The sequence below is a fragment of the Pseudochaenichthys georgianus genome, chromosome 5 (genome assembly GCF_902827115.2).
Source record: "Pseudochaenichthys georgianus chromosome 5, fPseGeo1.2, whole genome shotgun sequence".
NCBI classification, from domain to species: Eukaryota; Metazoa; Chordata; class Actinopteri; order Perciformes; family Channichthyidae; genus Pseudochaenichthys; species Pseudochaenichthys georgianus.
Genome location: NC_047507.1, coordinates 20133521 through 20205016, shown reverse-complemented (window position 1 = coordinate 20205016; position 71496 = coordinate 20133521). Strand labels below are relative to the sequence as shown.

Sequence of the window (71496 nt, the reverse complement as noted above, 5' to 3'; positions counted from 1 at the left end):
TGATTCAAATGAACATGTGTATTAAAGGATGTCAGTGGATTATCCCTAAATTAGTAGATTTAGGGAACGTTTACAGATAACAGATTAAGCTAGCATACCGAAGCAAATTAGCAACACACGTTGAACAGCCTTTTAATTGTAAATTCCGGTCTCTTAATGTCATTTCGTCCGACATGTTGAATTAGAGAAGAGGGGCTTCTAAACGGGATTGTATGCGGGGGTGGAGGGAGTTAAATATTAGATAAATATAACTTTGGTGCGTGTAAGAGTGAGTGTGTGTCCTTGTGATTCTGTTGATTATTACCCGTCTGTATAATGTTGCAGCTCAGCTGATTCTGGATTGATGGCAAAGGGAGAGGGACTTAAGTGAGAGTGAAAACACAAGGTACGTTTAATACTACTGTTTAATATAAGTAAACACCTTATCTCCCCAAGGCATTTCCCATCCAATAGGTGTGCTGTGTGTGTATAACCCTTTCTCCTGTCTGTTACTCCCTCTTTCAGCACAAGAACCAGAGGGGGATTCAATGGAGCCTGAATACCTGCACTGAGACCCTCACCCTGCACCCTGAGTCTCAACTCTCAGTGTTTTTCAAGCCTTTCCCTATTTGTTTCTATTAAACAAAACATTAAGCTTTCCCAATGGTGTGGTTTTCGTTTTATGAAAAAGTGCAAATGCAGTGTTTGTATATAATTACATCACATATTGTGTTGCTGTTGGTCGTGAAATAGCTCCTGCTGACTTGAGCCAGCCATTATTTCCTCCGTTCTGTGTCAGTGGGGAAGCCGTACATTCGTACTCCTTTCTCTGAGTGATTTGAGCATCCCCAGGCAGCACATCAAACCATGGTGGCTACTAGGAGGCAGCACAGCAAACCAGGACAACACGGAAGAAAAGGCACCGACAAACTGCATGATATGCTATTCAATGTTTATTGAATTCCATATATTTGCAATGGATGTTCCTAAAACAACACATTTAACATCATCATTATCATCATATGCTGCTGCTGCTAGTCCTTTGATAGTCACCTGTCGGTCTCCTGTCCTTTCTGAAAGCCATAAAGATGACATTAGTCATTTAGATAACTTGTGTCCTCAGTTACCAGGGGATTACTGAAACTACCATGAATTTAAGAAAATGGTAGAAATGAATCCAATCTGAATTTTAAAGCATTACTTTAGATCCCCTCCCTCTAAATGTATCAATAAACATTAGAAAGTGATGCTCCTGACTACCATACAAGTTTAAGAAGATAATATTGGTTTGAAAGAATTCAAAGCTATACATAAACAGCAACAGGCTCTTTAACCAAGTTAGCAGTTAGTAACATGTAAACTAGTTGTTCACACTAATCCTAATATTATCACTTAATATTAGCAAATTCGATTTTATTTTTTAAAACATATTGATGTAAATACATACACATATCGATTTGTTGTATAAATATTGCAAATCAAAACCTTTATTCACTAATAATTAACAAAAATCGTAGTTCTATCTCCTGTTATCAATGCATTCACATTGCCCGCCATGAACTTCCGGGGAACGATCCTCGTCTACATGAACCACGTGACGATAACCGTTTTTGGACTTCCGGTGTCGTAACTCTTCTATCTATAGAGAGGCGAAGTCCCTCCCTTTCCGGGAGCCTCCATGGGACCCCGGAAGCGTAAAATTATACATTGAAGTCAATGGAGAGAGAAAGGTTATCTTTTGATCCCGTTTGAATTGTGCCACGAATGACACATATGATGTTTGTCAATTTAAAAGAATATTTTGCAATTCAAAAAAATTAAAATGTGTCGTAAAACTGTGAAGTTACACATTTTTTTGTGTGAAACCGCTGAGTGAACTACAGGTCTCTAGAGAGGCTTCTCAATACTCAAATTTCCCCTCCTCGACTCCCCTCCTCGACTCCCCTCCTCGATACTTAGACCCGCCCACAGGAGATGCGAGCGGAGGACCGAGGAAAGAGGAGGGGAAGCAGCAGACGTTTAAAGAAATGAGAACTCCTCTCCTCTGAGCGGTCATATTAAAGCGACGTCCGTTCATTATTACGTGGCAACAGCTGCATCAGCTGTGAGTGTTTTGTCATATATTATAATCTCTGCTGGATCAGCTGAACATCGTTCCCCCACATATTTACTTTGAATTCATTGAGAGTGCGGTATAATGAGGCAATACCAGGCTACAGATGCGGACACACACACACACACACACACACACACAAATATATTTATATAAATATATGCAATTTAAAGTATGAGAGCACTCTCATAATAACGTAACACAATCAGAGACTGGATATATCCCCCCCCCCCCCTCTCTCTGGTCGCTGAAATGGGGAATTGAAATTACAGGCCAAAAGTTGTATTTGCAAGTATTAAAAGTAAGCAGAGGACACCAAACCAACGGAGACCTGTCTGTCCGCCGCATCTGCGCACTGTACAACACACACCGACACACTGTACAACACGCACCTACACACTGTAACCTACCACACACACACCTACACACTGTACCACACACACCTACAGCTCCTAAAGCATAATCAGGCTACAGCCGTTGTGTATTTTATTATGTGAAGCACTAAATGGTTTTAGAAAAATATCGACTCTTTGTTTGTAGATATCTACTAAACTAAAGCAAATAAAGAGAGTAGGCCTGTTATACTGAGTGATATATATTTTACACACTGCTCTGCTTTCTGCAGGACCTCACAGCTGTTCTCACTGTAAACATCGCGTTGCGATGAGAGCAGTTTCTAAAATAATATCCAGGGGATGCATGCAGAGCTGTCATTGGCTGAGATAAGTCCGGCCGTGCGTCACGCCTCCACCGTTCCCGGAAATGCATCCGCGGAGGAGCCGTGGAGGAACCATCAGTGTATCCTCGGTTATAGCTCCTCCAGAGAGCCTCCTCGACGCTCGATCCTCGGTCCTCGGTGTGCATTTAGAGAAATGAGACGTCCTTCAAAATGGCGCGCTGAAATTCATTTCCGGGTCACTACCGGAGGACCGAGGAGTCGAGGAGTCGAGGAGGGGAAATTTGAGTATTGAGAAGCCTCTTTGGTCTCGCACAATACGCGTCACCATCACAAAGATGGCCGTCACGTCATCTGTTTCTTTCAGAATGAGAATAAAAGTATAAAACGAGGTGACTACAAGTCTGGACACGTTGAGAGCTGTACATACACGAAAGGGGAGTTATTCGGTTCTGTAAGAGCAGCGGGACCGGCTTTACAAGATGTTGGTGAGTAATATGAGTGCAATGTGTAACGTTAATGTCAGCTAGCTAACATTAGCTAACAAGGTACACTAACGTGTTTTGTTTCAGTAACTAGTGTTCTCCTTTAGAACTTCGTGGTCTCTGTGTATGCTGTGGATAACATTAGTGTTCACAAGAACAAGGTATACTCCCGTGTTTTGTTTTAGTTGCTCTTCAGATTGAAACGGCCAGTTTTATATCGACTATACTGTATGTGTGATCTCCTTTTACATCTCGTTGTGTCATTTGAGTTTATTTGCTGTGTGTAGATTCAAGGGTTTTGGTTATCTTGTCAATTTGTTTGGTTATCCAGGCACAGCTGTGTGTGACTCCCTCAGGTACACTGGTATGTGTTTTCCTAATGTAGAGAGCATTGATTAATTAATAAACTACACACTGAGTCTAGATCCTGACCAAGTCCTTTTTTATTGTTGATCAAATGTTTTTCAAAAATGTATTCATACACATTTAGAAAAATACAATGTACAATCACAACCAGTACAACACACATTACAAAAAATACAGAAAAAACAAACAATAACAACAATCAGACAGAACTATGGAAAAATAACCCCTCCCACCCCAGATCCGGACCATCCTTGTATTATTGCTCATTCAATCTATTATAGCATGCTAACAAACATGGTACTTTCTTTATTTGTACAGATCTGCATGGGAGGCGATGGCGCGATGCAGAGCGCTGTCTGTGATTGTGCACGGGGGATGTACAAATGCAGCCACGCTGCAGCATTGGCAATATGTGCCATGTGGCAGATCAGCTCCACAGATGTTGAGTGCCAGTGGAGGAAGCCTGGCACTTCCAAAGTAGTCCAGCCGGTGTCAGCCGGTGTCTCAACTCTACCAACAGTGAGAGGAGACATACAACCCACTGGCCAGAGACATCGCCACTCAGGATGTAGACTGGTTCAGGTCTGCACTGAGGGGCGCACAGTGTGGCATGGCATGGCTTCACCTGAGCCAGAGCCGCGGCCTCAACATCAGGCCATTGTCACCGTGCCGGAGCTGGTGAAGGGGGTCGGGGGCTTGAGGCAATTCTTGCCTCAATGCGACTGAGCAGAGACCAGCAAGCTGCCATCCAGACAGCCACCGGAGGACAGCGGACAAAGTGGCAGTTACACAGGCGGGGCAGGTTGACAGCCAGCAAGTTTGGTTCTGTGCTGCGGTCGGGACTTTCATCCACTCCATGCGCGTCCCTCATGAAGAGGGTGCTCGGGGGGTACAACTTGGACGGAGTCATGGCTGTCAACTGGGGGGTTGTAAACGAGGCCGAAGCGGTGAAGGCTTTTGTGCAGGCCTATCAGGAGACAGTGTTCGAGTCTGGTCTCTTTGTGAGTGAGTCGGTGTTTTGGGAGCATCCCCCGATGGACTTGTGCAGCCACCTGCCCTGCTGGAGGTGAAGTGTCCACCATCATTATATAGGATATATATATATATATATATATCTGTATACATATCTGTAAATTGTATAATTTTATTTGATTTAAAAGTATTTTTGATCTCTGTCTATAAACACAAACTGAGTAAGATTGACAATAAAGTTGACTTTGAAAAATATATATATTCTTTATGAAAATAGTTGACTGTTGGAGAAATGAATCCAAATGAAACGTTGGACTGAACTACAACTACGCCTTTAAATCTCTACGGACTGTTTTTCAGTGGGATGGCAAGTTCCTATCTTTAAACATTTATTAGTTTTTTCTCAGAACAGATTTGATTTTCTGAAGTTAATTTAACTTAACCATGTAAGGTCATTATTAAAAAGGTACAATCAATTTGTTTAGGGTTGAATAAAATAATGATAAACATTTAATTTGGATAATTTACTGACAGAATAAGAAACTCAACAATGCTCTACTCACCTGTTCCTTTTTATAAAGTGAAACAGTTGAAACGATAGATTTTAGTAAACTTAAAAACAACCTTCTTCAAAAGCTATCAAGGAATATACCTAATACTTGTTTTAGAACTTTATTACATATTTTTATATAAATAGTTTGAGTGATCCATAATTGACAGAAGCTTGTGTTTACACTGACCTGTCACTCATATATTAATGTCTTTGTAACTTCAGTAAACCACGACCTCACTCATTTCTTTCATCACGGTTCAGTAAACTAAGTGACACATGAACCAGTTTAATAATTATAATAACGTAGGATTGCAACTCTTTGAAACTGTAGGTGGCTCTTAAAAGAGCCGTTGTGTTTGGGTGTGCTGGTCTCAGGTCAGTCTAAGCCCTCTCTCGCGGATGCAGCTGGATGTCCTTAGGCATGATGTTGACCCTCTTTGCTTGGTTCATCTTACTGAGGGGCAGCTACATGGATGTCGGTGCAGTCCACAATCATTGTGCAGTTGAAGGCAGAATTAATGTATTATCGACTCAGAATGAAGCACAACTTCATGTCATACAACACATTGACTTTATTTGTAATTGTGTAAAAAAATAAAGCATTGATTAGCAAGCAGGACCTGCAGGAACAGAGCACGGTGATGGATGGAGCTGGGAAGAGAGAAGAATAAAGAAAACAGATCAACTTCATTATCGGATATTAAAAATTCAATTTCAAAACAAGTTGCCGCTCCTACAGTTTTCTAGTATGTAAAGATGATTTCACTTGACCTATGCACAATATCACACTCAATACATGTGTGTCTCTGGGGGGTGCATTGTGCCTTTGATGTATATAAATAATATACCATAACCAAATACTATTACGTACAGTGGAAATCAGGTTGCCAGAGCAGTGGGCATGTTCCTCAGGGTCTCAGCGGTTACAGGTGAGGGAAAGGAAATAAAAGAGAAAAAGGTCAGTAACAACACTTTAAAGTAACAACACTTTGAATAATTATCTCTTTTAATAATGTTCTATCAGTAATCACTCAACTACTGTCTTTCCAACAAACAGATTGACTCACTATCATCACAATGAAACACGTCCAGAAGAATGGACCACAGATGGAAATGAGCTATTAGCTATAATCTGGCATATTGCATCTCTTCTCTTTGCTGAGATTAATGTTTTTGTATGCATGGTCCTTCTATAAATAAATACATGTCATGCAAAGCTGCCTGCCTGCCTTCCTTCCTTCGACTCTCCCTGAACTGCCTGATCTTTTAATGTTCAATGTTAACCATTTGAGCAGATAGCATTAAGTAGAAAAGATCGCAGATGCTAATCTGCCGTTAGCCTACCTCCCGCCCCCTTAGCACCTGGCGATAGGTTCCTCTTCAAATGTTTCAGAAAATACTTAACATCATGACTACTCTTACTGTTTAACATTTGAGTTCACTTCATGTTAAGGCTAATACAAATGACAAGGCTAAGTAATGTGATGCTAACTAACGTGCTCGCTACTAGCTATGTAGCTAGCTTGACTGTGTTCCATGCACAACATGTGTATTACCTGAGATCTCTGATTTCGCCTCTCTATAGAGAGGCGAAGTCACGCCCATCTACTTCCGGCCCATGGGACCCCGGAAGCGAAAAATTAACATTGAATTCAATGGGGAGAGAAAACGTATCTTTTGATCCCGTTTGAATTGTGCCACGAACTACACATATGATGTTTGTCAATCTTAAACAATAAGTTCCATGTCAAAAAAGTCACATTTTGTCGTAAAACTGTTGAAATATAAGACTATGAAAAATACGCGACTACAAAGACTACAAATCCCAAATCCCATTCTGGCTCGCGTAAGTGATGTCACAGGCGATAATGCTCCAAGTGGTTGCGACTCGTAATTAAAGCGAAGAAGAAGAAGATCTCATAACTGATTTATTCCCTCCAATAAATAAGAGATTGCTAAAAATAAATTCACTTTTACAAGATGTCTGTGTGCTTTGTACCAGGTTGTAATCACATAAGTGATCATACTTATAGATCATAGCTCGTTCTATCGCTTCCCGTCTGATGAAAGGACCAGGAGTCGTTGGACAAAACATATCAGGTAATACACATGTTGTGCATGGAACACAGTCAAGCTAGCTACATAGCTAGTAGCGAGCACGTTAGTTAGCATCACATTACTTAGCCTTGTCATTTGTATTAGCCTTAACATGAAGTAGGCTTGACCGAAAGAACGAGATCGCGGATACAAGCCGCCGAGATGGGTTTCCTCCGCCGGGTGGCTGGTGTCTCCCTTAGAGATAAGGTGAGAAGTTCGGTCATCAGGGAGGGACTCGGAGTTGAGCCGCTCCTCCTTCGCGTCGAAAGAAGCCAGTTGAGGTGGTTCGGGCACCTAGTTAGGATGCCACCTGGGCGCCTCCCTAGGGAGGTGTTCCAGGCACGTCCAGCTGGGAAGAGACCAAGGGGTAGACCTAGGACCAGGTGGAGGGATTATATCTCTTCGCTGGCCTGGGAGCGCCTTGGGATCCCCCAGTCAGAGCTGGTTGATGTCGCCAGGGAAAAGAAAGTTTGGGGCTCTCTGCTGGAACTGCTGCCCCCGCGACCCGACCACGGATAAGCGGGAGAAGATGGATGGATGGATGGATGAAGTAGGCTAACGGCAGATTAGCATCTGCGATCTTTTCTACTTAATGCTATCTGCTCAAATGGTTAACATTGAACATTAAAAGATCAGGCAGTTCAGGGAGAGTCGAAGGAAGGAAGGCAGGCAGTTTTGCATGACATGTATTTATTTATAGAAGGACCATGCATACAAAAACATTAATCTCAGCAAAGAGAAGAGATGCAATATGCCAGATTATAGCTAATAGCTAATTTCCATCTGTGGTCCATTCTTCTGGACGTGTTTCATTGTGATGATAGTGAGTCAATCTGTTTGTTGGAAAGACAGTAGTTGAGTGATTACTGATAGAACATTATTAAAAGAGATAATTATTCAAAGTGTTGTTACTTTAAAGTGTTGTTACTGACCTTTTTCTCTTTTATTTTCTTTACCTCACCTGTAACTGCTGAGACCCTGAGGAACATGCACACTGGACTGACCTGCTCTGGCAACCTGATTTCCACTGTACGTAATAGTATTTGGTTATGGTATATTATTTATATACATCAAAGGCACAATGCACCCCCCAGAGACACACATGTATTGAGTGTGATATTGTGCATAGGTCAAGTGAAATCATCTTTACACACTAGAAAACTGTAGGAGCGGCAACTTGTTCTGAAATTGAATTTTTAATATCCGATAATGAAGTTGATCTGTTTTCTTTATTCTTCTCTCTTCCCAGCTCCATCCATCACCGTGCTCTGTTCCTGCATGTCCTGCTTGCTAATCAATGCTTTATTTTTTTACACAATTACAAATAAAGTCAATGTATTGTATGACATGAAGTTGTGCTTCATTCGGAGTCAATAATAAATTCATTCTGCCTTCAACTGCACAATGATTGTGGACTGCACCGACATCCATGTAGCTGCCCCCCAGTAAGATGAACCAAGCAAAGAGGGTCAACATCATGCCCAAGGACATCCAGCCGCATCCGCGAGAGAGGGCTTAGACTGACCTGAGACCAGCACACCCAAACACAACGGCTCTTTTAAGAGCCACCTACAGTTTCAAAGAGTTGCAATCCTACGTTATTATAATTATTAAACTGGTTCATGTGTCACTTAGTTTACTGAACCGTGATGAATGAAAGAAATTAGTGAGGTAGTGGTTTAAATAAGTTACAAAGACATTAGTATATGAGTAACAGGTCAGTGTAAACACAAGCTTCTGTCAATTATGGATCACTCAAACTATTTATATAAAAATATGTAATAAAGTTCTAAAACAAGTATTAGGTATATTCCTTGATAGCTTTTGGAGAAGGTTGTTTTTAAGTTTACTAAAATCTATCGTTTCAACTGTTTCACTTTATAAAAAGGAACAGGTGAGTAGAGCATTATTGAGTTTCTTATTCTGTCAGTAAATTATCCAAATGAAATGTTTATCATTATTTTATTCAACCCTAAACAAATTGATTGTACCTTTTTAATAATGACCTTACATGGTTAAGTTAAATTAACTTCAGAAAATCAAATCTGTTCTGAGAAAAAACTAATACATGTTTAAAGATAGGAACTTGCCATCCCACTGAAAAACAGTCCGTAGAGATTTAAAGGCGTAGTTGTAGTTCAGTCCAACGTTTCATTTGGATTCATTTCTCCAACAGTCAACTATTTTCATAAAGAATATATATATTTTTCAAAGTCAACTTTATTGTCAATCTTACTCAGTTTGTGTTTATAGACAGAGATCAAAAATACTTTTAAATCAAATAAAATTATACAATTTACAGATATGTATACAAATATATATATATATATATATATATATATCCTATATAATGATGGTGGACACTTCACCTCCAGCAGGGCAGATGGCTGCACAAGTCCATCGGGGGATGCTCCCAAAACACCGACTCACTCACAAAGAGACCAGACTCGAACACTGTCTCCTGATAGGCCTGCACAAAAGCCTTCACCCCTTCGGCCTCGTTTACAACCCCCCAGTTGACAGCCATGACTCCGTCCAAGTTGTACCCCCCGAGCACCCTCTTCATGAGGGACGCGCATGGAGTGGATGAAAGTCCCGACCGCAGCACAGCACCAAACTTGCTGGCTGTCAACCTGCCCCGCCTGTGTAACTGCCACTTTGTCCGCTGTCCTCCGGTGGCTGTCTGGATGGCAGCTTGCTGGTCTCTGCTCAGTCGCATTGAGGCAAGAATTGCCTCAAGCCCCCGACCCCCTTCACCAGCTCCGGCACGGTGACAATGGCCTGATGTTGAGGCCGCGGCTCTGGCTCAGGTGACAAAAGCCATGCCATGCCACACTGTGCGCCCCTCAGTGCAGACCTGAACCAGTCTACATCCTGAGTGGCGATGTCTCTGGCCAGTGGGTTGTATGTCTCCTCTCACTGTTGGTAAAGTTGAGACACCGGCTGGACTACTTTGGAAGTGCCAGGCTTCCTCCACTGGCACTCAACATCTGTGGAGCTGATCTGCCACATGGCACATATTGCCAATGCTGCAGCGTGGCTGCATTTGTACATCCCCCGTGCACAATCACAGACAGCGCTCTGCATCGCGCCATCGTCTCCCATGCAGATCTGTACAAATAAAGAAAGTACCATGTTTGTTAGCATGCTATAATAGATTGAATGAGCAATAATACAAGGATGGTCCGGATCTGGGGGTGGGAGGGGTTATTTTTCCATAGTTTTGTCTGATTGTTGTTATTGTTTGTTTTTTCTGTATTTTTTGTAATGTGTGTTGTACTGGTTGTGATTGTACATTGTATTTTTCTAAATGTGTATGAATACATTTTTGAAAAACATTTGATCAACAATAAAAAAGGATTTGGTCAGGATCTAGACTCAGTGTGTAGTTTATTAATTAATCAATGCTCTCTACATTAGGAAAACACATACCAGTGTACCCGAGGGAGTCACGCACAGCTGTGCCTGGATAACCAAACAAATTGACAAGATAACCAAAACCCTTGAATCTACACACAGCAAATAAACTCAAATGACACAACGAGATATAAAAGGAGATCACACATACAGTATAGTCGATATAAAACTGTCCGCTTCAATCTGAAGAGCAACTAAAACAAAACACGGGAGTTTACCTTGTTCTTGTGAACACTAATGTTATCCACAGCACACACAGACCACGAAGTTCTAAAGGAGAACACTAGTTACTGAAACAAAACACGTTAGTGTACCTTGTTAGCTAATGTTAGCTAGCTGACATTAACGTTACACATTGCACTCATATTACTCACCAACATCTTGTAAAGCCGGTCCCGCTGCTCTTACAGAACCGAATAACTCCCCTTTCGTGTATGTACAGCTCTCAACGTGTCCAGACTTGTAGTCACCTCGTTTTATACTTTTATTCTCATTCTGAAAGAAACAGGTGAAATTTGCTAACGTGGCGGCCATCTTTGTGATGGTGACGCGTATTGTGCGAGACCAAGAGACCTGTAGTTCACTCAGCGGTTTCACACAAAAAAATGTGTAACTTCACAGTTTTACGACACATTTTAATTTTTTTGAGTTGCAAAATATTCTTTTAAATTGACAAACATCATATGTGTCATTCGTGGCACAATTCAAACGGGATCAAAAGATAACCTTTCTCTCTCCATTGACTTCAATGTATAATTTTACGCTTCCGGCGTCCCATGGAGGCTCCCGGAAAGGGAGGGACTTCGCCTCTCTATATGGCGCTGCCACATGCTAACCGGAGATTAAGGATTTTCAGAATAAAAGCTTAACAACTGGTTGTGTACAAGAACTTCTGGTTTTTCAGTATAAAACAGCATTTAAACTGACGGTATGTTTAAGGTACTTTATACCATCAAAACATTGATTTTAATTTCTAACAAGTCCCATTCAAATCCCCCGTGTTCCGCCACCTGCTGCACCTTTTAATTCTCCATTGTCCATTGTGATACTGCACTTTATGTACTTAGGTTTCAAAGGCTTGTAAGCTACAGTTTGCACTGTTTCAATAAATGAAACAAATTTTCTCACCACGTCTTTTGATTCATTTTGAACAGCATTTGCAAGCTGTAGACTCTCTGTCAGAGCCATATATTGTATAATTGATGCTTTCAGTTTTCAGTTGAATTAATTCAATCCAAGTCAATGGAACACTCACAAGATGTCACCAAAATCACACTGTCCCTTTAAAATCTTTCAGAAAATGATATAAGTATATCGAATCGTATCGTTGGCTGAATATCGTGATATATATCGTATTGTGAGCTGTGTATCGTATCGTAACGTGAGATTAGTGAATCGCTACAGCCCTACAATCCAGGGTGCCTCCTCCCTGGACTGTGATGGTATGGAGAGGCTCGGCCTGCTCCGCATGCCGCCCATGGAACCGCTGGTGGCAGCCCACCTCCAACCGAGGCTGGCTTCGACACCAAGCAGGAACCCCATGCTACCGACAAAGGCAGACCGGTTCCAGTCAGCGATGACCGAACGGGCCTATAAAGCCGCAGCTTTGTCCGCCAGGGCTCTCAACGTCTCCTCGCTGCTGACCGCCTACCAGGCGGAGCTTTGCGAGGACATGTCGAGCAGACCTGAGCCTGCCGTGTGGGACGAGATCGCAGCGATCACGGACATTTGCCTCCGTGTGCAGTCCAAGCCACGGGAAAAGCACTGGGAATGATGGTGGTACAGGAGAGAGCCAGGTGGCTCAACCTGACCAACCTTCCAGACCGGGAAAAAGAGGATGTTCTGGACATGCCTATTGTTCCCGAGGGCATATTTGGCTCCGCTCTAGCTTCAATGCAGCTGAGGTGCGAGTCAAAAAGGAAGGGAGACGAGCCTCTCCAGCTCTGTCTTCCCCGAAGGGTCCAGCCGCCACCTCCAATGGTCCCGCGGCAGGCCTTCACCCAAGCTATCTCACGTCCTGCTCGGTTCAAAATACCGAAGCAGCAGAGATACTTCGGTCTGTCTCTCAGCCCGCGAGTGTTTGTACGGTGTACGGAAGCCGCGATAGCCCCGTTGAGACAACAGGGTATTCGCCTGGCAACTTATCTGGACGATTGGCTCCTTCTCGCACAGTCGGAGCAAGAGGCTATTACGCAGACGAATGTCCTCGTAAAACACCTGCTCGACCTGGGTTTTGTAATAAACACAGAAAAGAGCATGTTGTCTCCAGCCCAGACTGTACTCTTCCTGGGCCTACGCCTGAATTCGGTGCCCTTTACAGCCCGCTTGTCAGCAGAGAGAGTGAAAGCCTTCAGGGCTTGCCTCGCTCATTTCCAGCCACGCAAATATGTTCTCTTCAGATCATGTCTGCGGTTGCTGGGGCTCATGGCGTCAGCCATTCTGGTGGTACGACTGGGACGCTTACACATGAGGGAGTTTCAGCGCTGGGTAGTTGCCCTCAGATTGGACCCCGCGCATCATGGCGCGCGGAGAGTGATGGTCACTATGAAATGCGTAATGGCTCTGCGCCACTGGCTACACCCGACTTTTCTAGTACGGGGCGTACCTATGGGTGCTGTCCTATCGCGGAAGGTGGTCACCACAGACTAGTGTTGCACGGTGTACCGATACTTGAAAGGTACCGCGATACCCTGCCGTTAAAAACGGTACGATTCCTCAATTTCATTAGTATCGGTACTTTAAAAATGACGGGGAAAAGTACTCCGGTGAGAAAGCGCCGTTTTAATAAGAGCCGTGTGTGTTCAGCACTCTGCTTCCATTCCCTGCACTGCAGCCATGCCTGCATTCCTCCCCTCTCAAGCACGCTCTAAGTCCCTCCCCTCTCTCGTGCAAGCGCTAGCTGCCAGAGCGTGAGAAGCATGGCTGCAAGTGGGAGTGCAACTGCCGCTGCGCCTCGGCTTGTTGAGAAAAAACACGCCAGAAGCGAAATTTGGAAATATTTTAGTTATATCTCTGACAGTGAGGGCAAGCCTACGGACACCACAAGGCCTGTCTGTAAGAGATGTTTCAGATCCCTGCAAACCAAGGGAGCCAACACATCGAACTTGGCTAAGCACCTCGCTGACCGGCATCCAGAGCTGTTTAAAGAATTTAAAGAAAGACAAGTTAGCGAATGTGATAGCAATTAATGGCAATGCTAACTGGCTATCTTTTTAGCTAACTTACCAATGTGGCTAACATCTGCAATGTACATTTTAAAAAACATAAATTACATTAACTTTGAGTCTGGTACTTCAGAACGATGAAGCTCAAACCCAGGATTAGCCTGCCCTGAACACTACTGATGATGGTATCTCACAAACTAATTAACCATCATTTTCCTAACCCATATATTTCAACTACAGAAGTCTGCTGGCTCACAGAGAGTGACTACGCCCACTCAGAATCAACCTACCCAGAATCAACCTACCCTCCAAGCTCTTTTTGAGCACCATATTAAGTACCCAAAGGAGTCCAAAGATGCTACAAGGCTCAACAGGGCAGTGGCAGAGTTCATCTGTATAGACCAAATGCCAATATATGTAGTTGAAAAGGCTGGGTTCAGAAACCTTGTACAGCATCTGGACAAAAGGTATAACCTCCCCTCTAGGAATTTCTTTATGTATAATGAAATTCCCAAGATCTATAATGAGACGAGGTCTATAATCAGTGCACAGCTGACACCAAAGCCATTCTTCTCCTGCACTACGGACCTCTGGACCAGCAGAACTGTAGACACATACATGGCTGTAACAGTCCAGTTCATAACAAAGTCCTGGGAAATGCAGTCCTGGTGCTTAGGATGCTCTGCATTGCACTCTGACCACACAGCTGACACTCTGAAGGAAGCCCTGGAGGAAATTGTCACAGATTCCTGGGGGCTAGATATGGCCAAAATGTCTGGTATCACAACAGATAATGCTTCTAACAACTGCAAGGCTTTTGCTGACTACACCTGGATACCCTGTTTTGGTCACAACTTACATGTGTCAGTCAACAAAGCCATAGACATTGATCGTGTGGCAAGCTGTCTGTCCCGGATCCGCAAGACTGTCTCTGGCTTCTCAAGATCTAATAAGATGTCAAGACTGCTGAAACACAAACAGAAATCTTTACAGCTGCCACCACACAAACTAATTCACGATGAGCCCACCCGATGGGGATCCACCTATGATATGGTGGAACGATTTTGTGAGCAGCAGCAAGCTGTCTCTGCTGTTCTGGCTGAGGACAGAAAGAAGTGGAACCTGATGCCCAGAGACACAGACATGACAACTTTGGAAATTGTGAGGGATGTCCTGGCTCCACTTAGTGATTTCACAGATGCCCTAAGTGGAGAGAAAGAAAGAACAATCTCATCAGTCCTGCCACTCATGTGGAAGATAAGAGCCTGCACAGAAGATGAGGAAGGTGACCGTCCACTGGCGCTGGAAATGAAGCACAGAATTAGAGAAGACTTAGAAAAGAGATACAATGAGCACGATCTGAAGATGATGCTAAACATCTCCACTTTCCTAGATCCAAGATTTAAGAGTACGTTTGTTACTATGGAAGAGGAAGTCAAGAGGGAACTGCTCCTCAAAGCTGAGACCGTTATGCTTCCTACGGAGGAGCAACCAGAAGACTCAGAGGACAATAGAGAAGGAGCGGCTGCAGGGAAGAGAAAAAGAAGTGACCTAAAACATTTGCTCTGCAGTATCACCTCAGAAAAGAAGGGGGCAGATAGTTCTGGAACAAGACAAGATTCTTCCACACCCACAATACCCACAGAGGCCGCTACTCTGTGGTATCTGTGGCAAGTACTTCCGGCATATGCCACAGATGCCACAACTTGCCGAGGCATCTGCCGCTGCTCAACGGGAGTTGCCACAAGATGCCAGAGTAAGAGAAGGTTTACTGTAGCTGCAACTCGACTTCCGTGGCAAATGCTGCTATTTAAACCCGTATTTATCGTGTAAAATGTCGCTGTTTAGGCATGACTTTATCGAACTGATCTGTACACAGGACTGATGATCTGTACACAGGGTTGGGTGTAACGGAATACATGTAACGGCGTTACGTAATCGGAATACAAAAATCAAGTAGTTAACTGTATTCAGCTCGCGTTACATTTGAAAAACAACTAATCTGATTACAGTTACTTTCGTAAACCTGAAGTGAATACATTTTGGAATACTTATTGGAATTATTGATAGAAAAGTTTCCTCACAAAATGTATCCTAATATTCATTACTGGCAGAACTGTGTGCACAGCGCAGCAGCATGTCTGTGAGGCCCCGCCCCCGCACGCAGATGAGAGAGAGATCTCTTTTTAAATATTGAAAGTTAGAAACGGAGATGGTTCGATAAAACGTGGAAGATAACGTTTATGTAGCATTTCTTTATTGTCGAAATGATGACATTTCATAACGGGATAAAATCAAAGTGAATGGCCTGCTGCTGCTGAAGGCATGGGGCAAATATAACTGTCCTTTGCCTAATTTATAAAGTAAACCTTAGCATCTCACTAGCAGTAGCAACTGCAATCAGTTACAGCTGCCCTAAGTCTGTAGCCAATTCTAATAACACCAGTGTACACGTTGCTGTGTCAATACAGATATTTATTTGTTAATTATTTGTCTTTACTAGTCATACACCTGGTTTATCGTAGCAAGCAGTGGAAACTCCCCTCAAGAAGCGACAATTGCCAAGGGCGTTGCAACCCTCACTCGCCAATATTTCATCATAAATATAGCACGTTTGTTTATTTTAGCAAACCATGCTCCAAGTAAAATTGAATAGAAATGATAATGTATAATATTTTTGAAAAATAGAGATCGCACATCAGTCCTGTGTACAGATCAGTTCGATAAAGTCATGCCTAAACAGCGACATTTTACATGATAAATACGGGTTTAAATAGCAGCATTTGCCACGGGCTTTTAACTTGATTATTTATTTATTTATTATTGTGATGCTTTGAACTATTTATAGTGTAAATTGGAATTATCCACATCTGTGCTCCCGGGTGTATCTGTGTGTTTTCTTCTTGTATGTTCCTGCCTGTGTACATGACATAAGCTGCTGCTCATAACCAATTGCCCCTTGCGAGATTAATGAAGTTGTTGATTGATTGATTGGAAGGCGAGTGGCAGCTACAGTAAACCTTCTCTTACTCTGGCATCTTGTGGCAACTCCCGTTGAGCAGCGGCAGATGCCTCGGCAAGTTGTGGCATCAGTGGCATATGCCGGAAGTACTTGCCACAGATACCACAGAGTAGTGGCATCTGTGGCATATGCCGGAAGTACTTGCCACAGATACCACAGAGTAGTGGCATCTGTGGCATATGCCGGAAGTACTTGCCACAGATGCCACGGAGTAGTGGCCTCTGTGGCAGATGCCGGAAGTACTTGCCACTGCCTGCAGATGCCACGAAATGAGCCAGGCCCTACTGTCGGTTTTTTGGCGGATTGCAAACAACTTTAAGGTGCATACCGCCACCTCCGGAGTCGGCTTGACTCGGTTTGCATTTATAAAGAATGCACACGTGTTTAATCGTTAATGTCAGATATGTACTAAGTAAATACATTTGTTCCTGCTCAAGATTAGATTCAACTTTATTGTTATTGCACATATTACAGGTACTGAGACAACGAAATGCAGTTTAGCTTCTAACCAGGTGCAACAAGCAGTGAAGTCAAAAGTAATGTACACAATAGACAGAATGAATTGAATGATGAATAAACAGTGAGGGGTATGAATACACTAGATATCAGCCTGTGAGCAGTATGAACAGTGTGTATGAATATGCTAAGATATATAAAGTATGAAAACGGTAAGCAGTGCAAGTATAGTATAAAATATATAGATATTAATTTCATGATAAACATTGTGGAACAATTATGAAAAATGGGAATGGATGTGGCGACGTAAAACTGACACAAAACAACAACAAACTTTTGCCGAGCCAATCAGCAGCACGGGGTAAAACCCACCAATGAGCGCTCAGCTCGAGATACCAGCGAGTCGTTTCCCATCAAGCATTTCGCTTCCGCAGCCCGTGGAGAGGAACTGCGCCGCCTCGCCGCGCCTCGCTCTCAAGGCTGCGGGCGTCTTTGTCCCGCGAGATTTCAACGTCTCATGTAGGCGAGCCTCCAGAGCAAGTCGGACAAAATGACTAACCATCATGCAACGCACTAGCAAGACGTTGATCGCATCTGCGCAGGTCTCGCTTGTCTCAAACAAGCCTGATGTGTGTGCGTAGTTGAACCTTTTCATATTTAAGTTTGTGTGTGTGTGTTGTTGTTGTTTAAAGACCCCATAGAGCTCAGTTTATAACTTGAACCCTGGTTGAAGCTTCAACGCAGCTTCCCATTCACTTTGACGTCACGCTTTGCCGAACTGCATTGTGCTTCCGTCGCTTCACTTTGCCTCCGTTGATCGCTTCAATAGTTGAGAAAAGTTCAACTTTTCAAGCTTCGACGGAAGCGTCAGCCAATCAAATGATATGCCAGTACAAGCTCTAGCCAATTAAACCGCGTGCTTGTGTGTCTGGGGCGGGAGATCGATGTGATTGAATTTAGCTTCAACGCACGCTGCCGTGTGGACGCTGTGTTACTCTACTCTAACCTCAAGTGATAATATATCTAGTTAGGTACCCAAATGTTAAGTAAGGTAATTTAAAATGTTAAAGTTAAATGAGAAAAAGTATGTATTGTACAAGTAAATAAAAAATACAAGACTGCACTTCATTAATATTGTTGCATGTAAAGTCAATCCTCACATCTGTATGTTTATTGAACAAGAGCTACTGGTGGCAATAATTTGCTCTGTCATTCCAGGGATGTCACTATTGTGAGACATACACTGACATTCAGTTGTCAGTGCAACTCCCTCCTGGCTGGTCTACCTGCATGTGCCATCCGACCTCTGCAGCTCATCCAGAAAACAGCGACTCGTCTGGTCTTCAACCTTCCTAAATTCTCCCACACCACGCCGCTCCTCCGCTCCCTCCACTGGCTTCCGGTAACTGCTAGAATCCACTTCAAGACAATGGTACTCGCGTACCATGCTGCCAATGGATCTGGCCCTTCCTACATCCAGGACATGGTTAAACCGTACACCCCAGCACATGCACTCCGCTCTGCATCAACAAAACGGCTCGCTGCACCCTCGCTGCGAAGGGGACCCAAGTTCCCATCAGCAAAAACACGTGGGTTTGCTATCCTGGCTCCAAAATGGTGGAATGAGCTCTCCATTGACATCAGGACAGCAGATAGCTTACACACCTTCCGCGCAGACTGAAAACTCATCTCTTTCGACTCCACTTCGAGCGATAGAACTATTAACAAAGCACTTATATACTAATAAAGGACTGGCTTACCTAAAGCCAGTTGAGTAGCACTTGAAATGTTTTTGCTCTATGAAACCTGATGTACTTATATGATTCTGTTTTCTTCAAGTTTGTATTTTGTTGGTCGAACGCACTTATTGTAAGTCGCTTTGGATAAAAGCGTCAGCTAAATGCAATGTAATGTAATGTAATGTATAGGGTTGGGTTGGGTATCGTTTGAATTTCCACGATTCCGATTCCGATTTTACTTTTCGATTCCGGTTCTTAACGGTTCTCAATTCCGATTCTTTGAGGGGCAGGGTAAACAAATGATACATGCTTCTTCCACCAAAAAAATTACATTTATTCGAGAAACTTTTACACAGGTTAGTTTAAAGTAATATTCACATTAATCAGTCTGTTTATATTCACTGCTATGTAACTGTAACCTGAGAACCACTGAAGCTACAACAGTGCAACAGTCCAACTTTTAAAAACAGTTCTTGTTGAGAAAAACAAGCATATTTGCCTTCTCAGGCATACCGGGAAGAAATGTATCTGGTGCACTTTAAGCAGAATTACTAGAGACTAGTAAAACTCTAAAGACCCATATGAAAAAGACCGGTTTACATTTTAATAATTAAATAAGTATGTGAGCATAACCAGTAACCTACCATAGCCAATAACAAATAGCCTACATGTAACGCATTTTATTTTTGTTCATTCATATCTTATTTTACTATTTTATTTATGCATATTTTTTTATCTCCAGTTTAAAACGATATGTCTGGTTTACTGTCCTATAGTATACATTGGAATGATTTCAAACCTGTTTTCTCCGGTTTATCCCAATAATTATAAAAGAGTGCCTTGGAAATATGTGTTTACATAAATTGTGATCAAAACGTTTGAGACCCACTGAGATAACTTAGACTAAAGTGAACTATCTAAACACTCAGAGTCCTTTACCTCACTGAGCTGAAGTTATCAGCCTCTCAGTCTGACTGGAGAGGACTCTCCCTCCACATCATTGTAGAAACATCTTCTTCTTCCGTTAGAGCAGCTAGCACCAGATGCTAATAACAACAGCGCCCTCCCTTTCTCCCTAGCTCACTCACACTTTGGCTGTGAGCTGCGGGCGCCACATAAGCCAACATCCCCCATTTTCATCACTTACAGGACAAATGAAACGTGTAACCGGGATGAAAAGGGTGTTACATTTACTTAATTATGATTGAATGTTGTTACATCAAGGCCGAAAATTAGGATGAGCACCAACGGTCAAAACATTTTTTTTTCTCCCAGAGCTGCCAGCGCAGCGCCTCCACAGATCTGGCGCCCGAGGCAAACATCTATAACGCCAGCGCGACGGGCCGGCCCTGGTCTCAGGTTACACTGTAGGAAGTGTAGATACAACGCTACATTTCCCGCCCCGCTGCAGTCATGCAGTAGGCTACGGAGAGCGGCGAGAAACATTTCCTCAGGCATCGAAAAGCGGAACCGAAATTCACATTTCTAAATGATGCCGTTGGAAACGAAATGTTGGAACCGGTTCCGAACCGGAACCGGTTCTCGGTACCCAACCCTAGTAATGTATCATTGCACTATTACTAATACCATTGTTTATGTTCTTGTTTTTTCTAGTTCCTTTTGGGTTGCCTGACATGACCGTGAAAACACCAGCCAAGTTACAAATTCTTCTGAATCCCGATGACACCAGGAAGCTAGTTCTGCCTGATGGAATTCCAGAGACAATGGACTTACTGATGAACTCAGGAAAGTGTGTGAAATAGAGTGCCACAGTGACGCGTCCTAAAACCCGGAAGTAAACTCCTTCCGGTTCCCTCGACAGAAAAGCAATGCAATTTCTCCATTGGATATTGGAAAATAGCTGGAAATAAGGTCTGTGGTTGACACACATTTAAGAGACGGATTACGTTTTGTTCAGTCGGATCATAAATCTAATTGATGGATTTATGATCAATAGATTTATGATTCGAAAATTATAAAAGTAAGGTAGACATCTGGCTGAACAAAACGTGATGCGTCTCTTAAATGTGTGTCAACCACAGACCTTATTTCCAGCTATTTTCCAAAATCCTATGGAGGAATTGCATTGCGTTTTTGTCAAAGGAACCGGAAGTGGTAAAATGCTAACTTACTTCTGGGTTTTAGGACGCGTCACTGTGGCACACGTTTTTAGAATGCAATATCAAGACAGAGACATCGGAGATGCACTAGTCAACCTGAGATCCACTGCTGACCTTGAAGATTTGACAACTATCAAGGTCATCCCAATACCTGATGATGGTATCCAAGAATACATCTTTACCGTCTGTGAAGAAGCAGCATCTGCTCAATCAGACGATACTGACATCTTGTCCACACCCTCCAGCTCAGTCTCTACAAGAAATCGTATCTGGTTGAAATTATTGAACTGACACAAAAGGCCAACCTTGTTCAAAGATTGCAATGCCAGGGATTGAACTGCATTTTTCGTTGCTTAATTGCTTTGGCCTCTGTGTTTCATTTGAAGTTAAAAAAAGAATATGACTTCACAGATTCTGGTAATGGTACTTAAACCCTTCTTAATGGCTAATACATGTTAACCTGAAGTTGTAATTAAAAGCTGCAGAAAATATTGTTGAAGTGTTTAAAAATGTAAAGAAAAACAAGATGTCATGCATACGTTCTAGTCTTTAATTAAAAGGCAGCCAGGTTTAAAGGCATTACATATTTACATTTTAAAGGAGAGATATGCAAGCTAGTTTAACATGTTCATATGCATATTTGTGATGTATTTGGTTAAGGCTACAGGAGTTTTTTTAAACAAGTCAAAGTGATCTTGATTTACTTTTTACATAAGTGCAAATTGGTTGCATAATTTACTCAATTGATGTATTTATTTTTAATTAAAAAAATATTGTATTTTATAAAAACAGAATAGGTGATTCATATTTTAAAGACATCCCAATAAATGTTAAGGTATTTTGAAGAGAATATTCCTGTCTTTATGTGAACTGAGCTAAACAAAGTGTTATAGGTCAAATGTCATTTGTTTACAGTAAACAAAACACAGTATTGTATTGATGTACATTAAAGTGTTTACTTTGTAATAAAAGAAAATATGTTAAGCTATAATAAAAAATATTGCCTGCAACAAAATGAAGTATTTTTTTTAATTTGTTTTCACAATCTTAAAAACTCTACTTAGATCTAATATAAATATGGGGTTAGTCCAAAAGGAAAAATTAAGTTATAACAAAGTAATACATTTTGTGTGGTCTTCAGAATGACTGTAAATATATATCTAACCCCCTGATCCCACCGGAAGCGTCTGCGCTGCGACCTCCTCCTTCGTCATTGTCACCATAGATATATATATAAACACTAGATGGCTCACACGCGCTGCTGGCCAATGGAGACCGACGTTGCCACTTGGCCGCCATCTTGCTACAGGCAGTGCTCTCATTCATAACATTATGGTTTACTATTTAAATAACCATAGCTTGCTCAATTTTCAACCGATTTTCAAACGGTTTGGTTTTTTATAAACATCAAAGATGTAGTTATGATACTGCATACTTATAATCATGGACTTTCATATGAAAATAACATTAATCAGATAAAGCAATAGCTATACACACACACAAGGTATTTATATTAAATATTTGCCGGTGTATATATTTCCATTTATTTTATTATATTGTCAATATTTAAAATAAATTATAAATAAATTATAAAATTAAAATACATTTATATTTTATATATAAAATCGGTCTCATGTTACCACTCTGTAAACCAAGAGTTGTTAATTGAGCAATGCCTTAGCTTGAAGAACAGGGACACAACTAATGACAATAGCATATGTTGGTATATTATTTAGATATTCACACCTTTATCAGAAGAACCAAACCAACATAAAATGTGCTCACAGACAGGCCAGTTCTGTCTAATTTATCACAATTATTTTTGACATGAGATCTTCATATCATCCTAGTTTTGTATTTAGTTTCTAGATTTGTAAACAAATCCAGAACCTTTGAAATATGTTATTGAAAAAAGACCAAGAATAATATAAACTGTACCATATGTCCTTCTGTAGTCCATGTGTGGTTTGTCTTGACTCACCCCGGCTGATATATCACAAAATCCACTGTTTAAATTGTTCCCTATATTGCCCCTATGCCCCTGTAAGGTGTCCTTGGGTGTTATGAAAGGCGGCCCCCCAACATAAATGTATTATTATTATTAAGAAGAACAACTTGGTGTGGTGTGGAGGGGATGTAGGAAGCAGGAGCAGGTGGGGAGAGATGGGGCTTCAAGGTTATTTGTTTTAAATGTGTCTTGCACACAATAAAATAAAATACAGTATACCACAAAACCAATAAGACACACAGTGACACATGGCACACTAACAATCAATCATCGTCCAGCCTCAGCTTTGGTATTCTTTCACAACCATGTTATGGGTTTATTAGACTGAGCAAACATAAACATATGTGGTGATCCCACGGGTTCTTGTTTGCAGACAGCGGCGATTGGAGCATCCGTAGGCTGCACAAAAGTCCGGCATAGTCAGGTACTTCTGTAAACACAAAGCCAGCAAATTCCTGTATCATAATGCAAGATGTTTTTAACAAGCCAAACCACTTGGAAGAAATCATGTGTAACTTAAGTTATGTTGAAAAGAAAGAGCAGTTCTGCCTCTCCCACTGGTGTAAAGTTGCTGGGTGAACTTTGTAATACTAGGGGCCTATACTACGAACCTGGTTCAACCTAACCTGGATATGTTTGAGTTAGCCGGTTGGCCTAATCCAAAACATACGCGCTCTCGCTAAACGGTCCTACGACGCTGGTTATCAAGTGGATCGCTCAAGCCAGCCGTGTCCTATCTAGTTAGGTGCGCGTTCACATGAAAGGGGTGGTATCTGGAGCATTCGACCAATCACAAACATGGAGAAGCGTACTGACAGCACAGCGTCATACTTCCTGAATGAAAAGTGAACTTTAATACTAGTCAAAAATGAAGAAGTTAAACATCCATGACTTAAACACTTTATCCAGGATAAAAGCCACATAGCTGCACCTGCAAGGTGAACACAGCTGTGAACAGAAAAAGTGTTTGAATGCGTACATGAACAGGTTTATGATATCACTGCCCCGTCTAAAACACGATCTGACTTCAATTACATTTGTCTCGAGTGTTTCGTCAACTTATGTGTTGCTTAAAATAATACTTCTGCATCCAGTCTGTGACACTGTGAGTGTTGCACGGCCAGATACGGCTCAGCTGACTCAGATAAAGAGATATATGATACATTATGAAGTGATATGCCGCGGACTGTACTTAATGTACTCTGATCCGGTTACTTATGTTGTGGCCGATATTTAAGTAAGCTTTCTTAACGCTAATGTTATAATAGTCAGATTGCTCTGAAGATGGAGGTGATATTCTATTCATGTTCACGTTCACACAGTCGGTGATTTTTGCCGGCCGTCTTTCCTGCGACGGCAGTTTTTCTGTATTTCCTTTCTCCTGTAATATGACTTGATCGCTTTAAACTCCGCACACTGAGCTCTGATTGGTCAGCAGGCGGTGCTTTCACTGAGTTGAGCTCTTAGCCTGCAACCTAACCTGGTCCCGACCAGGTTAGCTGCTTAGCATATATTACCATGGAGAACCAGCTTCGGATGACCGGAAAGCCGGAGTTTTCCCTGAATTTAGCCGGCTAAGCGAAAATCCTGCTTCGCAGTATACCCCCTAGGTCTCACTGACAGCCTCTTGTTATTAGCCAGCTAATAAATACAACCACATTCACAAAGAAAAGCTGCAATTTCAACATGTCCAAGCATCCTGTATCATAGCCATGCTAATAATGTTTATAATAAACCAAACCGTTTGTAAATCAGTCAAGATTTCAGCGAGTTAAGAGTATTTTTGTGCAGATCACTCACCTGACAACACCTACCATAACGCGAATCAGAGTAACTGTTGACTGTAGCAAGATGGCGGCCAGTCAGCTACGCTGGAAAATCTCCCATGAGCCATCTAGTGTTTATATATATCTATGATTGTCACTACCCGATCCGTCACCCTGCCCGATCGGTTCTGCGCATGTGCGAGAGGGTCCGCCATGTTGGACAACTCCGGACGACGGCAACACCAGATGGACACTTGACACAGTGGCTTTTAGCAAAGCTCAAAAAGAAAAACCGAGAGAGATGAGTTATTGTTATTACAACGTGACTTCACTATTATTTAACAACTCTTTTTATTGGGTTCTTTTATTTGGGGTTAAGTACATTGTCAGAATAAGTGAGGAATGAATTTAACTTCTGTTAGACAGCCATATGCCATACATTTTTGCATACATTCACAGTAAATATGTATTCAGTATGATAGCTGTCTAACAGAAGTTAAATCTATTTCTCACTTATTCTGACAATGTACCTAACCCCAAATAAAAGAACCCAATAAAAAGAGTTGTTAAATAATAGTGAAGTCACGTTGTAATAACAATAACTCATCTCTCTCGGTTTTTCTTTTTGAGCTTTGCTAAAAGCCACTGTGTCAAGTGTCCATCTGGTGTTGCCGTCCGGAGTTGTCCAACATGGCGGACCCTCTCGCACATGCGCAGAACCGATCGGGCAGGGTGACGGATCGGGTAGTGACAGTCATAACCCACCAGGCGCGTTTCAAAACGTTGCGGAAGCGGAGCGTCGTGTGTGCAGCCTCGCAGTTGTTGGATGAACGTTCCACTTCCTGCCTGCGCCGCGTCAAAAATAGGATTCATCCTATATTTTAGAAATTCCTTGCGGCGAGGAGCTTCTGGGACGCAGCGGGTTTGGTGGAATAGCACCCATTGACTAGAGTGGCTGCGATCGCAGACGCTCCTGGTGGGATTAGGGGGTCAGACAGAAGCAATATTTTTCACTTAACTCAACCTAATTTTTTTAGGTCGAAAAATCAAGATGGAATAAACTAAAAAAATTAGCGAACATTTTTTAAGTTAGTCCAAAGTATCAATTTTATCAGTGTATCAGGTTACACAATAACGCTCAGTGAGACGTCTAAAACTACAATATGTTAAAATGAATATAGGCCTACATAAAAAACTTTAGAGTCTTCATGTCTGGAGTGCATATTCTGAACTAATTGTAGCGTGTAGGCAAACTGAGGAGGTATACTCGTAAAGACACAGTGACACCTAGTGGCATAAATAAATCAGGTGCTAGAGATGGCTGTATCACGAGATGAGTTTTACAAATGTTTCCACAAGTGACCCAAAGAGTGCTTCTCTACCACAGTCAAGTATTGTTACCATTGTTACACGGGCTGTCGTTGTGAGCATGTTGCCATGTCAGTTTCACATTTGAGTCCTCGTTACAGCGCCAAAGACCTGCAGGCTTCACTGTAGACTCGTTAAACTCCACCAATCGGAAAAATGCAGTATCGATCTATTACAGAAACGCATTTTTCTTCTACTCAATGTTAATGTTATATGGACATTTTGAAAATAACTATATCATGAATGCTAACAAGTTAAGCGTTACCTACCTCAATATCAGTGTTTGCAGTGGTAATGTTCTTTTTATTTTGTTGATAGAAGCACATATTTTGTCCGACTATTTGCATATAGGCAAATATATAGGATTCCCCCCCCCCCCCCCCTACTTTAACAGCAATTTAAAGCCTTTAACTGCCGATACCTTTCAACAAGAGAAATAAAACAAATAATAGCAAGAGTAGCTTTTTACTGTTTTTATTGTTGCTGGAGGCTCTAATACAATATGAATCATAAGCTTTACAAAATAAAAACAAAACAAAAATACAACAAAAAAGATTCCCCTCCAAAATGGAAACAGTCAAAGGTTTCCACTGAGACACAAAGACAAACTGTGACCCCCAACAAAGACATAGTACTGTAGGTGAGGAGAGAAAAGTTGAACAAGCTGAATAGAGGGGGGGCTGACTGTCATGTTATACACAGTGTAGGGGGGGTTGGGTTGACATGTGGGTGTAATCACCCGGTGATTATAACAGTCCATCCCCATGTTTGATAAGTCTACATTTCCACTCACTGCAGCACCACACAGGCTCACATGCATGAGTGGAATTAAAGTAAAAACCTTCTAACATAAACCGAAGGCCGCCCTCGTGTTCACACCATTTACTAAGAAGAATGACAGTAATACGCCAACAGTAATAATTTTATACAAATATATCAGGGGTGTCGTAGACAAAAGTAGGTGCTTGAAATCAATTTGATGTACATAATGACAGCCCCACCAAGCCTACACCACCTACAGCACAGTCTGTGTCCGCTTCCTGGACACGGAGGAAGAGCCGGGCCAAAGTCGCGAGTTTGAAACTGACCGAGGACACATCGGCTGTGAGAACATCAGGGATTATTACAACAATGACTCTCACACTGTAAGATTATCATTAACCGTGGTAATACTATCATTATATTCAGAACGTGGGAGAGAGGAGAGGGGTGAAGAGAGACGGAGGGAGCGTGAGGGACTGGCTTCATGGCAGATGAGATGCATGAAAACCAGACAAAAAAACAAAAACAAATAAAAAGCTAAGCATTTTCTCCTTTTTTGTTTTTTTCCACAAATAAACAAGAGTGCAGCACTGAAACAGGCGTGGAGGGAGAGACGAAGAGAAACAGAGAAAAGATGGCGGAGATGAGGCGGAGAGAGTGAGAGAGACAGAAAAAAAAACTAAAACAGTAGCAACTCTAGCTGTTGTGTTTGCGTTTGAGTGCCTCCATCAGGTCGACCTTCAGAGCCTCCTGCTTTGACTTGTCAGCCAGAGTCTGAACACTCCTGTGGGGGGGGGGACAAAGAGAGAAGAGACAGTCAGTGCTAGATCGAACCTGAAAACAGCGAGACTGGAAAAGCTTCTCCAGTGACACCAAAACACAAGTTGAAGAGAAAAAGTGAGGCGCTGAATCTATAAGTTAGACAACACGTCCCAACCCCTTCTCTGTGGAGAAAAATATGTATTATCACACACTGAATGCATACACACTGCACACATGGGGCATTAGTGTCAGGCACATAAACAGTTGCAGTTATTTTCCATCATGCAGTTAAACCGTGTGCTTTACCTGTCTGCACTGTCTTAAAGCAGGATTCATTATACTTCACAATATGCACTTTGTTGAACTCTGAGGTATCTGCATAACCATCTGAGATTATAAACAAGATGCCTGCAGGTTTCAATAAGTGACATTTAAAGACCGTTTTAGGACCATCTAGAATTTGTAATCTGCGTGTGTACAGGCAGAACATTTGCATATGTATTAGGATGTTATATACACAATGGATATATTAAAGTTAGGCTCTGTCCCTCAGTTTCCCTTCATCTATTGAAGCTCATTTACAATAAAAAGGTGTAAAGCTGTTGAACAGAGGGTGGAGAATACCTATGCCAATCGGATTTCTCTGTGATGAGTTTTTTCACTCACAAACACTTTATAAATGTGTTTTACTTTGATAGGAAAACATTCTCCACACAGAATAAACACAACATTTTTGAAAACCTTATAAGGCCAATAGACAGCCGAACAGCAGCGTTGGTGACGGCTTTGAATACTCTGACATGGTTAGTGTGTCGCTCCCTCTCGGGGTTTGTTAGACTTAAAGGTAAACAAACAAAACCTGCACAACATGCCGTCACAGCTGCTAAATACTCCGAGGAGCATGCAGCAAAGTCCTGCACACATTCACTAAAAAAATGTTTTACCTCCAGCATCTATTTGTTGTAGATAAAATGTGTATATACATCTCAACAATCTACCGTCCAACATACTTTTTTTATGGGAATCTAAACATTAGTATTATGAAGTCGTTTTAAAAAAACAAAAAAGGAACAGATGGTTCTCACCAATTCACATCGGAAATCAGAATGCTTTTACAAATATCCTAGGGTTCATAGTGATATAAAATTGAATTTGCCCAAAAAAGTTAATTCTGTGTTTAAAAAAGGCAGAGTTGTGATATTCCTCAGGAAATGAAAGTCCTTTAAAAAGGTCCTTGGGAAGCTTTCAAAATGTTTCCTATCAGGTTTTTGTGGCTAATTTTGTTTAATGCTGGGGTATGTAATAGAGTCGGCCTTTTGCTGTAATTAGATAGACTTCTCTTTTTATTAGAGAACGTTCCGGATGAGAGAAGCAGGAGAAGAGTTCAGATATTAATTGAGTTAGAAAGTAATCCCCTTTGGTGTCATCATAATTGATTAGAATGAACAGTTTTGATTGTAAGAAAAGTCTAAAATACTGTATTATTTTAACTTTTCTCGCTTCCTTCCTTTAAGTACAGTGGGACATCTGAGAGAGGAGCAGCAAGTGATGAGAAACATTGTCTTGTCTTTTTCCTGTGTTTGACTTAGCAGTATACAATGATACACACACACACACACACACACACACACACACACACACACACACACACACACACACACACACACACACACACACACACACACACACACACACACACACACACACACACACACACACACACACACACACACACACACACACACACACACACACACACACACACACACACACACACACACACACACACACACACACACACACCTCCATGCCAGGTTGTACCTCTGAACCTAGTCAATGAAGATCTGACGCTGAGTGAGGACCTGCGACAGCTCCTTCTGGAGCTGCCGGTACTTTTGGTTATCGGGCAAAGACTCAATAGATCTGGAGCACAGAGGAGAGACAGGAGGGGAGGAGAGGAGACAGAGGGAGAGACATGAGGGGAGGAGAGGAGACAGAGGGAGAGACAGGAGGGGAGGAGACAGAGGGAGAGACAGGAGGGGAGGAGACAGAGGGAGAGACAGGAGGGGAGGAGACAGAGGGAGAGACATGAGGGGAGGAGAGGAGACAGAGGAGAGACAGGAGGGGAGGAGAGACAGGAGACAGAGGGAGAGACAGGAGTGGAGGAGAGGAGACAGGAGGGGAGGAGACAGAGGGAGAGACAGGAGGGGAGGAGACAGAGGGAGACATGAGGGGAGGAGACAGAGGGAGAGACAGGAGGGGAGGAGAGGAGACAGAGGGAGAGACATGAGGGGAGGGGAGGAGACAGAGGGAGAGACAGGAGGGGAGGAGACAGAGGGAGAGACATGAGGGGAGGAGAGGAGACAGAGGGAGAGACATGAGGAGAGGAAGCAGAGGGAGAGACATGAGGGGAGGAGAGGAGACGGAGGGAGAGACAGGAGGGGAGGAGACAGAGGGAGAGACAGGAGGGGAGGAGACAGAGGGAGAGACAGAGGGAGAGACATGAGGGGAGGAGAGGAGACAGAGGGAGAGACATGAGGAGAGGAGACAGAGGGAGAGACATGAGGAGAGGAGACAGAGGGAGAGACATGAGGGGAGGAGACAGCGGGAGAGACAGGAGGAGAGGAGACAGAGGGAGAGACATGAGGAGAGGAGACAGAGGGAGAGACATGAGGGGAGGAGAGGAGACAGAGGGAGAGACATGAGGGGAGGAGAGGAGACAGAGGGAGAGACAGGAGGACAGACAGGGAGAAGAATGGAGGCAAAATGTAGGAGAGAAGACATAAGAAAAATGAAATCATAGGAGAGGTTGAAGAGATGGCTGGGGAGAGTGGAGGTGGGGAGAATACAGAAAAATATGCAGTGGTGGACAAAATACTCAGATCAGTTACTGACAGTGTTTAAAGTTAACAATGAAATATGATTAATATAATTAATATGAAAATGCAGCAATGCTCAGTTACTCTGGTATTTAATCATTATTATTGATGCCTCTATGTGTTCACCACTTTAATGTTGCAGCTAGTAAACTTGTATTTTACTATATACTGTTGGGTCATTTATGAATGTTAGCAAGTGGTCAATTATCAAAAATAATACATTATTATTATTTTTGCATAAATAATATAGATCTAAAGCTTTAAAGTAACTCAAGTTATCAAATACATATAACAGAGTAAAAAGGTAAAAATATTTGCCTCAGGGAAGTGGTGAAGTGTAAAGTTGCAAATTTAAAATCGTAATTTATTAATGGTACTAACTTACTGTCCACCATTAAAGAAAAGCAACTGAGAAGAGTAATAAATCAAATAAATGATCAGATAAGAAATGACAGAAATGTCTGTTGAACAAGCCGAAAGACGGAGACTCAGAAGTAAACCAACTCCGGTAGAAGAAGACGAACAGAGTCTCTGCAGAACCGCTGACTGAGGCGCTGTAGAACGAGAGGGGGGGGGGTTTATTCATCCAAACTACTCATGTGCTGTTACCTTAGGCCGTTGACGATGTCCTTGGTCTTGCCAAAGTAGATTTCATTCAGTGTGGAGCGAATCTTGTTCTCCATATCCTGAAACAAGAATTAAAACATTCTAGCTATCAGTCTGACTTTTTTCAGTTTACAATGACAACATTTTAAGATAAAAGCTTTTTGAAAACAGAAAACTTGTAGGCACTAAAAAAAAAAGAATACTCCTTAAAGTAATGTTTTAATAAATATCCAGTGTAATGTTCAGGACATCTATTCTTGAATAATAATAAATTCCACTAATGTCACTGCAGATGTTTTAGGTAGGCAGATCAAATTTAAAGAAGCAGGATATCAGCTGTTATTCTGACCTCGACAAGGCGGCCGATGTTGGCGATGTGGGGTGAGGACTCTCCAACTGTCTCGTCTTTTTCCATCTGCGAAAAGATTAAACAAATTGAGTTCATGGATGTCAACAGAAGGCTCAGCAGTGGTTTAACATTCAGCTCAACACCGTACCTGTCTCGTAAGACTGCCGCCCAGGTTCATGGTGCCGGAGCCGGTCTTGGTTGTCTGGAGCCACAGCATGACGGTGGAGGTGAGTTTGTAGTGAGCAGTACGACCGCTGGACTTCTCCTGCTCGCCATCAGACACAACACGCAATGAGACAAACTGCAGTTTCACCCTGCATCGCTCCAAGGATTAAAGGATCCCCTGTATGTCACTGATTTAAACATCACCTGCAAAACTCACACAGGTTTTTGTCTTTGCATGTTTAGACTTACTATACTAAAACAGAAAGACTGGGAGGAGCCTGTTATAATTTGGTTAAAGTAAACTGACAAAATATGTTTGACAACAAACTTTTCCATGACTAAGAAGAAACGATGACGAGACGGCACCAGCGTCATTAAACAAGAACGGTGCTTTATCAACATGGAGTATCGTTTGCAGAAAACTAGTTTAAATAACTAAAGTTTCTGTTTGTTTCTCTTGCAGACAAACACACTGTGCTGCGGCACGGATTCTGTATCCGCCCGTGTCTCGGTCCTAAATCCTGACTGTTGGCTCCGTTATACATAAGGTTTGCCAGTTGGGTCCGGTTCTGGTGTCTTATTTACACATACGCAGTTGCACATTTGGCCCTACAAATTGGCTCTAAAAGCGACCTAAAATAAAAAAACTTTACAAAAACATTTAGACTAAAACTATGAAGGATGGAAACAACTTAAACGTGAGTAAAACCAGAAGGCATTGTTGTCTGAGGAATAAGACTTGTACTAAATCAGCTGTCAAAACTAATACTGGAGATGTTCATATGTCAACCTATTTCATTCCGACTGATTCTCACCTGCACCTCCACCACATGGATGGAGTCCCAGCACCCTTTGATCTTCTTGGATCCATCGCCGGCCTTCTTGATGAGAATAACTCCAGCGAAGCCATGATCCAAGTCCCAGAGGTACACAGAGGACACGCCACCCTCAAAGTACCTGGAAGACACACATGGAGGTCAATAGAGGGAAACGCTGACCATCTATTAAAAACACCCAATCGGATATCTTCGCTGTTACTCACAGATCTCTGTACTGGTCGAAGGCGTTGTTGGCCTCGACCTCGAGTTTCCTCAGGCGGGCTGAAGGCATAGCACCATCTTCAATGGGAGGTTCATACTTATTACTCCACGGGGATCTGATGTATTAAAAATAACAATACAAAACACATTAAAAGTTGGCTGCCATAGGTCTATGTGTCAAGAACAGCTCTTTATGTGGTTAAAGTGCAGTTATGAACTCGACCTGTAGGAGTCGCCGTCTCTGTTGTAATCACAGAGCAGGTAGTCTTTCCCCACCACTTTGTCCCGGGCAATCTTCAGGGGCTGGTCCACAGAAGAGAGGAGGTCCTCGCACAGACTGGGCACCTGAAAACAAACAGAAGAAGAAAAAAAATCCAAGAACATCAACACAATGTTTTGGAAAGCAATAGATTTCTTCAAAAGTTGGTAAAATATCCCTAATTCTATTTTCTATTTGCACATCCTGTAAGAAATGCATACTTGAGGAACAGACAAGACAGCAGAAACAAAAGCAGCCTTGAGTTTGGTTTTCTCCTTTGGTCAAAGGTGAACTGAAAGCACTCGTCTTCCTTTCACATACCAGCTTTTTTCAATAAGCAGAGGTTACTCAGTGGAGCTTGAATATAATATCAATTGGAAACATAATATGAAGAGGATGAGGGGGTACAAATTACTTCTCACAGACTGACATGGACTCCCCTCTCCATGTCCTCCAGCATCAGAGTACTGACACAAAGGAGGCCCTGTTTCCCCAAAAATCCCCCACACCCCCGAACAGTCACACACCTGGCAGCCCAGACTGGGTGAAACAAGGTAAAGAGGGGGGGGGGGGGGTAAAGTGTGAGGTAAGAGAGAAAATGGAGAAGGGAGGAGGAGTCAAAGAGATGTGAAACAAACAGGAAAGAAAGAGGTGATTTCAGGTGAGTCACACCAGGAAGAGTTTGAGCAGAGGTGCCTGGCAGTGGAGGTGATTGACAGCTCTGATAATAATCGCTAACAAGCAGACACAGTGTAATGGGTGAGAAGAGAGCTTATGCCCAGGGGAGAGAGGTTAAATGTGAGGGAAGAGGAAGGTGAGCAGGTGGGGGTCTGGGTGGAAAATAATGCATATGGTGCCATGCTAACACTGGTAGAAGTGTGATTTGATTTGTGTCTAATTTAGCTTCATTTCTCAGACTCAGCTGGCACTGCTTTGTTAAAATTAACAGAACGGGTCAAACAACCTCAAAAGAAAACCAATAAGAGTTTAAATTATACACCTATGGATGTACAGGCATAAATGTTACGTCATTCAAGTACACAGAGGATTGAGAAAGAAAAGAAACTTCCACAAAGGCTGAAAAAAAGCTTCAGTTACCTTGCATTGTATTACATAACAAACACCAACATAAAAACCCACAGGAGGCTCATTGAAAGACTCTTGTGATGCAACCAAACTACAGATCTTACAAACAACAATCCCAGGACAGTAAACCAGGGTATAACTCAATATCAGTTTGAAGGGAAATCTATATATTAGGAATATTTTCACTGCTCTACCTGGCTGTGAGGCGGCTGAACAGTGAAACATGCATCTGTGCTATCCCCAAAGCCACCATGGAACAACCACAGTCACATGTGTATAAGGTTATTTACATTTTATATTTAAATGCTGCGTGTTACAGATAATAATAAACTTGAAACTGGTATTTTTGTTAGTTTTCAAACACATCACACACAAATACTTGACACAACTTTAACTGGATGTTTAGGATTGCTGTCCATCCATTACAGAACATCTGGGTTTCTTTTGCGGAATGTTGTGAATTGATTCAGAATCTAAGATAAACACAACCTGGATCCTTAAATAGATGTTTACACCACCTTCTAATAGTCTAAACCCTGTGTGTTTCATTAGAGGTAATGGAGGTCTGACAGATGAAGCGGAGACGTAAACTCACCAGGTCGATGAGGTCGCTGAGGTTCTTCTCGATCTGCTGAGGAGGCAGACGCCTCATCAGGTCCAGGGCACAGTCGAGCTGCTGGTCGTTCTGAAAACAAGGAGACAACATTCATTACACTGTCCCGCCCGTCAGGTTATAGTTATTCACAAAAAATAAATAAAAAAGTTTTAGTTTGAATCTCATTTAGAAACCAACAGTTTTTTTATTCAACAATGTTAAAGAATAATCTATCAATGATATATCATTACATTTAATACGTAATTGCTATTAGAATGATATTATTATCCACACAACAGAACAAAGGACATGTATAGAAATTGCTATCACTTTGTTCTAACTTAATGCAGGTGTAAAGTTTGTTTTTAAAGACTTAGAAGTCATACCAGCTGAGACCAATTATATTATTAAAAAATAATAAAACATTTAACTGCGAGACAGTTCCAGCTTTCATTCCCACCATAGAAATAAAAAGCCAATAGCTGTAATGATGTTAGACAATAAAAAGCCTTTTCATCATAATTAGAGAAATGGATTGAGTGTTGTTTTATATAAAAGTACAAACATGAGGCTTAAGAAGACTGTTAAGTGAAACCAAATTCCTAATTACAAACTTTTTAGAACAACATCCTTCTTTATGTTTCTATCCCTCATCTGCAACCCATCAAGTAAACACGCAAACTCACTTTCATTAAAGGTGACATGTCATGCTTTTCCGGTTATTGCCCGTCCCCTTGTGTGTTATGAAGGTTTTTATGCATGTAAATGGTGTGCAGAGTCAAAACCCTCAAAGTACACGATGTAGGGAGTAAAACTCTAACCCAAAACGCCTCGTTGGAGATACGTCACTGTCCATTTGATTCTTCCGGGTACATCATGATGTCATGTCGTCCCCGGAACGAAATGGACCAATCCGCAGAGCCGTTACGTTACGTCCGCGGAGCCGTTACGTTAAGCCCCCGCTGATTGGTCCAAATTGACCAATCCACGGACTTCCTCACACACACACTCAGTGCATGCAGCTCTGCTGATTTCTCCTCCCTGGCTGCAGGCTGATAACAGACAGTTGGGATTGCAGCGAAATTCTCTCTGCAGACCCATTCTCACAGCGTTTATCAACCTTTTTCTTACTCAATATCAAGCCACACTTATTTCGGCTGTGACTTTGTGTGTGCTCAGGGTGAGTTTGGCTGTGTTTGGCTGTGTATCGCTAAACAAGGAAATCACACCTCCACGGAGGTCAGCGCGCTTCACAACGTCCCGACCAATCGGAGCACACTGGGCTCACAGGGAGGCGGGGGGCAAGAGCTGCAACGAGCCATTTAGTGGAGAGAGTAGTGTTGTCACGATACCAACATTTTGGTTTCGATACCGATACCAAGTCAAGAATTGCGATTCCGATTCTTTTTCGATACTTTTCTTAAAAAAAGGGAAACAGTCTTAAATGTAATATTGTGCCAGAACCATAACACAAACTTTTAAACGATGAGAACAATAAACAAAATAAATGACAAGAATTCGTATTAAATCAAATTAAGCATCATCTCAAACAACTTTCTTGTTTTATAAAATAGAACTTTTTTTTATATTTTATTAACTTGTAATAGTACAGTAATATAAATAATTATTGACATTATATTGCAGATGTTAGCCACATTGGTAAGTTAGCTAAAACAATAGCCATATTAGACAGTTATCATTGCCATTAATTGCCTCGTTTGTCACAAAATAAATTACACTGGTTTGACTTAGATTTGAGGGCATGGGCATGTTATCTATCACATTCGCTAACCTGTCTGTCTTTAAATTCTTTAAACAGCTCTGGATTCCGGTCGGCGGGTGCTTAGCCAAGTTTGATGTGTTGGCTCCCTTGGTTTGCAGGGATCTAAAACATTTCTCACAGACAGGCCTCGTGGTGTCCGTAGGCTTGCCCTCACTGTCAGAGATATAACTAAAATACTTCCAAATTTCGCTTATGGCGTCTTTTTTGTCAACAACCCGAGGCGCAGCGCAAGTTGCACTCCCACTTGCAGCCATGCTTCTCGTTTTCTCACAGCTCTGGCAGCTAGCGCGTGGCCGCGTGCACGAAAGAGGGGAGGGACTTAGAACGTGCTTGAGAGGGGCGGGACTGCAGGGCAGGCACGGCTGCAGTGCAGGGAGTGGAAGCAGAGCGCTGAACACACACGGCTTTTATTAAAACGGCGCTTTCTCACCGGAGTACTTTTCCCCGTCATTCTTAAAGTACCGATACTAATAAAACGGAGGAATCGTACCGTTTTTAACGACAGGGTATCGCGGTACCTTTCAAGTATCGGTACACCGTGCAACACTAGGAGAAAGTGAATACTGCTGAATACACATACTTTACGGAGATGCTGTATGCAAAACCAATGTGAGTTTGGAAAATTGCACAGTATAAATCTATTCTAGTAGACCTGAACAATGGAATTATGATCAGTGGAAATGGCCATGACATGTGACCTTTAACGCAAACCTTTTGTGCTAAAGAGACTTTGAACAATTGGGACCGCTGGAGCTTCATGATATCTTCACATAAACTTAAAAAAATACATATTTTCGTGCAGGATTGTGGAATTTGCACCCCTAAACAAATCATGTAGGATCTATTCATGGCCAGTATAAACAAGAGGAAGGATTAGAGCAAGTGAAACCTGCTTCAATGTTCATACGGACATAGGGTTACTGTTTTGAGACACACTTGAATCATATGGGATCTATACTTTACAAAGAAAACCTGCTTTTGCTCTTGAGGAGGTTGTGTTGAAATAATGACTTTCACAACGCGCCACTTTCAAAGCAGTCTCCCTCATTATGCACTGTGAAGTTGTATTGTGTAAGAAAATATACGTAAGCATTGGATCATGCCATGGTATTGGTATGCTGCCTATAAAAAAATGATGACTTCAACTCCTTCACGTCTCAAAAACAGCCGAATAATAAATGCCTGCTACATTCTGTATGAGGGTATGAGAGGCGTAGATGTGCTGAGTACATTCACACCCTTCCAGGATTAACTCTGCGAGACTACAGACACAACCCTTCCAGCTCAGTACACTTAACACCATTCATGATTAGTCACGTGAGACATTTAGACCAAAGTAATTGTCTGCCAGTTAAATTGAAAAAGCCAAGTTCAGAAAAACCTTCTGTAGGTAAAACTTCAATACATGTGGCAACAGACCATATTCAAATAAGTGATGTCAGTGAGGATACCGTCCATCAGTCAAAGGATGCTCTTTATCGTTCTGAGGCGTGTCATGTCATGCCGGAAGGGTGGCACATTAAGCGGCAGATAGATGCCATCAGCTTTTTATGAAGAGCCTTTTCAATGAGCTGTACCGAGGTTACCTTCTATCAATGAATCACAAAAGACAATTAACAATATGTTTTTTAAAGACTAATGTTACTGATGCTCTGGGAACAAATGTTTTGTTTTCCTGCTACACAAACCTGAAATTTCAAGTGGCATTACACCAATTTGTATATATTTATTTTTTGTATGTTTTAACTAATAATAAAAATCCATACAGTGTTTTTTTAGAATTGATAGTCTCACAAAACATAATATCGCAATACTAAAGTGCACCAATATTATCTTAGACCCCTAATGCTGATCTGAATCAAACAAATCCTGACTAATTTGATCTCTGCTACGGTGTAGTTACTTGATGGTGGTCCACCCCCCACCAAACTAACCACAAAATATACAGCCTGAGACTGACGGAGACGACTCCTTTTGTGTTTATCTGTCTTAGTTGTTTACTGAGGGTTGTTTTGTTATACTAAGTCACTCAACACATGTTGGATAAAATGGTCCTCAATAAACTACAGTTTGTAAAGCAGCAGCAGGACCAGTCTTTGACTTTTTCAGATTAATGTTCATGTATGTTGTATCCAGTAGAAAACATTCCTTCAAAAAAGTAATCCCTTTAACTGTGATGGTCTCTTTGTTGTGCAGCGGTTTTAAGATAAATACATGTAAAATAGTTTTCTTTTCTTAAGAAAGTCAAGTTAATTATGAGTAAATGAAAAATGACAGTGGCAAAAAGGCACATAAGAGAGAGGGCTGCATAGCAAGGCCTTCCCTGGGGGTATCTCTAAAATCAGCACTGAGCAACCGGATATAAGTGAGCAGGGGAGGACAGACCAGCCAGGACATGAAACTCTGGGGAATGTGTAAGAAGATGTAGGAAGTTGAGAGATAGTAGAGGGCCAAAACTTGTTTTTCATCAAACCCTGGTCTATAACTGGCTCTTCCACAATCATTATCAGACAATAACATTAAAGTCACTTCTTCTGCAGTGTTACTCAGCAGACTGTGGGTAAAAGCCTGCCATTTCTTACACAGCCTTGTCTACTTTGCAAAGGCCCCAACACAGCATTCTGTGCTTAGCAACGCCTAAGACAACTGTGAATGGTTTCAAGAATGACAATATTTAGAGCCCGTCCTGACACAGCACCGTGGAGATAGGTCTGGCTATGTAAGACTTAAAGATAACTACAAAATATTACAATACCTACATTTTAGTTAATGTTGGTGTTGTATAAGTAGCCCAACTTACATTCTAAAAACATTCAACACGTTATTACAAACGTTACTATGGCTATGAAAGCCCAGAGTTAAAATCCTGACATTTTAAATTATTGTTTTCTTCCATAAGAGACAAACAAACACTCTTCACTTCTAAGAAGAATGAAGAAATATGAATATATAACATTTTGTTTGGAAATTAGTCGGAATTAATTGTGTTTAAATCTAATTCCGAAATCGCACCATACAAGCAATAGATGTTTGCTTTACCCTTTTAATTCTCTTTCCTTTAAGAGGTCGAAAAACCCTCTGTCTTGGCTTACTTATGAAGTAACATAAACCTAACAGTATACTCTTACTGCTGAGGGCTGGACAAAGGACCATGGCATGTTATAAAGTAGAGAACCCTCTTTCCATAAACATTTCCCCTTACAGGTGACACTGAACATCACAGAAGTTTCTAAGCAATGTCTCCCGTGCCATTTCCTCTCCTCCGGGTTGCTTTTTGCCTGTCTACACATCTTTCTCAGCTGATGAATCAGTCTGCACCATCAGGCACCTGCACTCCTTGACACAGTGTTTACCAGTGCTGTCCTGTCTCCATGTAAACACTAGCTCAGACCAACAACCCCCGGGGTCAGGGCTCAGCCAGCAGGATGGATGAGGTGAGGCCAGGAGAGTGGGCGACTGTGGAAAGAAACCAGCTGCTCCTCCCAACTCAAGCACAAGACAATCTAGGTCACTAAATGAAAGTACTACCAAACACAGTTTAAACAGTGGGACAACTTGGGAAAGCAAGTGTTGCTTCATTATGCTACAATAGTCGAAGTCAAATGTTTGTTTTTGTTTAACTTAAATGCATGATCAATTAAAGGGATGCTACAAGCATATGAGATTGAGGAATGAGAAAAATGTTCAAAAACAAGCAAGGTGTAAACAATGATTGCAGGTATGATATGTAAGGGTTGTCAGAGTTGAGCATTTCCCAGATAAAGTATTGGTCAAGTCTAGATCAAACTCACAAGGCAGAAAGCACTTAAGAGAGTAGGCTGACAGCTAGTCTAGGAATAGGAGGAGCAAGCAGTCTTATTTTAGCTACAGGCAACCCGGCGCTTGACTATATTAGCCTGTATGTGCGTGTGTTGTGCGCGTCTGGAGGATCGTGTGTATGTGTGTGTGCACACGTTATATTTGGACTCTTCTTCACTGATACAACTCACGAACTTGTGTCAAATCCAAAACATCCTGTGCTAACTTTATGCCTACGGGGCACCTAGCTTGGCTAACGGCTAGCTACTAGCTAACTATCAGTAAGAAACAACTGCTAGCTTAGCTACGAAGCTAATGCATCCGTATCCATTACGCAGAAGTTTTGCCAACAGTGCAAGAAAGATATGCATCGGTGATTTATACACTTGAACCCCCTGGTGCCTCTGCTCTCAGGTTACCACCCAGCAGCTCCAGCTAGCGTTAGCTTAGCTTAGCCGTTGACGCTTCTTTAGCAGCAGCGCCACCAAACCCTCTTCTCCCGTCTCTCTCGGCCCTTACCATGTCTGCGGCGTCTCAGCGGGGCAGGGGAGGAAGATTTCACCGATGTCTCTACACCTTAGTTTTGCAGTGGCTTATCAAATCTCTTCGCTCGTCTGCTGTTGTTTTGTTGTGTTTTTTTAGTCCCCCGCAGAAGATGTTTTGTTCGCCTCTCCCTCACTGAACCCAGCCCTGTCAGCGAAATTCACTTCCTCAACCGGGCTACAGGAAGGAGGCTGCAGCCAGAAAACAGGCCCGGTTGCATGTCCGGGTCACTCCGGGCTTTCTCTGCAGCAGCCAATAGCGAAGGAGCAAGAAAGGCATTGCCAAGTATGGAAAGAGAGGAGTGGTGCAGAAAAATATGCACTCAGTGAGGCAGACATGTACACTGTGTGAAGGAATAGAAACTACGGATCACTCTTTTTCTCTTCTGTTTTGTAGCAATACTGTGATATGTATATTATCAAGAATACAAAATATGTTTAACCCAATTTACCATAAATAAGCCTTGCCATATAAGCTTATCGTTCTACATTTTGTCTTCAATATGAAATTATGGAGTTAGAAAAAAAGGTGCTTCACCAAAGAAAACTGCAAACTGCTATGATTGGGCATTGAGACCCTTTTGTTTCTTGATATTTGTGAAAGGTCATATTTTTTTTTAATCTTGACTATTCTCCACCCTTATTTCTGTCCACACCCTTTTTACAAGAATATCTTCTGACATACTGTATGTCTTGTATGTTTTGGTGGAAAGATAAGTTATCTCCATTTCCAGTAGTCAGGGTTCATGTTTTTCACTGTGTCTATGTCAGCCATATATCTTGGGGTTAACTATTGTGAGGTGTGTCATAAAGAACAGGCATTCGGGACCCGGTCCTATTTATTTTTCAATAATATTTCTTATTTGTTTAGACAATTCTCCATATCAAAGGTTTTATGACATAAACCACATTTTCTTTACACCCTGAAGCTGCTCTGCATCCTGGATTGTTTGTAAATGGGAAACCTGCCTTTAGACATCTGTATATTATTGACTTTGAGTGGAAAGGATGTCCGCCTACATTTCATGAGAGAAGAAATCCAGCAACAATCTCAAAATGATTTGTTATCAAAGGTTTTTTGAAGAACAAGTCATGTTTTTGATTAAAAGAAGGTGTGGCTCAAATTATTTTCTCAAAATATGCCACATCTAGATTATCTTCCAGTAAAAGGAAATCGAGAGTTTTTTTTACATTATGTTATTGTTGCGTATAACTTTGAATTGGAACATAGTAGTTATAGTTTTCAGATAAGTATCTGATGTGCAATATTACGAATACATGTTGTGATATGAAGAACTTCTACCAAAAAAACTAAGATGTTGAACATCCTGGGAAACCAGAACAGTTAGCAATTTCATTTTTCAAGAGCTTATTTAAGGAATAAATACATTGAAAATGATGTCAAAGTAAAAAAATAAATAATGTAACAATAACCTAATAGGTTAATAGCCTATGTAATTTATATACATTCAAAACAGGAAGGTTTAGACTCATCATAGAGTAGGCCTTAAGTCACATATACCCTATTATATGGTCAAATGTTATTTAAGAAGCTGAGTAAAATTAACGGTTAAAGAACACAAAAATACTGATGTGTTTTGTAGTTTGACAGTGCATAAATACTTAAATGAGGCTGTGGTGGTGGTAGTGGGGTGTGTTAACGTGATTTTCATTTCTCTCGCGATATTTTACGGAGCTTCCTCCTTACAGCTGAAAACATGGCTGACGTACATGGACGGAAATGGGACCGCTGTCTTGCTGATACAGCCGTGAAAACAGGTAAATATGTCATCATATCTGTTACGTTATTATTAACGCAGTCATTAGGTATTCTGCAGCTTTACAGACGGTACAAAAGTCGTGCTGCACTTCAGTCGAGGTCCTTTTCCCGCGACATCTGTCTCACCATGCAGGGACAGATTACTGAGGTCAAATGTAAACCTGTCTGCTAAATGGGCATTATTACACTGATCAGTTATGTTATTTCAGGGGGAAATGTATATGATCAAAGGAGACATCCTTAAGGTACAAGCTAGAGTCTGTGTGTTCGACTAACATACTGTACAGATGTGAACAAAGTCATCGGTAGATGGAGTAAAGGTTAATTCTGCCTACATCATCCTGATACTTATTGTCCTGATTCCCAGGGTGTCTCCTTTCATCCTTTAGTCAATATGTTACCGTAAGGAGCATTACGGTCTTAGTTTTGAGGTTCTAGCCCACATAAAGGGTATACAGTAACAAAGGCACCTGTTCTGTGCAGGTGGACTGAGGTGCTGAGGCTGAAGTCAAATCAAATGCACACTATAAAATGGCGAAATCTGATAAATCAGTGCACATTTAAACGTTTTGGATTGTAGGCCATATACGGACAAATATAAGGGCCACACAATAGTTAAAGCTTAGTGTTCCATCAGTTACATGTACTGCAAAATAAACTGGGTCAAAAATCAAGTCGTATTCAAAATAATAGATGATTGGTTTCCTCTATTGTCTCTGGTCTTCTCTCAACCAGCCATTTCATTTCATTTCAAACCTTTATTTATACAGATAAATCCCATTGAGATCTCTTTTTCAAGGGAGCCCTGCTCACGTAGTTCCACATGAAACATAAAAACATAAATAGAACAACAAAAGGACATCATACAGCATCATTTACATAATTATCCACATAAACAGGTACCAATAGCTTCCGATTGAGTAGCATCCATCCGAGCTTTAAAAACATTTAGTGGCACCAGATTGTTCAGTTTCCATTTAATTTGCAGACTATTCCAAGACAGAGGAGCTGCGCATCTAAAAGCTGTCTTCCCTAAGACAGTCCTAGCAGTTGGCACATTTAATAAAACCACAGCATTCGATCTCAGGCAGTAGCCACTTACAATTTTCCGTGAGATCAGGGAGCAGATATAAGATGGAAGTTTCCCTAACATGGCTTTGTATATAAAAATGTACCAGTGACTGAGCCTCCGTACAGTTAGCAAAGGCAAACCAGCCCTTGCATACAGGGTACAGTGATGGGTTAATGCTTTACAGTTTGTCACAAATCTTAGTGCACTGTGATACGCAGCATCTAACTTGACCAGGCAATTGGCAGGTGCATTCATATTAGGGCTGTCAGTCGATTAAAATATTGAATCGCGATTTAATCGCATGATTGTCCATAGTTAATCGCGATTAATCGCAAATTAATCACACATTTTGTATCTGTTCTAAATTTACCTTATTAATACTCTTATCAACATATGAGTGGACAAATATGCTGAACATTACAAATATTCGCCTCAATTCAACCTGGAACCTCGTGTGTGTGTGTGTGTGTGTGTGTGTGTGTGTGTGTGTGTGTGTGTGTGTGTGTTGTGTGTGTGGTGTGTGTGTGTGTGTGTGTGTGTGTGTGTGTGTGTGTGTGTGTGTGTGTGTGTGTGTGTGTGTGTGTGTGTGTGTGTGTGTGTGTGTGTGTGTGTGTGTGTGTGTGTGTGTGTGTGTGTGTGTGTGTGTGTGTGTGTGTGTGTGTGTGTGTGTGTGTTGCCTGGACGCTGCAATCATGTTGCGCGCACTATCCGTGCTGAGTATGCTGACTTTTCGTACAATGTCCCACTGTCTGGCTGCCTGCATAAAGTCAAGTGCTCGGTGCAGTTGGGGCGAAATGTCGCTCCTCTGTTTTCATTTAAACAGCTCCTTATATCCGTTAGCGCAGCTAGCTAGCACCAGATGCTAACAACAACAATGGAAGTAAGGTCTCTCTCTCTCTCGGGCCACACACACACACACACACACACACACACACACACACACACACACACACACACACACACACACACACACCCTCTCCCGATGGCCAGTCGGTGCCTGCCGTTGAGCGTGGAAGTGTGGTCTGCTGCAAGCGGGCAGCAGGAGCGGGGCTGTCAGCATCAGCTTGTAGATGGTATTATTAAACTCAATGCACTCTGAAACTACGGGGGGGCCGAGGAAAAAAAATACACATGCGTTAAAATAATTAGTGGCGTTAATTTTTTTTTGCGTTATTAACGCGTTAACTTGACAGCCCTAATTCATATACATCAAATCACCATAGTCCAGCACAGGTAAAAAGGTCACAGTGACTAGCCTTTTTCTGGCCTCAAGCGAGAAACAGGACTTGTTCCTGTAGAAGAAACCTAGCCTAACCCTCAGCTTTTTAAGCAGGTTATTGACATGAAGTTTAAAAGTGAGACAATCATCAAGCCAGATACCAAGGTATTTGTAACAGGTAACCACTTCAGTTACAATATCTAAAACAGGCTCTGGTGTCTTTTTAGCTTTAGAAAAGAGCATTACCTTGGTTTTCTCAACATTTAAAAGAAGCTTTAGTTCAGAGAGCTGAGTCTGAATAATGTTAAAAACAGCCTGTAATTTAACACCAGCCTCCTTAATGGAGGGACCTGCACAGTACATCACGGTATCATCCGCATAAAAATGTAAAGTAGCTTCATCCACATTTTCATCTAAACTGTTGATGTAGATGGAGAATAAAAGTGGACCTAAAACAGAACCTTGGGGAACACCATTTGCAATGTTCAACCACTCAGAAGACAGTCCATCAAAATGAACACATTGGGACCTTTCAGAGAGGTAGTTCACAAACCACCCCACTGCATGGCTGGACATGCCTATACTGGCTAGCCTCTGCTTTAAAATGTGATGATCGACGGTGTCAAACGCTTTTGAAAGGTCAATAAATAGAGCTGCACAACTCTGCTTATTATCTAAAATACTCGCCACATCATTCACCACTTTCATTGTGATAGTGCTGTGTTGCTTTCTGAAGCCTGACTGATGTTTAGACAGGATGTCATCTGTACATAAAAACACCTTTACCTGTTCACTCACTAAGCGTTCAAGAACCTTAGCCAGAACTGACAACGTAGAGATTGGCCTATAGTTATTTAATAAGGTGGCCTCCCCTCCTTTTAGCAAAGGCAGGACATACGCTGACTTCCACAATTTTGGAATTGTGTTAGTGCTGAGGGAGAGGTTAAAAAGAGTAGTGAGAGGTGGAGCAATACAATCTGCAGCTATCTTTAAAAAGAAAGGTTCTACGTTGTCCGTGCCAGCCGGTTTCTTAGGATCTAACTTGGTTAAAGCTTCACGAACAACATCAACAGTAATAGGGGTAAAACTAAAAGGGTTTTCCAACACACGTTTTTCAGAGTCACATACTGTAGTGTTCACAGAAGCAGAGTTAGTGACAGAATCAAATAGAGAACCACAGGACACAAAATGCTCATTAAAGAAATGTAGCATAGTAGCCCTGTCCGATATAGAGCCAGATGCTGTGGTAATGCACGGAGGTAGCTCATTACGGATATCGCCGGTGGATAACGATTTAATGGCTTTCCAAAATGTTCCAGGATTATTCAGATTCTTTGTGGTAACTGACAGATAGTACTTTGATTTAGCACTTTTGATATGTGAAGTGAAGCTATTCCTTAGCTGCCTAAAACGCAGCCATTCTACCACTGAGCCTGATTTCCTAGCCTTTGCCCAGGCCTTGTTTCTCTCATGAAGGAGACTGGACAGATTAGCAGAAAACCAAGGATTGTCTCGTCCCTTCACTCTAAATTTACGCAGGGGTGCATGTCTATCAATGATCTCCATAAAACCAAGATAAAAATAAGACCATGCGGTTTCTACATCAGCACACAGATCGATTTTACCCCAATCAAACCCAAACAGATCATGAACAAAACCCTGCTCCACAAAATGTTTTTTGTCTCTCTTAATGATAATGCGATGAATAACCTTTTGGACCTTAGTGTCCCTAATTGTGGCTAAAACACAGTGATCACTCAGATCATTTGCAAATACTCCCACAGATAAGTATTTATGGGGAACATTAGTTAAAATGAGATCAATTAGGGAGGATTTATTAGGGGACTTAATGTTAGGGCGAGTAGGACTGTCCACAATCTGAGTAACATTCAAAGAGATACAAAGGTTTTTAAAATCCTCTGACACTGCAGTTAACCAGTCCCAGTTAAAATCTCCAAGTAGCACTATTTCCTTGTAGTCTAGTTGTGATAAAAGATTTGCTAGTGAAGACAAGGAGTCTTTGACAGCTGAGGGGGGTCTGTAACAACTCACTACCATGACCTGTTGACCCTTTGCCACTTCTATATTTATGGCTAAAAATTCAAATTGCTTACTGATCGATTTGGAAACTAATGTGGTTACACTGAACTTATTCTTAACATAAATGGCAACGCCACCACCTTTATTAGGCCGGTCGGTACGATACACATTAAAACCATTTAAGGCAATGTCAGAGGCCAAAATAGATTTGTTTAGCCATGTTTCTGATAAAACAAAGACGTCAGCGTCAGTCGAGCTCGCCCAGATACGGACAACATCTAGTTTACCTAACAGACTGCGCACATTCAAGTGGATGAAACCCAACCCAGACCTAGCTTTAAAATCAGCAGGAGTAGCGATCTGACTACTACTACTGGGCGGACCAGGGTTAGGTTGTACATTTCCTGACAGTAATAACAAACAAAAAAACAGGCATCTTTTCCTCTTAAACGACACACATACATTGTCATCTACTTTAGAAACACCGGAAAAGTCTGCGAGAGTGTGATTTGAGCTTAAGAAGCAGTCCTAAAGAACCATCATCGCAGGAAAACAAAAAAGACAAACATATTTTGTCGAGCAGATTGTCTGTGACAAGGCAACCGGTAATTGTTTGAGCAACACATCCGAACCTTTGCAGGGGATGCCCACTGCGGGTGGCAGAACAGACCTGAATCCAGTAGACTTCTCAGAATGACTAGAGATCTTCTCATAGTCCAAAACAGTTAACAGGCACAGCAGAATCCCGATATGGGCCGTTTTCCCAGACCAGCACACAGTATCCGCGATGTTCCTGGAGCAAAATCAGCACAGCAGCAAAGGACATGCGAAAACAGCAGCGTGGAAGCGCTCCGGTCCCTCCGTGGTATGCCCGGGGTGAAAGCAGGCCTCTGCAACAGCAGAACCAGGACAGGTGGAAAGCAGGCCCCAGCGGAGGTAAAATCCTCCTCCGTACAGCAGCACATGCCCGGTGGAAGCAGGCCAAGCCCGAAGCGTGGATCCACTCCGTCTCTCCGCGACAACTCCGGGGTAAAAACCTCTCCAGTACAGCCGTATTCTACAGGTGAGAGCAGGCCTCCGTAGATCGCAGATCGCAGGCAGCAACAGGTGGAGCCGCTCCGTCTCTTCGCAACGAGCAGGCCTCCGTAAATCGCAGATCGCATGCAGCAACAGGTGGAGCCGCTCCGTCTCTTCGCGACGTCTCCGGAGGAAAAACACCTCAGTACAGCCGTACTCGACAGGTGGGAGTAGGCCTCGGCAGATCGCAGACAACTAAAACTACTACTTGTATAAGCAGGGATGGCTAAAAGTTTGTAAGCAGGAGAGCTAGATGCCAGTTGCTAACAGGTAGTGCGAGCCTGTAGAAATTGCGACTGCCTCCAATGACATCTCTGATTAAACATCCTCATAGGGTCTTAATGCAGAGCTCATATGGTTATTTGGAAAAGCATTTATCCAGCACTCAAATACTTAGACTGACAAACAATCTGTCCCAAAATAAACGTAATGACGTCAACTTATGAACAATGAAAAAATGTTCTCGCTGCGAGTAAAAGCATCTGCACTGTGGATTTTCTTTGAGCTCACCGTGTAGCAAACTGCCAGCTGTCCCAAGGTGTCTCTGGCAGCCAGAGAAACTGTGCAGCATATGTTGTTCTCAGGGGTTTGTTTGAAAGTTTTAAGTCCTAACTTTCTTTCATTGTTCAGGAAGATTTAGTGACTTTTGGACATGCAATACATTCAATAATAATAAATGGGAACAAAAGTGAACTGTGCAGCAGCGTGTGGCAGAGCATCAAGACCCTGCGGAGTCAAACATGCGGTCTGCAGCAGATGGGCCCTCATGGACAGGATGCTGAATATAGTATTCATACAACATAACTCTAACCTGAACTCCCACAGTAACTCTGCCACTCAGCCATTGCAAAATAGTTGTTTTTATATTGTGAACTCTAAATAGTTTTAAAAAAACTATTTGTTTGTCATATTGTCCTGCAGAGCAGAATAATGACTATAAAAGTTTGTTACATTTGCTTTACTAACTTATACCACTAATAACGCCAAGGCAGAGCACTGAAACGATTCTTGATAGTTTAATTAATAATGTGTTAAATGTGATCTGCAATATAACCAGAAACATTTCTCTGTGAGGTACATTTAGTAGTACAATGGTATCCACTGAAGTAGAAGGGCACAGTTAGTAGTATCCTGTTGAATTGTGGGCTTGGGAAACTTTTACTTGGTAATTTAGTGGTACAAGTTACAGTAACATAATTCAATATTTGTCATATAAATTATATTACAAATTGAAATCGATCTAGCTGTTTATGGGCCTTTTTAGTTTGGGGCCAAGGCAGTTGCCTATTTTTTTTAATTTCTGATAAACGCTTCTTTTACCGTGAGTTTATTTCACCGTTGTTTCCAATCGTGAGTAGTCACGACCTTTGGGGTGAGATGCAACTATGTTATGGCAAATGTTTTTCTTAGTGTCAAGTGTAAAGAGGTTTTTGTAAGCAGTTGATTAAAAAAACTGCAAGCAACAATACCATAGGCCAAGCAATCGGCCGGTTCCTGACAAGCATGTTTCCCACAGTATCAGGCACTCGTACCATAAACAAGACCATGACATTATATAAAAGGTGGGTTTCCTCTGGTGCCTCTTCACTACATTTTATATTTAGTGCCACAGCTTTAGATTATGTGGTAAAGCTTTTGGATATCCTATAAAGGGATTGCACTGTACAGGAAAGGAAAAGAGCCAAATAAATAAACACTGGTCAGTGATAGAAGTGAAGAGAGAAATCAAATCCAACTTCTTTTTGTGAAGAGTGAATTGCATTTGCATTAAGGGAGGGGGACAATCAGAAACATCCTCTTCATAACAGGAAACAACTGTGTTTATTTAAAACATGCCATTTAATTTGAGGAACTAGTAAACAGTATTTTAGTGAGACAGGCGAGTAATAATATTCACTGCATGTGTGCTGCTAACATGCTCCAAATGACAATGCTAACACTGATGTTTAAAATGTAGTATTTTTAACCATGTTTACTTACTTAGGATAGCATTTAGCATTCTAGTATTTGCCAATTAGCATAAACGACAAAGCTGACAAGAATGTATTTTAATTACAAAAGTATTTCAAAGATAAGTAAATAAATACATGTTGACCTGAAGATGGCACTAAATTAAAACAATTATGTGGCAATTCATATTTTAGATGATGAGTTTAACTGACAAAAAAGTGGTGGAACAAAATGTACTTCAACCAATTCCTCTGGAAACTGGAAGTAAAATAGTCATAAGAAAGAAGGGCTGTACAATTTAAAATACATAAGTTATATTACTTTACATTTGCAGTATGACTGTCACTTAGTCATATTTTTCACTCAAGCTGTGCAAATATGGTCCCCTCCTGTACAAAGAAACCTACCTAATCCTAACCCTAAATTTGAAAATTGCAATGTCTGTTATACCATACATGCGTTAACTGTTCTCACCCTTTGAGGCTGAAAGTTGGTCAAATGTTTTGTGAGATTGTGTGTGTGAATGCATGAACGTGTAGATGCATGCATGCAAGTGGTCAGAGCTATTGTGAATTAAGGCTAATTTAAAGTAAAAATATTTCACTAAGTCAAAGTGATTGAAAATAAATGTCTTTAGTGATCCCGTTCTCAAAGTACTTGGAAAAACGACTTTAGATAATGAACAAAGAAAAAACAATACCATAGTTTCTGGGAGTACATTCAGTGTTTTGGGTTATACAGTTCATTCTACTTCACATCCATAATCTATCCAACTTGAAGACATCCAGACAAATAGAATAGAGGCCAAAAGGAGATGTTGATCAGCCCTCATATTTTGCCAATGCTTTTACTGTCAGTGGAACATCATGGGACTTCAAAACGGCTCTGGCTCAAGACTAAAGAAACACTGAGGCTTCAACAGACGGAGAACCTTAAATCTATCTGAATCTCTGCTTGAAATGCACGCAGAGGAAAATGATTTATTGTAGATCTGCAAAGATAGTGAGGGCGTGTGGGGTCTTTTATGGTCTTGTTTTACATTTGTAAGTTGTGTAATAGAGAACAGTCTGAGGTTTCTGGTTCGGTCATGCTGCATAGCTCTCTGAACCCAATTTAAGAGTCGGAGGGGCCCAAATGGATGTTTTTTTATGTGTTTTCTGTGCTGGCTGGGGTGAAGTTAAACGCACAAACACATTCCTCCTCAAGATCCCACTCCGGTCTCAGCACTTCAAACACTCCTGTGCCACCGACTCACCTTCCGCTTGACCATACTGGCTCAAGACATTGCTTACCTGCACATGTTTGCACTCTTTGACCTACATTTGTTTTGTACTTCAGCCTCACTGTCGTTCCTCATTTTAGCTGATTTCCCCCTCCCTTTCACCCCTTTTAATATTTTCTTTCTTTCTTAGAAGGTTGTGCTCTTTCTGCTTTTTCTCTCCTTCTCTTTTCCTAATGAGCAATGTCTTGCTAACTTGTGCTATTTACCAACTCTTGCATCAAACATAATAGCGGCACCCCACTGACCTCATTACAACAGATTTAAATCTGCCAGCCAGTTTTTATGTTGGATCAGACATGATCACATTACCTCAGTGCTCAAGTGAAATATTTTTTTGGAAGTGTATTTTAATCACAGCACTCTAACTTTGTTATTCTCTCTCTTTTTGCAGTTACTGGCCTTGGTCTTGGCGTTTTGTTCTCTGTCGTTCTCTTCAAACGTAAGTGCTCCTTTTTAAGATAGACTTTTAAATGCATGTTTTTTTTTACTTTTAAACATAATTTATGGTTGAGTTTCTCCCTCAGGTCGCACATGGCCTGTTTCACTTGGTTCAGGTTTGGGACTGGGCATGGGATACGCCAACTGCCAGCATGACTTAAGGTCACCATACCTGGTTCATGGCAGCATGGTTAAGGTAAGCAGAGTGTATGACATGTATTATTTACTAAAGGTTTGTGCACTGATCATACTTTTTAACAATATTTGTTTGCTTATTTACAGGACCAATAATGAAGGACTACAGATGATTAGGATTTGCCACGAAGATGCTTGTCTGTTTTTGTTGTTGTTTTGCTGCTCATTTCTGTCCTAGCACTAATGATCAATGATGCCAACATTGTGTGTATCAAGTGGCAGTCAGTGTATATTTAATAAAGCAATTCTGGAAATCTGTCTTTGTTTTACTCTCTTTCTCTTTGTGTTTTTCTGAGGGGAACGAAATGTGGTTTGGGGTGGGACGCAATTGTGTGTTAATGAGCTGGGAGACTTGAACTCCTGCTGTTTTGGAATGAGGGCCAGGTTCAGCATCTGCAGCCCTGTTGGAGAGTGGGAGGATGAAAAGTTGCACAGAAAGAAGAACATGCAGTTTGTGGGAGACTAATGCATAGAAAGAAAGGTATGTTAGTTCATATGGATTTCGCATTTATAGATGTATGTTTCTTTTGATACCATAATGGGTTGATTCCTAAGTAACAAAGTCCAAGTTTAACTCAAGCTAGATTAAGGATTTACATAGTATGCAATAATTTTGCAGTCCTGTTTTAAGTTGTGTGAGTTGGACAAGTGTGTTTGCTGTGACTGTTTTCTTCACAGGGAGTCAGAAAAGCACACGTCTCCATATCAAGAAGAATCTCTGACGTCTTGTGTATTCGTTGGCTGTCAGTCTGTTTGGAGAGATTGTTTTGAGTGTGATTGATCACTTATGTGTAGTTGCGTGGGCCTGCTATGAGAGAAGAGGGATTGTTTGTGTGAGTGTGTGCAGGCGCATATGTTTATCCAGCCCCCTGGTGAAGCAGAATCTGTGGAATGCAGAGGAATGCCTTTTCTGGACTGGAGCTCGGTCTTATTACTAACAGGTGAGTTCTGCACTTTGCACTCTGAACATAACACATGGTTTACACTTCACATCAAAGAAAACATTGACACATGTGTGCATTCACTATCACACACACTCACATTTTCCCTCTCCATCACAGTAACAGCCTTCTCAGCAATGTAAGCACATAATGAGCAAAGCCAGAAATTAAGCCATGTCACTCGTCCCCTGTCCATTAAAATATTTGTTTGCAAGTGGAGCGTGAGACAGCTAGGGGTGCTCATGGACACAAGCCAGGCTGCACACCTGTAGGCAGGTAGGATGAAGTGCAGGAATGGGGTGTGTGTGTGAGAGGGGGACCAGTGGCACCGCTGAGATGTAGTCGAAACCCATAGGCCATACTTGTCTGTGCCTGTCTGAAATGTCTCCTTGGTGAATCATAATTACAAGTCTAATAATGCTAATAGCATTTTTTCATTTAATAACTCAAAACGGTTCAGTCAATGTTGGTGAAGGTCTGGCATGAAATATAAAACCAGACATGCCTTGTGTGCTGCTGCATGACTCGAGCTTTGAGCTACTGATGCTCACGTATTCAGATATTTGTGTTAAAACATAGACCACACTGTAAAAAACACCAAAAGTCTGTAAGCCAAAAGTATTTGTAGAATTATTAATCACTAAATGTTATTGGTATTAAAATTATGTAATGCACAACAAAGGTCCCTGTGATTGCTTTTATCTACTTTATAAAAAAATAAATATATATATATATATACATATACAGGCTAAAGTAAAGACAAATCTTTCGGCCAACTAATTCTTAAAAATATAATGTTTGGACTTCTTTAATGTCCCTCTGTTGTTGATAGTTGTCATTGATATTTCCTTTTTTTCCTCTTCTTTTTACTTTACGTATGTCGTTGTAATCAGTTTATTTTTTATTACATTTCGTACATTCGTGCTTAAAACACTGCTACTGACAGTTATTTGGAGCCAGAGAAGACACTTACATTTTGCCCAAAGATCTGAATTGTGTATCATAATATTAAGCCAATAGTTATGCTCGTATTGCTTTTAAAATAAGATTTCAAAGGGGTGAACTCCCAGTCAGCAAAACCAGGTACAACATCATGCCTTGAAGCAACTCGTGCTCATGAATCTGTCAGTGGTTTCACTCCAAACATATTGAGGGGCCTTAATTAGATCAAGTTGTCATGAGTTTATGGTTAACCTGCTGTTGATATAATTTCCTAAAGGAATCAGAGAAATATCAGAGCATTGATTCACATCTGCTTTACAGCTTATTGCATGTTCACAATGTCAAACGTAGCCTAAAAAAACATATAGTAAAGCAATGACATATGTAGGCTCTTTGCAAAGTTAACGCATGGCTGTAAATATTTTGTAATCTTATTATATTTGCATTATGTCCTGTAAATCTGATCTGGGGTCTCGCCTCGATTATACTTTGGGAAACATTTCATACCTTCCCCTGAGTCCCCCCTCCTCCTCCCCGTCTTCTTTCGTCCAGAGACAGCACAGCAGGACTCCAGTCTGTGGGCTCAACCGCGCCTAACCCCGGCTACAGAGTTTTACAACAAAAGACAACTACTTGGAAAGTATTTTTCCGTGGAGTTACGAGAGAATTTAACACTGGCCGAGAGGAGAACAAAGGGGAGGGACGGTCTGATGGACTCTGGGATGAGATAGCGCTCATAACTAACCCCATCTCCCCATCCTTCCCCGTCGGACGCACGGTTATTTTTCTCCCCGGGTGATGCATATAGGCTAACTCTTTTATGACTGACTGGGCTCTGAAGTATTCCTGCAGTTGACCAAGTGCTCATATTTTTCTAGAGATTATCAGCGCACGGAGGTATTCCGCAACCCGCATCCACAGGCTTCGGTGAGGGGGCTGTCAGCTCAGCGGGACATAGCGCTGTGTTCAACCGGCTGTTTCCTGTGGGGTCAGTGTTGGTAAGTTTCTCTAGTAAGACCACTGCTGTAGCACGTTACTCAGGAAGTTACTTTACTACTTTTAACTAAAGTTTTGAAGTAACACTTCTCAATTTACAGTCGTTTTTCTACCAACCGTTAGCTAGGTTAGCCAGTTTTCATCCGTAAATCTACTTTAGCTGCGACACTTGTTTAAAAATGACGGAACAATTTCTCCCATCTTCCGAAGTAGACTGTATCAATAAAGGAAGTTACTCGAGGGAAACCCGTAATTCGCCGGGGGGATATCACTTTGGGCGACTAAATATGTTATAATTAAAGTGCGAGAAATAAAAGAATGAGAACAAAATAACATTTTGAAATCTTTTAACATGTAGGCCTATCAGCCGTTAAACAGAACCGTGGCCGGCGTTAATGTTGATTACGTTACTGGGAGCTGATGTCTTGTGACAGATTGCGGCTATACAATTGTTCAAAATCGAATTGAACCTCAAGCCATATAAGATGTCCGGAAAATAGGTAGGTTTTTTTTTTATCGTAAAACTCGCTACATAGCCTTTGGAAGGGTAATGTATCTGTTACTGCACGAGTTATACGCATAAGTCTATGGTTATACGCAGTGGTGTAAAGTAAGTACATTTACTGAAGTACTGTACTTGAGTATAATGTTGAGGTAGCTACTTGTAGCTACTTTACTTTATTTTCAAATTAAACTACTTTATACTTTACTCTTTACAAATGTTGTAGGCCTAATACATTACACTATAAAGTAATTAATTAAACCTAATAACAAAGTACAACTTTGAAGAGCACAGATTAATGCTCCAAGAATGTGTAATAAAATAATATTTGACGATAATGGTCCATTCTGTATAACGTGTACTTTTGGTAGGCTACTTAAAGTATATTTGTATACCAATACTTTTTTACTTTTACTTAAGTACAAATTATAATGCAATGCTTTTACTTGTAACACTATATTGCTACTATTAATAATAAATAATCAGAGTATTTCTTCCACCTCTGGTTATAGGTGCTTAATCTTGTAGTGTCTGCTGGGATTAAAGAAAGTTAACATAATGTTAGCCTACATTTTGAGATGTGAAGTTTTTAAAAAAACATAGAAAAGGCACATTTATATTTTTCATTTCAATTAAGTCTTCACCCTCATGGACATGGTCTATGGTCATAGACATGGTTTGTTGTGTCAGAGACATTTGGAAGTGCTAAAAAGTGTGTGAAGTAGTCGACGTGGGTGACCATGAGACACCTTTTTTTTATAAGCAGCAGGAGAAAACGATTTTGTAGGTTGTAAATGACGTGCCTGGTTGAGGTATTTTTAAAGAAGAGAATGAAACGGAGCAGACTTGGTATTAGTCAGTTTAGCCTCCCTCCCCCATTGTAGTGTCTCTTTTGGTACAATATTAACACATTATGTTCTCTCTGCCGCTGGTGATACATAAAGGCCATTAAGAAGTATCTTTTAATCATAATGAGCCAAACATGCAAGCTACTAATCACCAGGAAGTTGCCAATCCACATGTCCGTGGATATGTGAAGTCCAAAATGTACTGTACAGCTCGGCAACATCAGATCAGTGGCACTAGTTTTTGTAATTTGTGTTTTTATGTGGAACAAGGTTAACAGAGCGTTAACTTGCTGACTGGTTTTACGCCCCTTTAGGTGCAGTCATGTGGCAGAGGATTCAGATTTGTTGGGCACTGTTTGCACTGTATTCAGCGGCACCGCCTGCCCACATCAACCGCCTGGCGCTGTTCCCTGACAAAAGCGCCTGGTGCGAGGCCAAGAACATCACACAGATAGTCGGGCACACAGGATGTCAGCCTCGCTCTATTCAAAACAGGTCAGGATGAAGGCCCTCTCTGTCTCTTTCTTTCTCTGTCTGACCATTTCTCTGCAACTCAAAAAGTGAATAATGCAGAATGTCTAGATGTCAATAATGTTGCATCCTCAAAGATAAATTCAAGTGAGTTGACATTTGTGAGGCAGAGCTAATCCTTCCATAACCCTACAAGTACAGTGTGAAGCTTGAATAAATAACAAACTACTCACACTACGCCGAGCAAGTTTCAACTCAGCATGTTGATTTCTAAACTTGCTCAAAATGAATGTTAATCATGCCTGCATGGTTGGAAAACTGCATTGAAAAACATAAAAGAATGTTAGGAAACTGCAGGCATGGTCTTAGAGGTAACACTGAGGATATCTGAATTTCTGTACCTTTTAGCTAACATACTCAAACAGGAGTAAAACAAAAATATAGGAGATTATGTGTTGCTCTGGGGAGTATTTACAGGAGAGGTATTCATGTCTACAGATCATCCAGTGCACCAATAGAATTGGAGGGAAGAAACCCTCTTTAATGGTCACACATGCAGAGCACACAGCACGCACACAGTGACATGTGTTCTCTACATTTAACCCATCCTAGTAGGAGCAGTGGGCTCAGTAGCTTAGTAATGTGTTTTTATACATTTTTGGAGAACAATGAAGCTATAAGCTATTTTAGGCCTACTAGTATGAAAAGTCCATGCTGTATTGTCATTATAACATGATATGCCCACTGTTTTCATGATGGCTCACCAGCAGATGCAGACATACAATTCAATGCTTTACACATTTACCTGGCATTATAAGAACTACTTCCTTTTAGGTTTTATGTAAAACATGCCGGATATTGTCTTTGGCCTGAGGGGACCAGACATCCCCAGGTTACACAGGAATGAACAGACTGGCTGTGCAGTTAATCATGTAATAATGCACTTTGTCCTCCTCACAGAGCTTGTCTGGGCCAGTGTTTCAGCTACAGCGTCCCCAACACTTTCCCACAGTCAACCGAATCCCTGGTGCACTGTGACTCCTGCATGCCTGCCGAGTCACAGTGGGAAGTGGTAAGATTTATTACACCATTAGCTAATGTAGCAAGCGCACACCAGCACCAGTCTGTCAAACCCCCATGCAAAACCACAGGTTTCCAACATAAAAGAATCCTGTTCACTGGCTTGCACAAAGCAGATAAGAAACACAGAAATTGAGACTTTTGAATAGATTTATGTCAGAATGTCTGCGGTTTCCTATGGGCCTACATCCTGTATTTATATTCCTCTAAAGTTCATTGTCCCTGTTAGCCAGAAGGAATCCAGTCTTTCGACAACAAAGCCTCTGTAGTGAGGTGTATGTCGTTTGGAGAGCTGCCAGGTAGACTTGGCTGGTAGGACCACAGGTGAGCCCGCCTCATGTTTCAGTTGGAAATATTGTATCTCTTGGAGTGCAACGCTGTTATCTGATAGATTAATTAATTTTCAAACTATTTTTTTAGCTTCAGCAGTTCTAGAGAAATCACATTTATGGTCTCGCCTTACTTCTAATTATCTGAAAATTGATGTTTATGTCTGTGGTTATGATTGTTGTTGCAGGACTTTTAACAAAATTCAGTTTGAAGCAAAACAAAGTCAGCTCTCATGAAAGAGGATACTGCTCCATGCTGCTTTGGCACTTGGTGGTAGATCAAGATAAAACTGCTGAATGATCATTTTCAATGAATAATGGAACCAGTGAGGGGAAGTTGTGTGAGGTCTGGAAGAGCTTGTGCAACACTGAGGTTTTATATATTCTGTTTATTTCATATTTAGTGAGAATATAATCTTCGTGCAGTCTTTTTCTTGGCAATCAAATACAACAGTAGGGAGTAAGAATTTAACCTAAAACACTCACTCATCAATCCACATATACAAATATGTACATAGTATACAAATCTGATTATCTCAAATATATATAAAAAGTATATAAACCACCAAATAAAATATACGTCCCGAATAAAATGGAAAATTCCCTTTTCTTACCAATTTAACAGTTATATTTACACATAAAGGCAACCCTAGACAAATGGTAACCTATAATACTGCAACAGTTGCTAAAAAAAACTCAGTTTAATACGACTTTAAGAATAACAATTTAAGTTATCCAAAAATATAAAAATCCACCCATTTTTATAAATACAATTGATAGATTTACAATTCTCAGAAACTTTACATTTAAAAAAAACCCCACAAAATACCAGTTAAATGTGATTTACAACAATTGAATTGTTATTACTTGACAAAACCTTTATTCTGTTGGTATAATTACTGTGTGTAACATAAGTAATAGTTTTTTGTATAAAAATACATTCGAAAACGATTTTTGGAAGTTGTACATTAATTAATATTTCCTCCATCCTTAAAGATATGAAAAGTAACAGCATCATATCAGGCCAAACATCCACAAATGGTTGGATTTCAGTACCAATTCGGCCAAATGCAAATTTCAGTTTCTGTTCATGAGATCAGAATTCCGGTAGCGATTTACTTTGTAACTCCAGATATGAAAACAAAACCCTCTTTCCTCTCTCCTTTGTTCTCTCTCTATGACGTATGTATTTGTATTAACATAAATGCATGTGTGTGTGAACAGGTGACTCTGGATTGCCCGGGAAGTAAAGAGTCTCCTCACGTGGATAAGCTGGTGGAGAGGATCTTCTTCTGCAGCTGCCAGCCCTGCATTAAGGAGGGCGGCCAGGAGGGGGGGGTGATGCAGCTGTATCCAGCAGACAACGTGGTGGAAACTCCGTCTTTATCCGACACCATCAGCGGCGCTCAGGCTCGCCCTCTGCCCCCTCCAGACACACACTCTCATAAGCATGCTCACCCACACACAGATCATCACACACTACCACACACATCAGACGGAGGTTAGGTGACGCTCTCTTTGTAACTTTGCTCCTCTCTGCGGCCCTCTGTCCTTCCACACCACATCCTTTGTGCCAATCTGTAGTATTGTAAAGGCACTTTGAGAATATGGCTTGCCTATGTGTTAAAACCTCACTCTCACACACAGACATACTTACACTCACACTTTCATAAAGTAATGCTCTCAGATTTCACTCCATTGTATATAAACTCGAACAAACACATCAGTCCATGCAATCTTTTTGTTTGCTGATTTAACATGTGTGCTTACATGCGCTGTAGTCTGAATACTTTTAATCTGCTTTAATACACTATATCTTATTGTTGACATAACTGTCTTTTGTCTTTTGTTCTATTCATAAGTGCGAGTAAAACTATTGTTTTGTTTTTTTGCATCACAAGAAATTTGGTTTTGGTTCAAAGAATCACAAACGGCTCCTTTTACAGTTTCTAAAAACTGACGGGTTTTTTTTGTATCATGTGGCTGCTGTGGGAGTTTGGGCCACAGCACATGGTGTTGGTTATCAACAAAAACTCACAAAACCTGGACATTTAATAGATGCCACTTACTGGCGCACAGAAGAGGTGCATGATGGGAAGAGACCCCGCTGTTTGCTGCGTCTTTGGCTTAAATCTGTTCTCACTGTGCCAGAAAGTTTAATGACATGCTGTGATGGAAACCACTAAGAAAGCTGTGTAGAGATACTTTCACTTGTGTATCCATATTATTCATGCTCTTTGTATGTTCCTTAATTATAATGCAGAATTCAAAAAATATTTCAATCTTAAAACAAAGCTAGTTTATGGTCTCTCTTAATGTTATTCCTGCTCATGCTGACAGTACAAATTGTCCCCTATTAGAGAGACTGCAAAGTGGGTAGATAGTGGGAATAATCCCCATTCCTCATTTTGTGCACCTTTAAGCACTGTGTAAGATTTGGCCCCACGTTTTTCATTTGAAATGTTAAAAGACTTCTGTAAAATCTGTTTCTAATGTTAATTAATATTCAAGCTGTAACTGAAGATAGCACAATAGGTAACATTGTGCCAAGTAGGGGGTATATGTATATTGAAATGTAAATCTGATATTGTGACAGCCATAGTGTCAAAAATACAGCTGTTGAAATGATGACCTTATTATCTCCATAACGGTACATCAGTTCACAGATAGACGTCGTTAGGGAGAGAGATATCCTTTTATGTGCATTGTTGGTGTTCGAGTGCTCCTTGTTGACCTGAAATGCTGCTGCTAAGATGAATTACCATGGCAACCTGCAGGATGCTGTTCACAAATGGATGGAGAGTGACCTCGTGGCTGGAGGCAGAGAGCGGCACACAAAGCTCGATGTTCCTGAAAGGATACAAATGGAGGGCGTTCAGTTCATGCTCTGCTGGGTTAAATAAACTGAACCTCTGCCCAGTCAATGAAATAAGGCCATGGACGTTTCTGAAGAACAGTGTTTGTAGTGGCTGCCAAAAAAAAAAGTGTTTGCTACGTTTAGTTTCAAAAGTTCACAGAGAGTCCAGCAGATGTCAGCAGATGTTACAGGTGGAGTCTGGGTAGGCTTTATTACCAGTAAGCCCCTTAACTTTTAACCCTCTATGGCTTGACTTTTTATTTTGGGGTGAAACAAATGTTTCACCATGTGTTTTAGGAGCTTAGGGGTCCCTGATATTATATCAATCATAAAATGTGACCTCACCCCTCAGGGCAACAATGTGCTACGAGGGTATTGAAACACCAAGGATTTCTACAATTCAGAAGTGTGTGTGTGTGTGTGTGTGTGTGTGTGTGTGTGTGTGTGTGTGTGTGTGTGTGTGTGTGTGTGTGTGTGTGTGGTGTGTGTGTGTGTGGTGTTGTGTGTGTGTGGTGTGTGTGTGTGTGTGGTGTGTGTGTGTGTGTGTGTGTGTGTGTGTGTGTGTGTGTGTGTGTGTGTGTGTGTGTGTGTGTGTGTGTGTGTGGTGTGTGTGTGTGTGTGTGTGTGTGTGTGTGTGTGTGTGTGTGTGTGTGTGTGTGTGTGTGTGTGTGTGTGTGGTGTGTGACATGGACCGACAGACAGACAGACAGACAGACAGACAGACAGACAGACAGACAGACAGACAGACAGACAGACAGACAGACAGACAGACAGACAGACAGACAGACAGACAGACAGACAGACAGACAGACAGACAGACAGACAGACAGACAGACAGACAGACAGACAGACAGACAGACAGACAGACAGACAGACAGACAGACAGACAGACAGACAGACTAGCCTAACAGCCTGATAGTGTCCCTTTCCTGTAAATATCAGTAGATGTAAAAACATTGATTAGGTTTATCATTTTACAGCTGAGCACACTTGCATGATATTGCCTGGAAAAAAAGTGGTCAAGTGGCACAGTGTTGCCCTGAGGCAACAAACAAAAAAACATAGTTTTAGCTAATTAATAAATACATAATAAGTCTTTAAACAATCAAATATACTTCTTTACGTATTCATGCACATGCATGTATTTTTTATTTTAAGTTGTGTACATTTCTAATATGTTAAAAAGTGAAATGTATCTTACCAAGTGGTGGCCCTGAGTCCCCTGCAGCTTTGCTTGCAGAAAGGACTGCTCCACCCCCAGACAAAATGCCACACCCATATAATTCCCTCATTTTATTGGACACCAGCATGTCAGGTGACATTGTGTATATTTGAATATATATATTTAGAGGGCCAGTGTGAGGTCGAAAAAAGTGATGTGTTGCCTGAGCGCAACAGTATGCCATAGAGGGTTTAAGCTCCTCAGGACCAGACACCAAACACACCAAGCAGTATTACCCCCTTATTCTCTGAATCTCTCCTCTGCTTCATTAATCATTTCCTCATCTGTATCTCTACGTCCAACCGTATCTCTTTTCCTCAGCTCTGTCCCATATATCCTCTCATCTTTTCCCCCTTGTTCTGAGTAATTACATTTGAGCAGTGAAAGGTTGACTGTCTGTCTGTGCTGCAAAACAAATCGATCATCCTCTTATCTCTCCTGCTACACAGCTGACGATGCTCTGAAGATTGGTGAGAGGCAGACTGCAGAAAGAGAAACTCAGAGGGACATTTCTGAACATATCACATCAGCTTTTTGTCATCTATTAACTCAAGTTTGATTTTTTTCCTTACCCTTTAACTGTCTATGTTTTGTCCTCTGTGCACGCAGACAGGTTTTAATACTCTTCCTTGTCATAAAACACTCCTTATGTAACTCCTTGTAATACATGATACAATTTGGTGATTTTATTTTAGAATATTCTAGTCTTTCTCATTATTTCCGTCTGTGTGACCGCTTGGATTCACTCCAATGCACTCCAATCTAATTTTCGTGAGATGCTATCTGATTACCTGTCTTAAATGAAACACATTTAGTTCTGTAAACCTCAGCAAAGGTCGCTGATTGGGAAGAGTACATGATGAACAGGTCTGGCAGGTCTATTATAACTTAGAATGGCCCATTTTAGTGTTTTTTCAAACAGACAAAAGTGCCACACCATTATCATTGACAATTACTATATTATTAGAGAGTACTTAAAGACACTAGTATTAGGCCTGGAAACTACAGGACAAGAATACACACAAACTGTTTTAGTCTAAAAAAACTGTTATTTTAATCTTCAGATGTCTCGTCGGCATATCGTTTCTATATCCTTGCTTTTACTGAGCCACCAACTGTGTGATTGGTGTATGGCTTTGATACGATTACATCTAGAGTGCACACTGTGGAATTTGCTAAAAGGGCATGCTTTGTAAAAGGTAAGTATGGCTTTCATATAGCAGTTAACAGCCATTAATAAGATCATGTTTTGCCTGTAAAACAATCACTTTCATTGTTTGATATTTGATAGCAATGTATTTCAAATCAAATCAAATCAAATCAAGTTTTATTTATATAGCACATTTATAAACGATTTTTGGTCGAGCCAAAGTGCTGTACATATTTCATTCATTTATGAATACAAATATTGAATTTGTAAAAAGCCATCAGGTTTGCACTAAATGCATTATGTTTGTAATTCCTTTACAGTTGGGCAGTTGTGATTTTTAATAAGCTTTTGATTGATTGATTGATTGATTGATTGGTTTTTATTGATTTCAAGGAACATTTTCAACACCCTTCCAACACAAAAGTTGTTACGTGAATAGGGTTACATGATGCAAGAAAATGTACAGCAATGACGTGAAAACATGTTGTAAAAAATATTGGAACTAAAACTTTGTTTGTTTTTGAGCTTTGAAACGTTATTTTTGTTCACCAACGTGAGCGCGCATGTAACGATGGTGCGCGTGGCCCGGAGACGCTCGCTCCCACAGACGCGCGAGGTTTCTCACACAGCAGCGCTACAGCAGCACGCGGGGTTCAACTGACAGGTGCTTCTATCCGCTGCTTGTTTTAAATTAAAAAAAAAAGAACACGCAAGTATTTCCTTAATTTCGTATACAATTAAGAGCTCCGAGTGGATCAGCGGGAAAGGAACTATACCACAAACACACCGGCTGGATTAACGGGATTTGGAGGTATGGCAACAATTCTCGTTTACATCGTGTTGTTTATTATAGTTTACATAACTCTTGTTGCATCTGACAGTTTCCAGACAGAAAATGCAGAGTAATCAGATCTAAAATAAATAAAGGAAAAGCAAATAAAGCAGACATGCATTCAGATTATAATCATGATTAAGGTGAGTTACAAATGCTGAAGCACTGACTGTATGCCAATGCTTCAGTGACAAAGCCCTGAACGCCCTGAACAATGACATCGACCAGATGTGTCCTGTCCCGTGTGATGCTCCTGGTTTGTGTATGCAGCTCAGCAGCAGGTCGTTCAGGGTTAAATATAAAAAAAGATTTCAGTCGATTTAAAATGGAACGCATTGGCATACAGTCAGTGCTTCAGTGACAAAGCCCTGATCAATGACATCGACCAGAGGAGCGATGAAGACAGCTCAGAGTGTGTGTGTGTGTGTGTGTGTGTGTGTGTGTGTGTGTGTGTGTGTGTGTGTGTGTGTGTGTGTGTGTGTGTGTGTCTTTTTTTAAAGAGAAGAAGGGCAGGGCATTGCAAACATGTTAAATAACTTAATTGTCCATTACAACAGATTATCATTATACACATTTAAAAAGGCACAGGAATGTTTTTGCATGCATATTCTCTTTTTCTATCTCTTTTTCATCCATTCAATAACAACTCAAGGGATGTATCAGTATTACCCCAAAACCCGCTCTCCCATTTTCTATCTCTCCTTCTGCCTCAGGATGTGTGGTGTGGATGTGGACCTGGAGGATGGTTCAGTCGAGGAAGAGAAAGAAGATGAGTTCTGGATCGGGGAGGGAGTGAAGATGCTACCCCCTCCTGTGGCCCACAGCGGGGGCAGTGAATGGGGCAGCCGCAGGGGCAGGGTGGGATGCCTGGCCTGTGGGGCGGCCCTCGTCCTATGGGACATCTTTGTGGTTTCAGCCAGTGCTTTGCTCCTGGCTGTTGTCTTCTCTGTGGTGCTGCTCCCTGCAATGCTGCTGCTGTACGCTGGGTTCCTCTGCCACTCCAGGGTGAGATATCACTCTGTTATGCGGTTATTGTTGTTTAATGTACAAGCTGAGAGGACAAGTTTACTATTATTCTAGTATTATGACTACTGATGTAAAAATGTCGCTCATTAAGTAAACCCGCATAAAATGATCATCAATCGTGTTTCAGCTAAAGCAAGCATCTGTTTTTAGTCAAAACACAGCACCAAAAGACAGACAGACACAGTTAATTAATAACAGGTGAACATTAAGAAGTATTTATTAGCTAGAGGGCCAGATGTTTCTTTCTCAAGGAGTTGTTGAAGAGCAAAACAGAGCTTTAAGCAGAGTAATTGATCATGTGTCCCGAGTGGCTAAAAAAACGTCCTGCAGCTTTAAAAAGGAAAGTGCTCTCTGTGTCGACCTGACAGTATGTTTACATATCCAACAAGAAGGACATCTGCACTTTTCAAGGGAAGTTTAGGCAAGTAATCTTGTGACATTTAGAAAGAGGATTATCTCTAACTGGCACCTGGAGTCTTTGAGGGAAACAGCCTTTTTAACAGCAGTGATCTATACCTGACACTATCTCCACAACGTTTTTCAGGCTTTTAATATCCGGGTTGTACCTATAGTTTTGAAGCTTTCAATTGATTAAAGTGAATGCTGGAGCTTGTCAGTTTTCTTGTTATGAGGTGAGGAGAAGGGTGCGCCTTGTTATTTGGATGAGTGATATGCGGGGCAGACAGATCATCAGTAAAATATTGTGATTGCACGCATCATGCTGATTCATGCTGTGAAGATATACAGCTTTGTCTTCGTCTCACTGCACAGGTTGTAACCAAATAGCACCCTTGAGGTATTTAAAAATGAAGCCAATTTGGAAAAGTGCCTTAAACCTGCATTCTCTCTAATGGACATCATTACAAAAGGAAATCTCGGGTTGCATAGAAGTGTATGAGTAAAATTACCCTTTTCCTGACTTTGGTTTGGGCTATCTTGTGATTGACAGGTTGCTACCCCTTTTTTGAATGTTTTCAGTTTGTTCAGTTTACAACATTAACCCTCAAAGTGTTTTCAGTTCATGGATGTTATCAAATTTAAGTCAGTTAAAACATTTATGGTCGCTTCAATATGTCTTGTTCAGTGCTTGGTTGTATTTTGGTATTTTGCTCCACCCTCTCCAGTCACGTATGGTTCCAAATATACAAGATGGTGATGGTCAAAATGCTTACCTCGAGGCTTTAAAACTGAAATGCACAACCAACGGGTGTTATAACATACTGTTCATAACACCACATCCTACATTCGATACAGTTGGTCCTTTCCCCCTGGTTTCCCTGTGTTGAATGATTTGGTTTCTGAAGTATGACAAGAGCATACAATAATGAAGAACATTGAATGCATTCGCATGCAACGCGACTATTATCGCGGTTATGCCAGAGCAAATGTCAGTTCTGAGCAAACAATTACAGACAATGTCAGTCAGAGAGTTCTCCCTTTTGTGGAGACAGACTGAACATGGCAAAAGGGCCCCACTGAGAAGACAAGAGTGTCTGGTTTGGTGCCAGAGCCAGCTGTGCACTGACACGCTGTACTGTGAGAGAGCACAGTGCACTTGACAGAGGTGTGTGTGTCTGTGTGTTCATGAGTGAGTTAGACACTGCCGTTGCTAGGGTGCTTTTGGTGGAGGGGAAGCTCCTTTTGAAAAGTCTTACAATAGGAGATTTAGTTTGTCTGAGTGGGCTTGACAGAGAAAGAGATGATGTTCTTGTACTTTGTGTCTGTATGTTTTTGTGAAGATGTTAGTGTACTTGTGAAGCTACCCGTTTTACGTCTTTCTATAGTTCCCATCTCTTTCCTCCTCTCTCTCATTCGCCCTCACAAGGTGATTGACAGCTCAGAGGGTTACTGACAGCTACTGAGCCATTTCTTATCTGAACTGCAGAGGGAGGCTGGGAGAAACTCTTTCACAGCCCACTACCCACAACGTCATTCTGCACATCGAGCATAGATCAACACACACAAATAACAATTCTCACCTCTTTGCTTTGTGACAGAAGAGAAGAAGCCCCTGCTGATCGCAAAAGGTGCATCATGTCCTCTGGGCCACCCCATGTCTGCTTTAATGATGCCTCTGTGTTTTTCCTTGTACTGTAGGTCCTTGACGCCCCCTCTGCGATATGCGGCTACCTTGACGACAACAGCTGCTCCGCCCTCATCATCTTGGGTTTTGTGATGATGTCACCGCTCGTGGTCGTGGCGGCGGCCATTTTCTGCGGGCTGGTCCGAAGATTTCGAATCCTGCTTCTCATTCAGCCGATCTCACGTGCCTGGTACCGAGGGCGACTGTTGGACTGGGCCGGCAGCCTCCACGCCTGGGTCTGATCAAGGCGAGGCTCCGGAGGGTCGGATATGCTAACAGCCCGGGGAGAGCGGAAAGTTGGATTAGAGTGAAATCAACCAGAGAGATACAGGGGGTAGACAAAATAACAGAAACACCTCAAAATGTATTCAATATTGTGAAATACAGTGAGATGTAAACACAACTGGATGCTAGTTTCACGCTTTGGTAAAAAAACTGTTATTCACGTTCTTGCAGAGAGGTACTTACATTTCTTTTTGAGGGTGGTTAATGGGGGGAAAGGGTTTTAGACAGCAATGGCTTTTTTGGGGGGGGTTCATTACCAGGATTGGCTACCAGGACAAATGGGCTGTGGACAGAGCCATGCTAGCTGTTTCCCCCTGTTTGCAGTCTTTATACTAAGCTAGCTAACCTGCCCCTTACTTTATAATTGTACTTAACTGACAGGTGTGAGCATTTTGTTGTTCTCAAGCTTTGTACTGTTGTTGTACTGAGTTACATATTGAAAGGTGTCTTTGTTATTTTGTCTACCCACTCTATGTTTATTTTGTGAAAATATGATCGTGCTTAAGTTGATTGGAGCAATTGCAACCTTTGCGGAGTGATGTCTGTACTTAAACTTCACAAAACAAAACATATTCACAAGTAATTTGATACAAGAGGAACAAAATGCATCTTAGGACAGTTAAAAATCACTTTTGTAAAATGAAGGGGACAGAAAGGATTCTCATAAATATTGCAATATCACAATGGCTTTGACCCAAAAAAGACTCAGAGGAATTGTCATATATCAGTTGACAAGGTAGCAGAAACAAAAACTGGCTTTATCGTTGTGGTATTTGATTAAACATTATTTATTAAAAACATATTTTCGTGACTTTGTGTCGCTCTGTTTCATGTTGGACTTTCTCAGAAATGTATTTCTGTGAAGTTATGTGTGGTTGTACATTAGAAGGCTAGCAGAAAGTAAAAACATAATTGCGCAAATTATATTTGAGGTGTTTTGAGATTAACTTGGTTTGGTTAGTTGGTTAGTCATTTCCTGGGACCTTCAAACAACACCCTGAAAATAGGGTAAATAAAGACGTAAGATTAAAATCAGCATATGTGGATTTTAATATTGTCTGTTAGGCAAATAAATAGCCATTTATGTTTGTTTATCTGATACAGCAGCATAGCAGTCATGTCTTGGTGGGAGGGAGGGCTATATATGAAACATATTTCATTTAAGTGTCTCTCTTAGATCACATTGTGCCATAACAAAACAGACTCTCCATTATAAAAACAACAAACATCGACAGTACGACAAAGAAAAATGGCTGTTCAGTGGAGTCCAGGTGTTAAGGGGAGGATTTGAATCATCAGATAAGGAGCTCATCCTGCTGCCTCTTTGCTTTGCTCTTTGTCCGCATGTCCATGCTCTGTATTCAGATTTGAAGTTTCATTTTTTAGAAGAAGCTTTGAATTGTTTTCATGATGAGCAGTTGTTACTTGTTCTGTGCCACTGTTATAACACTGACATTTATTTATTACTGTGATGCCCCTGTGGGTCCATCAGTAGAGAGTTGGTGGTGATAGGTCGGCATCAGGCAGTGGCGATATCATTTCTTACTTGCGATTAGTGCCAAAGTTCAATGAGCGTGACCCGGACATCTTTTTCACTCTATTTGAACGCATAGCAGAGGCAAGAAACTGGTCAGATTCGGACAGAGTGCTGTTACTTCAGTGTGTACTCACTGGGCGAGCACAGGAAGCCTATTCAACTGTTTGTGGCGAAAAGGCTTTGGACTATGCTACAGTAAAATCAGCGGTGTTGAAGGCTTACGAACTAGTTCCTGAAGCGTATCGTCAAAGGTTCAGAAATTGGGTCAAGGGGGATAAGCAGACACATGTGGAGTTTATCCGTGAGTTAACTTCTCATTTTCAGCGGTGGTGCGCGGCAGCAAAGGTTGCAAGTTTTGACGGTCTTTGTGAACTCATTGTCTTGGAACAATTTAAAAACATTCTCCCTCAGCGTGTGGCCACTTATGTGAATGAACAGAAACCTTCCACCGCGTTTAGAGCTGCTGAATTAGCAGACGATTTTGTGTTGACACATAAGGGCAGTTTTACTGAGAAGTATTCTAGGGGTGATTGGAAACGTGGAGAAGACGATGGCTATGCCCGCGGTGGTGCAAAGTTTTCACCAGGCTCCTCCCGTAGATTTGTAGGTACAGGGCGACCCGAGGGGGCCAAAGTGGACCTATGTCATTATTGCAGAGGAGAGGGTCATTGGAAGGAGCAGTGTCCGTTGCTGGAAACTAAGGGGAAGCCTCGTTTGGCACCACTTGCTCCAGCCATGTGTTGTTCTGCCGTGTTGAAAAAAAACCCGTTGGGTGTAGGCTCGGGCATGGTGCCTGATAGGAAGCCGATTTGTGCTGACCCGGATGCGGGTTCTGGTTTTGAGCCGTTCATCACTGAAGCGGTTGTATCAGTAGTCGGTAGTGACAAATATGTGCCAATTAAGGTGTTGCGTGATACAGCGGCTAAATACTCATTCATTGTTGAGTCAGTGTTGCCTTTTTCGTCAGAGACAGAAACGGGGGATTTTGTGCTGATGAGGGGCATGGAGATGGGCTTGATTCCTGTGCGACGTCATACAGTAGTGCTGGATTGTGAGCTGGTACGGGGAGTTGTGTCTATTGGCGTGCGTCCCGCGTTGCCACTTGATGGGGTACATATGATTTTGGGCAACGATCTCGCTGGTAGTGCTGTGTGGGCTGGTGTGCCACCGCCTGTGGTGGTTTCCAGGCCGGTGGCATCTGGGGAGTCAGATGAGAGTGGTTTGCAATTTCCAAGTGTGTCTCCAGTTTATAATATTGCATGCGTGCAGAGCCGTAGGATGTCCACTGACCTACCTGTTTCGGAGTCTGGAAAAAGTGGTCCAGCAAGGTCCTTTGACTTTGAGATCGAGACAAAGAAGAAGGAGAAGACAGTCAAAGTGGTGAAGGAGAAGAAAGAGAGGAAACCCCGCAAAGCGAAGGAGAGGAGGCCGAAGGAGCGAAGGAGAGGAGGCCGAAGAAGAGAAGGCCGAAGGAGGTCGGCGAGGCCGATGAGCGCCTACATGCTGTGGCTCAACGCCAGCCAACCCAAGGAGGAGTGGGACATAAAGGCAGTGGAGGCGAAGAAGCAATACGAAGTCGCAAGGCTGGAGTTAAAAAGAAGGATGTTGGGTTGTCGTGGACCCCTTTGGGGCCCCGTCTTAAGGGGGGGGCTGTGATGCCCCTGTGGGTCCATCAGTAGAGAGGGTGTGGCTTGTCTGTCTGTGCTGCATTGGCTGCATTGATTGCACTGATTGCAGTAACTCAGGGCACCTGGGTCTGGTGCTCTGCAGCTATATTAAAGCCTCTCTGCTCCTGTCTGGGCTCTCTGCTTTTCCCTGCAGGCACTCCGGTTTTGTTGAGTATGAGGTTCTTCAGTTGCTTTACTTTGTGCACTTCAACACTCTCACACACATACATTTCCATACAATCCTCACCCTGCATTTACATTACTGATACCACTGACATCCACACCTCATACTTTACTGGTTTTGACTTAATTTGATTTGTTTGTCCTAAATAAACATATTTTGTTAACCGTCAACATGGTGTGTCTCCTTTTTGTTGTGGCCTTTTGAGCCGGGTCATAACAATTACCGATTAAAATATATTGAGTTGCATGCTTTCGTTAATCCTGTGTTGATCCTCCATTTAGTGGACATTGTTTATTTACATTAATTAAGCCCTTTTAACTTCAGGTATTTGAAGTTGATTGAAAAGAAACTTTTTTATTTTTGCAAAGTTCTATACTGGTTAATCACCCCTAAAGATAATGATTTTGGAAAAATGACAGGGTTTATTTGTTGTTGACTTTTTAATTTCAGTGTAAACAGAAACACATTGTCCTTTTCAGACCTTGCACCAAAAAAGGATGGTGTTTATTTTTACATTGTGTCTTTTGTCTCCTGTTGTAAAGGTTTGTGGATTTGAGTCCAGTG

The 71496-nt window shown here is 41.5% G+C and overlaps 4 protein-coding genes and 1 long non-coding RNA gene across 7 annotated transcripts; 3 read left to right on the top strand and 2 right to left on the bottom strand.

Moving 5' to 3' along the window:
- Window positions 1-5696: 5696 nt before the first annotated feature.
- On the bottom strand, window positions 5697-6688 carry LOC139433864 (uncharacterized). The gene is made up of 2 exons (XR_011643269.1): window positions 6016-6688; window positions 5697-5795 (listed from the first exon to the last, which is right to left on the bottom strand). It is a non-coding gene; the product is annotated as an uncharacterized lncRNA (long non-coding RNA).
- Window positions 6689-26759: 20071 nt separating this feature from the next.
- capzb (capping actin protein of muscle Z-line subunit beta) lies at window positions 26760-41146 on the bottom strand. 2 transcript variants are annotated; one of them, XM_034083279.2, is made up of 10 exons: window positions 40905-41146; window positions 34805-34894; window positions 33088-33209; window positions 32867-32980; window positions 32640-32781; window positions 31808-31924; window positions 31660-31725; window positions 31314-31390; window positions 29647-29748; window positions 27758-27847 (listed from the first exon to the last, which is right to left on the bottom strand). In XM_034083279.2, exons 1-9 carry the CDS (start codon window positions 40905-40907, stop codon window positions 29655-29657), a joined length of 825 nt encoding a protein of 274 aa, XP_033939170.1. In that variant the 5' UTR covers window positions 40908-41146; the 3' UTR covers window positions 27758-27847; window positions 29647-29654. The 2 variants fall into 2 exon arrangements, with proteins under 2 accessions (XP_033939171.1, XP_033939170.1); XM_034083280.2 differs by lacking the exon at window positions 29647-29748 and having other exon boundaries at window positions 26760-27847; window positions 40905-41145.
- Window positions 41147-42595: 1449 nt separating this feature from the next.
- Window positions 42596-52238, top strand: LOC117447025 (MICOS complex subunit Mic10-like). Of its 2 annotated transcripts, none has more exons than XM_034083599.2 (4): window positions 42596-42706; window positions 51739-51786; window positions 51872-51981; window positions 52068-52238. In XM_034083599.2, exons 1-4 carry the CDS (start codon window positions 42646-42648, stop codon window positions 52074-52076), a joined length of 228 nt encoding a protein of 75 aa, XP_033939490.1. In that variant the 5' UTR covers window positions 42596-42645; the 3' UTR covers window positions 52077-52238. The 2 variants fall into 2 exon arrangements, with proteins under 2 accessions (XP_033939490.1, XP_033939488.1); XM_034083597.2 differs by having other exon boundaries at window positions 51860-51981.
- A 2191-nt stretch (window positions 52239-54429) lies between these two features.
- nbl1 (NBL1, DAN family BMP antagonist) lies at window positions 54430-59934 on the top strand. The gene is made up of 4 exons (XM_034082180.2): window positions 54430-54861; window positions 56524-56704; window positions 57641-57752; window positions 59314-59934. The coding sequence occupies exons 2-4, from the start codon at window positions 56532-56534 to the stop codon at window positions 59593-59595; spliced, it is 567 nt and encodes a 188-aa protein (XP_033938071.1). The 5' UTR covers window positions 54430-54861; window positions 56524-56531; the 3' UTR covers window positions 59596-59934.
- Window positions 59935-63961: 4027 nt separating this feature from the next.
- LOC117447245 (transmembrane protein 88-like) lies at window positions 63962-68305 on the top strand. Its single transcript, XM_034083927.1, has 3 exons — window positions 63962-64129; window positions 64864-65155; window positions 67274-68305. The coding sequence occupies exons 2-3, from the start codon at window positions 64865-64867 to the stop codon at window positions 67499-67501; spliced, it is 519 nt and encodes a 172-aa protein (XP_033939818.1). The 5' UTR covers window positions 63962-64129; window position 64864; the 3' UTR covers window positions 67502-68305.
- The last annotated feature ends 3191 nt before the right edge of the window (window positions 68306-71496 follow it).

What these genes read in the sequence shown, in the direction of transcription:
- capzb (XM_034083279.2), bottom strand. An exon ending in GCGGCAGTCTTACGAGACAG is followed by an intron (nt 31,726 to 31,807) that starts GTACGGTGTTGA and finishes ATCTTTTCGCAG; the next exon opens with ATGGAAAAAGACGAGACAGT. An exon ending in ACATCGGCCGCCTTGTCGAG is followed by an intron (nt 31,391 to 31,659) that starts GTCAGAATAACA and finishes TTCTTGTTTCAG; the next exon opens with GATATGGAGAACAAGATTCG.
- LOC117447025 (XM_034083597.2), top strand. Translation starts at nt 42,646, where the DNA reads ATGGCTGACGTACATGGACGGAAATGGGACCGCTGTCTTGCTGATACA. An exon ending in TGATACAGCCGTGAAAACAG is followed by an intron (nt 42,707 to 51,738) that starts GTAAATATGTCA and finishes CTCTTTTTGCAG; the next exon opens with TTACTGGCCTTGGTCTTGGC. An exon ending in CTCTGTCGTTCTCTTCAAAC is followed by an intron (nt 51,787 to 51,859) that starts GTAAGTGCTCCT and finishes TTTATGGTTGAG; the next exon opens with TTTCTCCCTCAGGTCGCACA.
- LOC117447245 (XM_034083927.1), top strand. Translation starts at nt 64,865, where the DNA reads ATGTGTGGTGTGGATGTGGACCTGGAGGATGGTTCAGTCGAGGAAGAG. An exon ending in GGTTCCTCTGCCACTCCAGG is followed by an intron (nt 65,156 to 67,273) that starts GTGAGATATCAC and finishes CTTGTACTGTAG; the next exon opens with GTCCTTGACGCCCCCTCTGC.
- nbl1 (XM_034082180.2), top strand. Translation starts at nt 56,532, where the DNA reads ATGTGGCAGAGGATTCAGATTTGTTGGGCACTGTTTGCACTGTATTCA. An exon ending in CCTCGCTCTATTCAAAACAG is followed by an intron (nt 56,705 to 57,640) that starts GTCAGGATGAAG and finishes TCCTCCTCACAG; the next exon opens with AGCTTGTCTGGGCCAGTGTT. An exon ending in CCGAGTCACAGTGGGAAGTG is followed by an intron (nt 57,753 to 59,313) that starts GTAAGATTTATT and finishes GTGTGTGAACAG; the next exon opens with GTGACTCTGGATTGCCCGGG.